General features: G+C 33.3%; 1 long non-coding RNA gene across 1 annotated transcript; it reads right to left on the reverse strand.

The window, feature by feature from the left end:
- Nucleotides 1–33,583: 33,583 nt before the first annotated feature.
- Nucleotides 33,584–43,335, reverse strand: LOC123550822 (uncharacterized). The gene is made up of 2 exons (XR_008370359.1): nucleotides 42,731–43,335; nucleotides 33,584–39,615 (listed from the first exon to the last, which is right to left on the reverse strand). It is a non-coding gene; the product is annotated as an uncharacterized LOC123550822 (long non-coding RNA).
- Between the last annotated feature and the right edge of the window lie 28,754 nt (nucleotides 43,336–72,089).

Below are 72,089 nucleotides of genomic sequence, written 5' to 3' on the forward strand. Positions count from 1 at the left end.
CTGATTACACAATCAGCATATGCATAAAATTTTCCGCCTGGCCATAGTCTCTCTAGATTTATGAGTAACAATATTTAATTGTGCAACATGATGTCATTTCAATTGCGTTCATACATGAATGAAACATGTAAAATATACAAATCAGAAAATAGAAATACAAGAGACATTGTATTAAAAGACCACACACAGGATTGCCAAGAAGTGGTCTCATAATAAAACGGTCTCTTAATAGATTTTGCTGAATTCAGAATGACAGGTTATATGTTGAACAGTTGATTTACCATGCACAAAAAAAACTAAGAATATTGTTCAAACTTTGCTTTAATATGGTGACTACTTCTCTCAGTCACTGTAACACTGTAACAGTGAGTAAACATTATGCCGTTCTTAAGCAAAGATAACATTTTATTTCATCCGGATATGTTCGAAACCACCATACTCGTGATAAAGTGAAACAACTCCTTTCGAAGCACAGAACACAACCAAGCTAAATGAAATCAGATTCGGTTACCGGCTTAATTGGAACAATAGAAGACAGCTACGCGGAATTGACAACATTATCCCAAAGGAATTATCGGAAATAAATTAATTAACAAAGTTGGGTCCAAATTTGATGAAAATTTTGAGGCCGCTATACGGCACTTTAAGATTGTCAAGATTAATGAAATTGGAAACATGGAATGCAAGTCAGAAGCATGATACAATAGTCATAAGGTTACGAGCAATTAAGAGATGCTTACCTGTATTTAAAGTATATTCATTGTTTAGGAAACTTGTTCAAATTTTGATTTTTCTGCACTTATGTTATGATGATTCTTACCCTAACCTATAGTCAGTATATTATACATTTTGTACATTAAATGCATGCGAACATACAATAATTTGCGAATTTTTGCCGTACGCGACATTAGATAATCACTTCCGGGCATGCGCAGAAGACCACACCAACAGTGCAGTGAGCTACATCGAAACCAAATTGGCACGGTGTTGGGGTAAATATCGACCCGTCCGGAAAAACTGTAGCGAGTGCCTTTAAGGTGAATCCTGAAACAAATTTAGACTACCAATTTAGACTGCAGTCTCCACATCTCATTTATGCGAGATAATGAGTTTGAGAGAACAGCCTGAGCATATAAAAGGAGCAACTGGTACCAATTTTCACATCCTTGGTACGCGACCGAGGATCGAATCCGCGACCTTCCGCACCGGAGGCGGACGCTCTACCATTAGACAAAATTACTTCACTGAAACTGGAATCGTGTGCAATGATAGCTCAATGGTAGAGCGGAGTTTGAGCCCACCGAAGAGATAGACAGGGAGTCAGAGAGACAAAGAGACAGAGACAGAGATGTCACAGTTAAACAGAGTAGTTGGTCCACCGAAGAGACTTTATTCCTGAAAGATAGATCTTCAGATGATGACAAAGCATTGCAACTGGTTCAACGCAGAGAATTTATTATTGAGAGGGTGTATTCATATTACAATTAAGCACAGCTGTTGGTCCGATGCAAAGAATTTATTGCTTGGCGGGAACCTTTCAATCAAGTTTCTTTTCTCCACAACCGGGATTTTCGGACTTTTTCGTAGATTGTCATATAAAATTCCTATCGTATTATCGTCCCGCCGAGGCGGTCCGAAATAAAAAGATCGACTTAAGCTCAGAGAGACAGGGAAAGACAGGGAAAGACCATGCCAAAGGCATTTAACTAACTATTGAATGTTTTTTTGTTTTCTTTTACCAGAACCCTATGGTCTGCCATTGGTCTTCAGAGCCGCATAGAAGCAGACATTCTAGCACCATTATTTGATTAGTAGAAATCCTACAATATATAGAAGACTGAACCGCAGTTCTTCTGAATCTTACTCTTTCAATAGTTATTTCAATCATGCAATTATGCAATAACTTTAACTAAGATTCTGTTAGGCATTTCTATTTAAAAGTTACGGAAATTAATTAATGTTATCTTTACTTAAGTATCACTTTTACTTATCTGTAAGTGGTGTATAGTGCTAAAATTAATTCTCCTTTCTATTATTAGGTGTTCCTTTCTGTACTGAAACAAAATCGATGAAATATCTACACAACTGATTACTTTAGCTTCAAAAGGATTTTCTCATAAACATTGCAAATCTACTCATGCAACTCATCTTTGTCAATAATATTTAAATCACTTTTGAAACTGTACACACTTAAAAGTTTTATTGTAAGAACACGTCAATTTGTTTATGTAAATAAGAGGTCATTCTTAGTCTTAATACAAATTATTCCATTTATATTTTGATTTATTTTACGTTTGGTCTCAAATGTATCGAATACAAAAATTCGCCAGAATTCGTCAACGAAATTGAACCCTCAGTGATGATCACGTCACGAGATGTTTAAACTGGATTCGTCGGCGATGTGAATAATCAACGTGGATATCAGCTGACAGATCAAAACTACGCTCGTGCAGACACACTAAGAAAATTACAATTAAATAGGTTTCACATCAAGTTAAAATGGAACTCATAACAACGAAGAGTGCAGATCGTATCACAATTACCTTCAACCACATGTAGCGTAATGTTCATTTTATCCTAACTACTCCCCTACATCTAATGGCTGATTAATCCATCTCGAAGATATAAGTGACATAATAGCCTTTTTACATGTTGCAACATTTGCAAGGTATGTAAAAAATCAATAAATTTCCGGTCCGCCGCGGCGTCATCTGCCGACGTCGCCGCTCTGACTATATGTTTTTTATCACTAATACGCGTGAAATGAGCTGTGCTCATCAACTGAAGCTAATGTTGTCATGTATTTAAAATTTGATAAACGCTAACGCAGTTTTGAACATTTCACAGAAATATTAACTATATGTTTTAGTAAAATTGTCTTAAGTGTGACCACAAAGTCTATGTTTCCTTTGCCGAAAGAATTGCAACACTCACAGAAACAACTTTAAAAACGTTTTTTTTTTGTGAATTCAAGTTATATTTTGATAAAATCTTTTATAGACTCTTAGATATAATAAGCAAAATATACGAGTGTATGATAAACTGAAGTCAGGTGCTAATAAAATAATTTATTCCCCTTTTCTAAAGTTTATTGGGATAACTTTGAGCAATTATAACGTCTTTCAAAAACCCTTGTTACATCTTCGTTTATTCACGCTTCTAAATATTTTTTTTTTCGGCGACGGCGTCTAAATTCGTTTTCGTTACCTATGCCACGTGACTTCAGTTTGCAAATCAAACTATTTGATAACGCATTATAGATAATTTATCAAAACGGAAGATTTATGCAACACTCTGCCTGATTGGACGAGAGTGTCAATTTCTTTCACTCTGTTGATTGTGCTACGCTGAGTGAAATGTAGACAAAGCATTTATCATAAACGACGCTGTTCACAGTTTTAAAGCTAACTTTGGCTCAGTATATTTAGCAAGAATATTGATATATCTCAAAATGATAAGTAAGTTTAATAAATATGATAAAAACCTGTTCAAATACCAACATATATCAAATTAAAGAAAGAGCTGAATACGGTCTGCATATCACATGAATAAGGGTGTGATAAGAGTCTTTTATGTAGAGAAGTGCTTTTTAAAAGATTTTCCTTGTTACAATTGTCGTCTGTATATGAACAGGTTTCTTGCTTTTGTGACTTATTCAGATTGCATATTAAAATGAGTACTTGTTTGCTTTGATATATTTGTTATAAATTATTTAACTGATTTATTATATATGAATATTTTTCTTTAGTATGGTATGCAAATATTGAACTCAGTTGAAATCTATTTTATTATATATATGCTATATAATGACTGAATCTCATTACACTGAAATGAAGGTATCTGTATACAGTTTATCTATGTGATATAACTACCGTCAAACTTTGCTTTATGAAACAGAAATATTGAAATAATTACAATTGTATGTTTTGCTTGACCTTCACTTTTTTTATAGGTGTGACGTCATTGTCCAAAGATTCATGAATAGCGAATATGCATTTGTTAAAGCTGGATCAGTTGGCTTATTTTAGAAATAAATAAAAATAGTAAATAAAAAAATCCTTTAATTGATTTTTTTCTCATGTATTCTAATCAAACTTGATTTGTAGCATCTTTATTAGGTTCGCAGCCAACTTTGTTCAGCTGGGACATTTAACCCCTTTTAGGGGCTGCTAGAGCTAAAACTAGAAATGCCTTTATACAGCGTCTCATGAACAGCTTGATGGATCTTTGTCATACTTGGTCTGGAGCATCATTATAAGGTCCTCTTCCAAATTTATTTATATAGGAACTTGGGCTCTATTAGGGACCACTATAGCTAAAAGTAGATATGCCTTTTCTGCGCATTAACCACTAAAATGTAATGGATTTTGTGTAACAATATCGTAAGGTCTCCTGCTATTTTGTTACAAATGGGGATAGGGACCAATTTAGCTAAAAATATAAGCACGTTTAATGACCTCTTCTCATGAACCGCTTCATGAATCTTCAGCAAACTACTGCTGTCTAAGGAGAAACAAAATTGCAACCCTACGAAACCTTTGCGAAAAATTAAAAGAGAACCATTTAAATTGTTAAAGTGCGGTGTTTAGTTTTGCAATTTGAAAAATGTTAGATGAAAGATGAATGTTAGATGAAAAATTCATAAACTTCTTTCCTTATTACAATTCGCCGACCATCATTTTTAAAGATATTTCTTGTTATTTCATGAAGTAGTTTGTAGATCAGTACGATATAACTCGAAGGCAGCAGGCATGCTATGAATAACAATTGTTTTATCTCCAACATCCTTTGTCGGCTTGAGTGGCAATTAGGAAATTTGAATAAATTTATTCGACACAAACCTTTTCAATTCACTTTTTTAAAACTCGTTAAGGTTTACGATCAATGCGATATCCTCCGAGACAAGTGTATAAGAAAATAAGAAAGTTTTTTTTTTGTGGAGCTTTAGCACTGGTAGAAAATAAATAGAAAAGGGAACAGTGAATTGCAAGGACGTATTGAGTGGACATTTTAATTATACTCTATGACTTTCAATTAATTCTGCAAGCAACCTCTTGCCATTTCAAATGATTTCCTGGAATGAAAAACGCCGTAAGTGCACAGGGAATAAGTAGCCCTTACATTAATCAGTTAAGGATCGTTTGAAAAGATCGTGCCATCAATTTTGCAACATTTAGACAGTATTATTTACATTCATAATTATGCTTCAAATGCTTTCTAACTATGAAAGTGTTCATATTTAGTAGAAAATGCTTCTAGCAAATGCTGTTTATCACGAATCTCTAAAACTGTATTTGTTTCACTTTTAGGGTATACAGTAGTAAATAAATTTGTACTTTGTCAGGCCCAATTTAAAAAAGGATTACTAGCCTTATGTTCTTGACCTGTAAAGCACAAAATGCACCAAGAAAAGTAGGGATCATGTATTTTCTCAGAGAGATATTTTTTCTGACATGTGAACGCTATGAAATATATTTCAGCTGACAGCTTAAATGTGGGTATGGACACCTGTTTAATAAGGTTTGTAATCTTTTTATAAATGAAACAAATCTTATTGAAAATGCTACCAAAATGTCAAGAATAGGTCCACAATAAAATAAAAACAGGAAGGTAGTACTGAATTTATTCTACAATGTAGAATTTAATGAAAGTTCTCACAGTCGTAAATAAACGTACGATCTATAATATTGTGAAATAAAATGTATAGGTCCGTGTGCTTGTTTTTGATATATTTGCCCATGATTAAAGTGATCCGCACGTTTCAAGCTGTTTTTAAGATATTGTTTTGAAATATTTATTGTGTCAGATGTTTTAATATTGTATTTTAACTTTAGACAGATAGTTACGTTGCCATTGTAATAAAGTTACTCGCGTGTTGCCATTAATTGATAAAATGATTTTCATTTCCTTACGCCGAATCCAGACTTTACGTTATCCAAATAAATGACGTTCTGCCATCACTTCCGTTTTGAACTACATTAACACGTCTTCGATAATACGCGGACAGGGAAGTAAAACCGATACCTGCCAATAATTAAACAGATCTAGTGCAAACCAGTCGTATGAATGATCATGTAAAAAATATTAAATTAACATGGATAATTCATTGTGTAACTAAATATTTATATTGCTCTTTGATAACACAATCTCTGATATATCCTCCTGTTTATTTATGAATTTCAGAGAGCCAAAGACTACCTCTGTATTCCAAAGGACATTGAGCCGTTGTAATTTTACGTTCGTAGAAATTTAAAAACTGAATACTTTAACGGAGACAAGAGCTAATGAGTTTCCTTTGACTTTTATTGTCGACAATGATGTTGAAACTTTTCTAAAGACACTTTAATGATACATTATTCACGATATGTCTCTTAGCCATGCAATAATAAAATGCAATACTTGAAACATTTTATTGTATTTTATTCCATGCCCTAGTGATATCAGATGAGGTTGCCTGAATATTGTTGCAGTTCAATGCCCTAATTAAACTAAACGCTGGAAAGAACTGCTGAACATAGGGAATAGAACGCTCACGTTTTCGTCATCGTGGTAAAATATTTGAAGTAGCCAGCCTTAGTAAAAAAACTTGACGTCTGTACTGATCTTCTGCTGAAGACTTTTGCAATTTTTGTAAAAGATAAAAAATAACCGTAAGATTACTGTTTGTTTTACGACTAAAAATTGAGAAATTATGACGACGACAATGAGGTTAGTGTTTTTCTTTCTTATATTCTTGTCGGTCCTCAATGATGCACTTCTTATTTTCATATTACATTGGAATATGATAGAAAAGGTCTGACATTCACATCAGAAAAATCATTTGATGTTATTAGATTTATAGGCAACTAAGCAAATAATTGCCGAGGAAAGCTGAACTGTTTTATAATACTGCACATAGAAAAGTAATTTTGACATTTTTAGTTTTGAAAAAAAACGTTCATATAACAGTGATTAAAAAGGGAAATATTTTACTATATGATTTGCAAAAGCAACATGAAACTTATAACCCGCCCACTTAGCTCAGTAGGGAGAGCGCCGATCTACGGATCGCGGTGTCGTGAGTTCTATCTTCGGGCGGGCCGTATGTTCTCCGTGACGATTTCATGAAAAAAAATTATGTCTGAAATCATTCGTCCTCCACTTGTGGGAAAGTTGGCAGTTACTTGCGGAGAAATGTTTGTACAGGAAAACTGAAATACTGAAAAACGGCGCTAAACCCAACACAAACAAACAAAATGAAACTTACATATACATAGTAAAGTATTACTAAATATTGACATAGAAACCACTTTGAGAAATGATTGTCTAAATATAATTATGCAAGTTGCAGAGTACAAAATAGAAAGCTACTCTAATACATACAATGCGTGAAAAAAAAAACATTTTAATATCTGAAAAAATATAAGCTCATTCTTGATGTTAGTTCATTGAACTGAACAATTAGTTTCAATGTGCTGCAGGCCGTGGTCGGCAATTCCGTGAAACACAACAGTCCTGTTTTATAATAAGGCAATATTTACAAGAACGTACGTTTATATTTTATTAACTAAATCTGATCACTTAAGCTGCTGCTTTCACATATGTACAGTTTCTGTGAAGAGGGCTGCGTCTTTCTTGCAGGCAACTTTGAATTCAAAGTATTTGATATGTTGACAAGATAATAGTGGTGATTGATTTCTGTTGAATAAATCAGTTGATACTGAAGGATGTAAAAGAACACTGAGACAAAAATTCTGTGTTCTATTTATTTACAACTAGACTATGAATAAACAACTAAATTGTGCGGAAAATAAGTGCAACATTACACAACATATCGACATAAACAAGTAGTCCACCCTATCAAACATTAGTGCTGCACAATTGATGTTTTAGCTTTCAGTTTATAAATTTAATGAGGACAAAATGTTACTGCAAATTTGCCTATTACGCGAATATAATTCCATAATTTTCTCTTATCTTAGTCAATATTGACACATTGACTTAAATAAGAACAAATTTAGAGCAAATTTGCTCAATCAATACCATACGCTCTGGTACATAATATAAATCTTACCAAGTCATTATTGTCTTAAAGAGAATTCCGAGAATTTTTTTCCTTTCATAGAACTTTTCTAAATTCACATATATGATAGGAAAATGTGTGCTGAAAACAATGAACAAATAAAAATAATAGGTCACCAGGCTTGTTTTTTTGAAAAATTGCTTTGAACACACCCACTGTTGCTGAAACTGCCAGCGATTTTCGAACATTTTCATAATTTTCTGCTTTTTTATAAATACCAACCAAAATATACATCCAGGCAGCACAATACGGTTTTTTTCTTATTACAGATTTTATCATATACTTACTTGATATCATAATCATAATTGTAATACTCTATCCTTACAATGATGGGTACAAATGAAAAAAAATATTGTTTCATATTTACTTTTGTGAACTTTTTTCAATGAAAAATACCCATAGTGAAGAATATTTTTTTAAATTTTGAAAAAACTCTTTCATAGAATTTTTTCCTTTTTTTCTTATGTATAGATAATTGTATTGTGAGCATAAAAATGGCTAAAAATGTATGGGTCACCAGGCTAAATTTTATGTTAAGACCGCTAGAATACAAACACCTGTTCGGACGGAAATGGTGCGAACCTGCCCAAATTGATTACATGTATGTCTGCTAAAAGTTTAAAAAAAGTTTTAAAAATCCTTAATTCTTTCTATAATTGCATACTAAATAATCTGAAAGGTGATATTGTCTTATCAGTGCTAAGTCAGTTATCTTACATTATATGAACAACACAGTCTTTATACTAAAATACGATGTGAAAACACAACCACAAAAATAGCAAGATACCTGTCAGGCATGATACTTGTCAATACAACATAAACCAGTATCAACATTTGATTACTGATATAACTTATCAAAAATGTTATTTCATTCAAGATTCCTCATATTTAAGATTGTCTGTAACATGTTTCAACAAATGTTGACTTCAGTTCAGTTTTCCATAGAAAGTGTCGGCTGCGCAGAAAGATGCGCATTAAAAACTATAGGAATTACCTTTAAGGGAGCATTAAAGCTCCAATGAAAGATTAAGAAAAGTTATCCGATTCTATCTTTGTCTTATAATGCCGTCATAACTCTTATATGAAGCATTTTTATTTCATTTTTATACAAACTCGTATGCAGTCCATTCTCGTGAGAGCAAAATGTTATCACAGTACAAATGTTCACTAACAACTCGAAATACAACATACTTTGTCTAAACGGAAGTTTGCAGGAAAATGAATACGTAAAACATTTCCAAAAGTTATTGGTTGTAAATTAGAAACTGTGGACTCAACACGACAAAAACGAAAATGTTGCAGGCTCGGTTTGATTGAGCCTGTTCATGGACACGCCCTCTAGCCCGGGGTTGAGCATAACTCAACATTTACACATGCTACAAAAAGCAAATATAGAGACATCCGCAGATGTGTTCATACGGCGGTGCACATGGAACCTTCAATGATACACTAGCGTGTAATTCCATGAAAAGCGGCGTATGGTCCCCAATTAAAATAAAGTTGTTTGCCCTAAACTAGAAAACAATGGGCAGAACTTAACAAAGTGGAATCTAGAAAGGGGATCTGAGGTTATGGAGCCTGCATATCGCAGGTACTGCCAAACGACAAAAATAAAAAACAGGAATCATATCCAAGGGGTGATTATACAATACCCGAAGCTATGGAAAGCGGGAATATTTGAACCACCCAGGCCGAAAAGTTCAAAATGAGAAACTAAACAGTACCAATAACACGACATTAAAGTCGTGCTGAACGATCTACTCCACATTGTCTAATGTAAGTTCATTAGTAATATGATTTTCATAAGATTGCATCACATACTGTATGCCGAGCATAGAACACTTTACACTGAATATCAGACAGAAATAAACTATTCCCTTTATCTGTAATTGATTTAGTAAATTCTTAAACATTGAACAAGGACAATTTACCAAAAGTCATAGAGATGACTAATGTAGAAATAATACCACAGTCTCTAATGCAAAAGGAGACCCTTTCTATTTATCATTTAAAAGACTTCTGATTCACATATGCGGCAGCACTGACGAATTGAGCTAGTAAAAAGAACGTACCTGGAGTTGACATAGGAAATCATATTTTCTAGTCGTTATTATGCTTCAATTGTCAGCGGTTAGCGATGTCGTTCCATTTAACATTCTTTGTACCTAAAGTGGAACGTAAACGTCTATTTTGATCAGCTATGGTCAATTAAGACTAAGACGAATTATAGTTGTATACACGGACACATGAAAAGTCTTTTAAAGTGCATATTAGTTGAGAGAAGCAGCATTTATATTATTATTTGCATTGGGACTCTTAAATGACATATAATATACGGTTTATGAACTGCAGCTTATTTCAAGTCAGCATGATTATCAGCACATGTACGATGTCAGCTTAAATTGTCAAATAAAATTTTCTATTACTACTTGCCTCTCTGACATAATCCGTGTTAGCGTGCTTAACGTGTTTTACTTAAAACTTTTTGGATTACTTACAATTAAAATTTAAACAACATTTTTCTTGGCCTGCATTATCAGAATGAATAATTATTGTTCTATGTTTGTGACTAATTTAGTTAAGTGTTGATCAACATAGAATCGATTTTTTCAGACGACTTATAAAAAATACTATGAAATAATTAAACTGTCCAATCTTTCTTTCAACCTAATATTTCGGTAACTATTTTGGATAAAGCATAATCTAATCGTTGTGAAGGAAACACTCGTAAACAGAAGAAATTGTCTTCAGTAAGTTTATTGCGATTTTTTTTGTGTTTTTATGAAAAACTAATGGTATTTAAGAAATAATTACTGTTCAATAGCTATTTACCATTCTTGCATCATGATAGTTAACAACATGTCGCATAAGGGTTTGACTTATCGGACAGAGCAAACATTTGGTGCTCGATCCATTCTTGTATCGAGCTTGTATCGAGAGGTTCGCTCCCAGCTGTAGACAATCCTTTTTTATTTTTTTTTAAAAATTATATTCATATTCTTTTAACGATATAATCTCAAGAATAAAAAATCATTCAAAGAAAAAGAAGAAGAAGAAGAAGAAGAAGAAAAAAAGATTGTCCTCAGCAGGGAACGAACTCGCGGCCCTGACAAAAACAAGAATTTTCTGAACCAGCGCCCTAGCTCTCTCGGCCACCGCAGTTGACTTTGACTTTTAGAGTGGGTATTTTATCATAACCACTGATGATATCGTCTGTGTCCCGGCTCTGTTGGTAAATTTCTGTGCGCAACTCTATTCTCGTATTCCTTGGACAAGCAATTTATGTAAAAACGCTCGAAGTAAGTTGTTTTTCGTTTTGTTTTTGGTGTGTGCAGAGCTTCCCTCTTGAAATTTTGTGCGAATAACGTCATTCAATTATGCGTCCTTCCGTGTTATTACGAACTGTCATCGGAAAGACCCGCCGATTAAATGGGTAAACACTGACAGTATTTTGTCATTTTGCGGTGATTATTTTTCGAAGGATAAAGTGTCAACAAAGACCAAATATCTGCTGTTTCTGTACCATTTAGGGAGCTCTACAATCTGACAATGATTCGTGGTTATCTTTCCAAGTTCAGAGAAATAATGGGATTTAAAAAACAACAGACCTTTTTATTGACGGACTTTGATTCCGATCAGCATTTTAAGGAAAGTATTCTAGGTCTTTCATGAAATGTTAAAAGCTTTAAGTCTCTTGTCTACATCATTAATAAAGCTTCCTGCAGACATTTGTTACCTTTTTTTTTTTTAAAAAATCACGGATCAGAAGCATTTTGAAATTTCTAACGTAAGTAGTATAAAAAGTTAAATGCAATGGAACATTTTCGTGGAAGCATAGAGCAAACGTAAGCAAATAAAATCTGGAAAGTTTTTTCAAAGCCACACATTGCAAAATAGGCCTGCTAAAAAAAGATACTATAGTCGAAAAATACAACAGACAGGTCGCTTGAAATATCTTTAAGCAGGTACAATTAAAGATAAAAATGGGGATAGGGTAAATAAAAAAGTGTTTGAGTAAGTGCAAAGTAGAATGAATTTCCCGTATTTGTTTATATACGTTTCGGTGTATTAGGATCAAAAAGTCCATTCAATTTCATTAATGAGATGTTGCACATTTCATTACCTTTCGTGAACACGCGCTGTCAAACTGAGTCTGCTATTGTGTTACTTGTATGCGTTCTATGCTTCCAAAGGATCTTTTCACAGATTTATTGTCTAATATTTTTGTTGTTTCTTACATCATCGTAAGGCAAATTCAATTGCTTATTTAAATCAATTTGGTTTTACTTAAATACCGTGTTTCAATAACATATTATACGAATACAAGTGAACAGTTAACGTTATAGCCTATATTCCAATGTTGCAATTTTCATCACGTCTTATGAACAGACTCTGTCAAACCTAGTCTGCTATTGTTTTGCATGATTGCCTTCTATGCTTCCAATAGATCTTCTTTTATTATCTATCAGAACAGCAGTTTTTAAGTGTGGCGAATGTACATCATATTTTTTGGTCCTCTGTGGTTATGGGGTGCATTCAGCTTTACCACAATATAAGTCCACTTAAGCTGGTACTGGGGTTCTGAGGGGTGTTGTACGCACTTAAATACACTCAACGGGCCAAAGGGACCAAAAATATAATAGCACTGAAAACGTACAACTCACGGTAAAGTAACAACTAGACAATATCACACATAAATACGGAACACAGAAAGACACACCTTGGAACAAAACTAATTTACTCAAAATGGTAACAAGTTTATTTGAAAAGATACCCACAAACAGACAAAGTTCAAATACAGGCAATGTTGTGGTTAAAGGAAGGTAAAGTAATGATAGTTTCTTCTGAATTTGAGAAACATGAGTCCAAGTATGGGGAGTGTTTATACAGCTGTCACATGGCACTTAAAGAGTGATGTTGTGATATGACAGTGAAAACATATTTTGATCTTTTGGAAGCATAAGTATGCAATCAAGCAACATAAAAGCAGACTTGGTTTGATTGAGTCTGTTCATAAGAAACGAAGAAATGTTCAACACCTGGATGTACTATAAAGTATCCTTTATCCCAAGAGAGGTTTCCAAACCACATCGGCAACGGTTCAAGTCATTCGATGTCAGCAACCTTAAGTTAACCACTTGGATACAGAGGCCCATGGTCGGTGGATGGTACACATACCTGAAACAACGAATGGGGTACATGAATCTTTTACCATTAAAATCTCGACTATGGCTGTTACAAAAACAAACAATCAAACAAACAAAGAATAAAAGAAATGAAACACAAAACCAAACAAAAATGTAACAAGTGTATACAAATCGAAAATACTGCTATTCTTAGTTAGAAAAGGCCAATGACTACTGAGCTGAAGACATTTAAAGTGTTTATTTTTGGAACTTGAATTTACAATTGTCTGGTCCTTTTACTGGAAACTGTTTCAGAGAAGCATTAGGAAACTATATTTCGTTTTCGTCCTTCCCTTTTCTCACGTCGGTGGAGTGGCAATTAACAGTTTGATATTTAGGACAGTTTGTCTATGAAACGGTAATAGTTTTTACATCTAGGAGCGGTAAACTTTAGAAATAGTTCAAAAAATGGTTAGTATGTTTACGAAATATTATTATCATACAAATACATTGCATTTGTGGTAAAACAATAAATAATTTTAGCGAACATATGAGTAATACAAACAAGCTATGTTTAGATGATCTTTAAACCACCTACTATTTTTGTCTGAAATTACGTAAAAAATAAGAACGATACAAGTGTCCATAATTTTACTGAATGGTACGAAGCATTTTACAAGAAAAAAAATTCGAACAATAAAAAGTATTTCTTCAAAAGTTCTTATTACTTTTAGTCCGTCTGTGACAAATATTATGGGGTTATAAGATAACTATTATCACTGGCATATCAAATTGTCCAAGGCAACATAGACTCCCTAAAACATCTCGTATTCAATACAGAATAGAACTGTAGATGCATGCAATAAATGTTGCACCAGACATAAAACGTTGTTCACGAACCTCAAACTATAAAAGGATATATTATATTTACTCATATTTTGAAATAATTTTACTTCTGATCCAAATGGTACACTGAATATTTAAGATTTAATTTAGAATATACATGTCAAGCAGTACAGTTCTGATCGTTTTACCGTACTTTTTTCTTGTATTCATAAAAACTACTCAAAAACCAGGAACATGTTTTTTATCCGCCGAATGTGCAGCTACTTTCGTCGATAGCTCTTCTATTTCCCTCTATAATTTGATATTTTCCCCCTGTCCTGCTTCGTCTTGCCCTTAATGGTGTGTCCTTTTGTTCTCTAGTTTCTATAAAGTCATGAAGTACAATGGTTGCATGGGGTTTGATTTGTATATCTTTACATGCTAACAGTGTTTTCCCGTGGTTAGTGTTCAAGGTGCAAATTTTTAAGGATTTACCTGGCACGGATACATTTTGTAATCTAGGAACATATTTAGGGTTAAAGTGTGAGGTTTTGCTCTAAAATAGGTAAGACACCCAAGTAGTGTTTTTGCCACTAACCGTTCTAGGCGGTACAATTCTGTGGTTCACCCGCTTAGCTCAATAGGGACAGCGCAGATCTACGGATCGTGGGGTCGTAAGTTCGGGCTCGGCATATGTTCTACTTGACGATTTGATAAAAGACATTGTATCTGCAATTATGCGTCCTCAACCTCTGATTCATACATGCCGGGAAGTGGCAGTTACATGCAAAGAACAGGTTTGTACAGGCACAGAATCGACGTTATATAATTGAAATACTGTTGAAAAACGGCGTTAAACCTAAGGCAAGCAAGCAAACAAACAAACAAACACTACTGTGTTCCTTCTTCAGGTATATTTGTTTCTTTTGTTTCATTTCTTTGCTTTAACTATATGGTACATATAGTCAGTCACTATGTACGTGCATACACTTACACATGCTCATATTTCTATTTGGAATGCTGTATGGATAGAATGGCTACGTTCATTGAATGTGGCTTTTCTGTTTGGACTCTTGTCCTCATTTCAGATATATTTCTTTTATTTTCGTACAGAACTACAAAATTTACCATGTGAATGTTTTCGTCTGTCATGCAGTAGTTTATAAACATGAAAGTATCAGAAGAAACTGAGAGAATATATTTGTTGAGGCAAAATATACCGAAGGCAAAACCTACTAAATAGGAATTATGAGGTAATATATCAGCCAGGACACCGGTTTAGCCTTCTATGGGGCATATAGGTCACATAATGATTTTTTGTTAAATGATTCGGTATTTTCATAATTATTATTTATTTATTGTTTACCCGACCAATGTATGTGAATTCAGCATGTTAGACAACCACCATTAGATGTTCACTTTTGGCATTATTATGCTGATATTCGACATCGACTTTGGACTGCTTCAAAATCATTAATTTCAGACTGGATGAAACATAATGTTTACAGCCATGAATTTTGTGTCAAATCAAGCGATACAAAGTTTTCTGTGATATTTAAGATAATTTGCAAGTGCCAGGTAAAATTCTCTCTTCGATATAGTATTTGACCTTTAAATGTCAATAAACAATGAGGGTTAGGTAAGTTTGAAGAAAAAATAATTACTCAGCTGCATAAAATGAGCCTAAATATATTTGGTTTATGTTTAAAATTTTGGTAAAAAAGAGAACCACACTGCGTGGGCCAACGATAGATAGTTAGGGAGTCACGTAATAAAAAACATAATATTATGTTCATGGGAACATCATTATCAGTGTCTGGCACGTTTTTAAATGAGTAGTGTTAATAACTCGGTCAATTAAATCAAAAGTAACCGCGACATACTTCATCTGACTAATTGCAACGGCATGCTTGCAATAAATACTATTTTTATGTTGATAAAAAGACACATTTTCATTTATATTTGATAGAAGTAAAGATAACATTTACATAGTTCAGCTCCTTCATTTGAGTGCAAGCTAAAATGACATTATTGATCGTACATGTCCGGCTGCAAAACAACCCGGATCCTTGTCATGGGATTAAGAAGTATTCTAAAGTCAGACGAGGTGTTGTTTATGCCATGTAGGCTGATTCGTTTTATCTTACAGAAACAAATCAAAGCGACTTTTTCAATAATTGGTACGAATGGATCTAGACACATAGTTAAAGTTTATTCTGCTTGTTGTCTGACTAAGCACCACAGGAAGGTCAAAATGACATAATATTGGTCCTAATTAGCAAAGTATTAAATTTAAGAGTTCATTACCTAGAACATACTATTATATTCAACAGATCAGGTTGATCAGCACGTAATTGATAGAAGCTTTTCTTGTTGACTGTGATGCACATGGGTACGAATCTGGTCTTAATTGATGCAAAAGCTACGTACGTAAGTCTTTAATGATCGATATAGTAATTTTTGCTTGCAAGCATAGAGGTTGCGATATCCTACTTGAACAAGTAGGCGTATATGTAATATTGTAATACTTTCTTCTTCTTTTCTATAATTTCTGAAGTGTCAAAACTAAAATCATTACATGCTTTTTGGATATATATTTATAGCCTTAACGTTTAACTGTTCATGTAAAAGGAAACTGACACAGTTGACATATGTATTTGTTTAGAGTTAATCGCCACTTCTAGCCAGTATCTTAATAATTTGGCTATAGGCAATTAACCTAAACAATGTTCAAGGATTCCATACCTGTATTAATCTGTTATCCGTAACAGTCAACTTCTCCACGTGAATCAAGTGTGGAGGACGAATGATTTCAGTCAAATAATCAATGAGAACATACGCTCGTAGATCAATCAACATATCTGCTCTCTAACAGTCAACTTCTCCACGTGAATCAAGTGTGGAGGACGAATGATTTCAGTCAAATAATCAATGAGAACATACGCTCGTAGATCAATCAACATATCTGCTCTCTGCCTATTGACTTAAGACGTTTGCTGTAATGTATACAGATTTACTTAATATAATATTTGTCTTGTTTAATGTAAGTCAAGATATTCACAATTTTAAGTCATATGCGACTTCTAAGGCTTTTGGCGTTGGAAGAAGACCCCCCGAGAATAGTTGTAGACACAGACTCGTATCTATGGCTGCCCGTTGTTTTCTAGTTAGGACGAACCCATTCTTTTGATTGGGGACCATACGCTGATTTCATGGTATTACACTCTTTGTATCATTGAAGATTCCATTTACACCGCCGTATGAATATTTCTTTGGGTGTCATTAAATTTCATTTGGGTACTTATAACTTGTGTAAATGTTGAGTTCTGCTCAACCCGGGGCAAGATGGCGTGAACGATAGCTTGCATTTCCACTACCGTCCATGAATACACTCAGTCAAACAGAGCCTTCAGCATTTGCATTAATGCCATGTTGGGCGACCTGTAGTTTTTCACCTTTTCTATTCCTCAAAAGAAAACAATCTATACGCTTTGCGAGATGATGATAGAAAGTATTTACAACGTATAATCACAACTCTTCAGTGGTCCTTATCCTACCTGTATCACAACTGAATCAAATAAGATTGATGATTGCTGTGTTAATTTGAAGCTCATTTTGTACTTCCCACATATTCAGATTTGAATAAGAATATGTAACACTTTTGCCCTAAAATGAAATAATTGATGCTAATAGTATATAGATATTTTGTTGTCCGAGACCATTTTTCAGTCTTGAAATCGTTTTAAATGGTATGAATGTAGTTGCTTTCGTTACACATTTCATTTAATCATTACACCTTTCATTTGATATCTATTTGCCAGATGCTATTACGACAAACTGTTTTCAATTGTTTTTCAATATGATTACAAAACGTTCTCTTTCTGTTTTTTTTTATAGTACAGAGGCCATACAGACTCAATTTTTGGAGCAGACTGTAATTTATACGAGATGTAAAATTAAGCATTAGAGATCTGCTGTATGTAAATATTAAATAGAATCAAACACAATGTTTCAAATGTGAAGAAAATAAAGGATGATGTAATGCATCTACTTATTTTATATAGAAAGATGGCACCGGCAAACTCCCAGTTGTCAATGAGTGTTTCAGTAGTGATTCACTACTTTGTTGTTTGGTAAAGAATATAGGCAGATTTACTGCCTCGGTAGTGATATATGTCTCTCTTAAAATAGAAAAATCGTAAAATCGTCATAAGTCTATTTAATTGACTCGACACACAGTACGCACCGAATCCTTAATGGTAAAATTAATTGAGACAAATAATTAAAGGGAAAAGCAACATTGTTCCAGTGTTAATTTTGTCAGTTGGGACTTCTTAAATAATTCTAGGAAATGAAAGAACTAATTCCGATAGCCTTGAAACGAGACGTTTGCGAACATGTGGTAGCCTTGTTTTAATGGCTATATTAATAAAATTGTCATTTCTTTTTAATTTCTGAATATTTAGTTATCCTGTATTTCCTGATTTCTGTGAAATAATTTATTTACATTTTCCATTTGAATAGAACAAACAAGTTAAATCATAGCAAAAGTTCCTTCTAAGGCACATCTATATAAATACATATAATGATCATCTTGTAAAATTTTCGTTGCGATGTCTGTTTTAAATATTTGTCATCAGTGTGTGAAACCCCAGGATCGGACACAAGGACAAGACCATTCTCAGGTAAATATGACGTCTGCTATGGGCTGGAAATAAGTTGTTCCATCCATTCGAGGTGGGGACTTTCGTCGACTACACACGTTAAACAAGAACCTTTACTTATTTTAAAGCGCCCCTGGGGTATTACTTTTTGCACCAAGGATGCGTTTATTTCTGTACTAAATTACAAAAAACTAAAATTTTGGAAAAGGACTATGTTGTTTTATACTGCCTTAAATGTCAAGTAAGTATTGTCCGTAAGTATTGACCTGGCACTCATGAATATTCCGTATATTTCCGTAAATTAATTCTCAGTGTCCGAACATAAATAGCGAAAGAACTATTAATAATTAGAGGGTCGCATTGTGGTTTGTTTCCACATATTGACCACGCATTCGAAGGTAACGATAAAAGTTAGTTGTTAACATGTAAATTTGCTGATATATGTCCATCCGTTTGTACAGTCATATGTTATGCTCGTAAGTAAAAGAATCAATCAATCATCCTCGGGTTTAGTGATATATAATCCACGGAGCGCGTTCAGTCAGAGAGTCGCCTCAATTAGGAAAGAATAAGTCTAACGTCAGAGGTTATTTCTAAGGTCACGGAGTTTGATTGGCCAGCTTGTGATTACAAGTTTTCTAGGTCAGTTGCTCAGCCAAGTGTGACTTCTAAATTCCAGTTTGTTTAGTTCTGCCTATTGTTTTCTCGTTTGGGGCAAACCTATTACTTCATCTTGGGACCAAACGCCCAAAGGTTCCATGTTCACCGCCGTTTGAATACATCTGTGGTGTCTCTAAATTACTTTCTGTACTTTAGCATGTGTAAATGTTGAGTTCTGCTCAACCCGGTGCTAGAGGGCGTGGACAGTAGCATGCATTTCCACTACTGTCCATGAACACGCTCAATCAAACCGAGCCTGCAACATTTTCGTATCTGACATGTTGAGCGACCTGTGAAGTTTCCACTTTTTCTATTTTACCAATTCAAAGTGTTTCTTCTCAAAAGAAAGAACAATTACCATGTTTTACATCGTAAAGGTAGTCAATTACAATTGCAATATCTCATGACATTTTTCTTTTTTTCAGTATATTCGGTAAGAAATTTGTTAATGAACGAAAATACGCATCGAAATGCCTAGGGTTACCAGTATTGGTGGGGATAAAGATTCATCTCTTGTGCATTTATCTAAAGATAGGTTAAATATTATATTAAAATGAACTTATTTTGATACATTATATACTTGTGCATCCTCTAGAAATCAAAATTATTCGAAAGCGGCCTTCATTTTCAAATCAGAGTCTTTTCATTAACATGACCCCCATAAACAGTATGTCTAAATGCCGTCATTAAAATCAGTGTGCTCATAGTCTATATGCTTATGCTATATTAAAATGTAGAAACATTTTCAAACATTTAAGTTGTCTTACAAACAATTCTTTCTGATCATGAAAATGAATATATTTAGTAAGGTTAATCATAGCACAAGCAGTATAAACCACCATACAGTCATTTGCATGCAGCAGTATAAGGTGCAGATGATGGTTACATTTTTTGTAGTTATATTGTCCCAATTGAGTGAATACAAATGATATGCAACTGTTCAACTGGATTTCTGGTCTAAAAACAAAATTCATTTACATACACATATAAAAACTAATAGAGGTAAAACAGTCTCTTTTACAAGGAAAATATATAACGAAATGAAAGTATGTCATGCAAATTATTATTTCAATTCGTTAAAAAAATGGAGGAATTGGAAGGGATGGTGTAACAGTGATAAAAAATAATAAGAAATTCATTAAAATTTACACAAGGATATGTTAAATCACGGTGACCGTCATTTTCCTGATTAAGACATATTTTGCAAAGTTTAACAGCTGCAATATCGTTAATAGCTTTACTTAACTAGTACAAAAACTGACGATATTATACAACTCCCTGTTTAAACAAAGCACATGCTTGATCAAAACACACTGATTCTGGTGCCCTACTGATTCAGGTAACTTTACGATAGAGTTATATCCGTAACAGAAATGAATGTTTATGATTCTCGTGATATTTTGTAATTACTACCTTAAAATATCAAAGGATTAAAAATGGGCTATTTCCTTTGTTTTCAATTTATATTCTAGTATTACATTTGATAAAAATTTGGAGATTCCAATCATCTATACAAAAGAGCAAGTTTTAAAACAGTGTATACCTTCCAAATTCATTTATTTCTAAATCCAGCATGCACAACCAATATAGGTAAAGGGAGGCAATGATAACTTTTACAAGCTTGCATTTCGAGGGATGTATGCGTTCTGTTTCAACCTATTAATTTTTGATAATTTTAACTTTCATTTTTGTTGGTTTCGCTTGCACGTGTAGAAACCCAATATGAGTAAATCAACCGGCGTGAACTAAAGTCTGGCTACATTTTAGATCTAAGGTTTGGGAGTCAAGGGAATATACAAGTAAAAGACTTTGACATTACATATTTTATTTGAATTTTGTATTGACTGTTTCTTCTACTCGTATGTACAAATTACTAAAGTCTGTTAAATTAAATCTGTCACAGTTATTTTCGTAGTGTTTTTTGACATTTCTTTGAATTCATTCGAATATTGCCTTGTGTATAGTGCACTCAAAACTTACAAAATGATTTTGAATTTGTGATAATTATTGCAGTTAAGTCAATTCATTGTACATGAGTTTGGTTGAAAAAGTAGGATGAGGCAAGAAATCAATTTACATATTACATACGAGGTACAGGACTGCTTTTGTAATGTCGGCATTTTTGAAGCAGGGCATTATACAATATATCTAAGTGATAGGAAAAATGTTTTTCTATACATCAATATAAAACTTTAGGAGTGTTTGTATAAAAATAACTGACCTTTTACAGACATAACATATATTTCTCGTTAGAAGTTTACTGACTGACAAGTAGGTAAACGTGTATCAGAGGTGAAGCACAAATGACCCTAGACGTAAAATTACTTGTTTGTTGGTTTTGGATAACATCTTATATATCTTGCAACCTCTAAATTAAAAGAATATATAATTACGATATAATTACAAAAATGTCACTCTTTGTACTTTAACTAATATTCGTAATTTGTATTTATCTGCAACTTACTTTAAAACAAGGCATTTTAGGAAGCTGTTTCTCCTTTACAATTTACGGATAAGTCTTATGTCAATATTAAACCTTCCTGTAAATACGTTTTCTGTACTTTTACGACCATGGATTTTATTGTCAACTGTTTTTTCTTTAAGTAATAGTGCATCCTCACGAGACAGTTAAATACTTCTAAGCCATCTTAAGTCTGACTCCAGCAGCGGAAACTACATTCTATGACATTGGAATACACTGTGTTTCGTTCTTATTAAAATATAAATTGCACATGACAATCAATTTCTTGAAGCTAGTGCTCGAGAGATCGTACATCTTAACCCTTACCCTGCTAAATTTCTATAATGAACTTGACCATCTTTCAATTTGGACAGTACCATTAACTGTTAAAAGGGGTGCTTACCAAAAAGTTACTGACTGAATAGCGAACAGTACGTATGAAATGGTCGCAAAGGCAGACACGCTTGCCACCAGAAGGCTAAGGGTTAAAATAAACCTTTTGTAAAATACTGATACAAGGCGTAGGTATGTATATTATCTTTCTTGGAAAAATTATGGTATTTAGACTAGTTAAACTTTATGTTTGAATAACCAGAGACAAAACGGATATTTAAAGGGAATTCCTAGTTTTTATGCGCATCTTTCTGCCAACCGACACTTTCTATGGAAAACTGAACTGAAGTAAATATTTGTTGAAACATGTTACAGACAATCTTAAATATGAGGAATCTTGAATGAAATAACATTTTTGATAAGTTTTATCAGTAATCAAATGTTGATACTGGTTTATGTTGTATTGACAAGTTTCATGCCTGACAGATATCTTGCTATTTTTGTGGTTGTGTTTTCACACCGCATTTTAGTACAAAGACAGTGTTGTTCATATAATGTAAAATAATTGACTTAGTACTGATAAGACAATATCACCTTTCAGATTATTTAGTATTCAATTATAGAAAGAATTGAGGTTTTTTAAAACTTTTTTTTTAACTTCTAGCACACATGCATGTAATCAATTTGGCCAGGTTCGCGCCATTTTCCGTCCGAACAGTATTGTATTCTAGCGGTCTTAACATAAAATTTAGCCTGGTGACCCATACATTTTTAGCCATTTTTATTCTCACAAAACCATTATCTATACACAAGAAAAACAGGAAAAAATTCTATGAAAGAGTTTTTTTTAAAATTAAAAAAAAAAATTCTTCATAATGGGTATTTTTCATTGAAAAAAGTTCACAAAAGTAAATATGAAACAATTCTTTTTTTCATTTGTACTCATTATTGTAAGGATAGAGTATTACAAATATGACAATAATATCAAATAAGTATATAATAAAATCTGTAAAGAGAAAACAAACCTTATTGTGCTGTCTTGATGTATATTTTGGTTGGTATTTATAAAAAAGTAGACAATTTTGAAAAATCGCTGGCAGTTTCAGCTATTGTGTGTGTGTTCAAAACAATTTTTCACAAAAACAAGCCTGGCGACCTATTGTTTTTAATTGTTCATTGTTTTCAGCACAAAATTTCCTATCATATATGTGAATTTAAAAAAAATCTATGAAAGGAAAAAAAATATAGGAATTCTCTTTAAGTTTACGCATTTGATAGAGAGAACAATCCTGTAATTGTAACAGAGAGTTATTTGTCAGTATTCTATAATGAAGGGATAACGCATACATTTTCATGTTACAACACCTGCGGTATCCCAAGGGATACTGCTGATTTTAAACATGAACGCTATTCTAACATGCTACGTGTAAGAAGCTATAAAATGAATATATTGTCCTTTATAGGGCCGTAATACGTTTAGGACTAGCCTCGGAACGTGCATGTATAAAAAGTTTTATTAACAGTACGTGAGCGGGAGAATCTCTCTTTTAAACACATGTTTACTCTTCTGGTAAACTAGCAACAGAAAACAACAGAAACAGCAGTTATATGCTAGGATATGCTAAAATGCATAAACGGTCAAGCACAAGAAGTGTCCATTCTATTTCCTGTTACAACACGGCCTGTAAACACTGGCTTCCTCTCTTTGCTGGAGGTGAGTTGAAAAGAGCCAATGACACTTCCGAGTCGGCGTTAAAGACAGGAACTTTACGACAAATGTAAACAAAGAAATAGGGTAAATTTTTGTTTTACGTTCTGTAAAAAGATAAAAACCTTCTTTCAAGAATCGGACAATGTAGTTCTACTCAGAAATGGTTATACGTGTATGCAGCCCGATTTGCAGTGCAAAAGCATTTCTTGATGTGAGGACTTTTGAAAGTTGGGTACTAGGACAGGTAAAAACGAAAAGTAGACATCTGTCTGTATATTTCGCCCTAACTTACATATATTAGAGATTTGAAAGTTTTCGTAATATCCTGTTGACAAAATGTCTTCATACTGTAAAAATCGTAATATCTTGTTAACAAAATATCTTCATACTTTAAAACCTATGTGAGTTTTGACGAAATTGATCCGTTTATGTGCATGTTTGACAACGAGGAGGAGCCACAGCTGCAGAAGCGGTGCTAAGAACCAGAGTTGGAGGCAGTGCACATCTAATTTAGGGTGTTAATATGAGGAGAATTGCCCATTCGGTAAAAGTTTTTACGGCAAACGAATTTTGGAATTAAACTGAATAGTGTAACCTTTGTAGCAATCAATATGATAACAAACTTAAAAGTACTTTCTTTTTCAATATTGATTTTGTTGTTTGTTTAGTTAGGCTTTTAAACTAAACTTGCTAAAAGTCTGATTAACTATATCCCTAAGAACTTTCAGTGGATATATACCTCTAAAACATGACATTTTCAATTTGACTGTTAACTTAAAGACATGTGGAATACTAACTCTTAGCCGTAATTTTAGTAATTTCAAACTAGGCTTCTGTATTTACGTGTCAATTCATAAGACTTTCCGTAAAACCTAGCGTGACTAAACTCACAACACAGTTAAAATTGAAAATAAAAAGAAATCATAAAAGTACATAAAACTTGTAATCATATCGATTGCCATGGAGATCACACAATTCAATTCCAAAATTCATTGACCATAAAAATTGTTGTCGGATGGGTAATTCCAGTTATATACGACTAATGGTCCTATTATTTTAGCGCCATTAGACATGCTATAATAGAGAAAGGTTTAAGGAAAATGAATAACTTGGTAACTTAAAAACGTTATATATAGACACTCACACATATCAAAAGGGTGTGGGCTTCGGCTCAGGTTCTTAGCGTCTCCTCTGCAGCGCTGCCTCCTAATGTGGTCAAAAATGCTCATATACGAATGAAACATGTCAATAATTCACGTATGTTATACTGTTATAAGATATTCCTTTCACTAAGATCAATATGGTAACTTTGAAATCTTTAATTTGTGTAAAGACAGATGTCTACTTTCGGTTTGAACCGGTTCTTTTTTATCAACGTTCTGAAGTCCTTACATCAAGAAATGCTTTCGCTCTGCAAATCCACCTGCATACTTACAAAGTTTTAAATTTGTTACAGAAAGTAAATCATCAACTCAACATCTTTCTTTGTTTGCATTTCTTGTATAGCGCCGCCAAGGAAGTATCACTGGCTCTTTTTTCAACTCATCTCCAACAAGAGTGTTTACAGACCGTGTATTAAGATAAACGGGAAATTTCAATAGCCATTATTTTAAAAGAAGTAAAATTTGTCATAGGTCGGTGCACTGTCAGGTTGATTAATTATTGCTTATGGTTCTGAAATATGCTCTCTTACGCCAATTATTGGTATATTATATAACATTAAAATGCCTTATCAATTGAACTTACCGGCACGGAATTCTTGCTTTTATCTCTCCGAGGAAGTCTCGTAGAGAAAGTAGAATTAAAGCTCTAGTACTTTGTAGTAAATTCTGTCTCGTATAGCATTTGATTTGATTCGACTGCTACTCATTTGATTTTTTTTGTGTGCAACAAAATCAAACGAATATTTAATATTTGAAAACATCCATAAGATAAATACACATTTTATATATACATTATGTTCCATTTCTGCATTCGAGAAACATTTATGTGAAGGTAAACTGGACCTAAATTTAACATTTAAGGCTTGTTTTTTTCTAATCATTTTCCTGTGAGAGAAATGTATCTGTTATTCATTTCTATGCTAATAACATTCTTATCGACCTTTCTTTTACGTAAACGTACAAAGATAACAAACAGGTTAATTTAGGATGAAATTAGATTTTTGCTAAGCCCTTCAAGAAAACTTTAGTTAAATGCATTGGGCAAACAATGCCTTAACGTAATAACTATTGTCTGACGAAATAAATCCTGTTCAGAAGTGCGTAATGTCTATATTTACAATCGATGTTTCCTCTTGGGATACAAATATGGGGTTAACTTCATTTTTTTACGAAAAAGAAATCAGGCTCGGAGGGTTTTAAGATTCAATCGATAGTAAAATTTTAACTGAATTAATGCATTTTACTTTGAGACATGAGGACAGCATGTATAACTTGTATAGTGTCATTTGAATAGAGTCTTCAACGTGCCGGCAAAGGACATAATGTACTTTGCAATCTTGATTTCGACTTTATCTCGGATGACAACCTCTTTAAATTTAAAATTATTATTATATATAGCGGCCTTTTCATGATAAACACGTTCAAAGGCACTTTACATATAGCAAACGCAGCCACATAGGGTGCGGAATTCATCTTCTACTAGCACAGACACAGAGCGATCTGACCAGAGGGACAGAGTAAGATAAAGCCCCCAGAAGAGATAGAGAGAAATCCTTTTAGAAACAGGCCTGTCCGGTTAACTTAGCCTAGCTCTTTGCGAATAGACAGTCTGGTTCTTTAATGTGTCCGGTGTATAGCACCGATACACGCGAATCCGTGATAGACCTGCGTAGACTTACATTTCATTTGGTATTGATTAGCTTTTATATATGTTTTATTCGGCAGAATTCGAGGAGTGTTATGCATTCTTTTTCAACCTATCGGCATGGAAAGATTATCTTTTTGAAAATTTTGAATTTCACTTTTTATGATTTCACTCACATGTGTAGAAAACCTATAGGGGGAAATCAACTGGTGTGAACTAATGTCTGGCTATAAGGTTTGAGAGTCAAGAGAATATACAAGAAAGGATGTGTGTTGCTAATACTTTGACATTACATATTTTCTATTCTGTAACTTTGTATTGATTGTTTCTGCTATGTACAAACTGCTAAAGTCTGTTAAATTAAATCTGTCACAGTTATTTTCGTAAAGTGTTTTGGACATTTCTTTGAATGCATTTGGATAATGCATTTGTCAGCAAATCTGGCATTGTGTATAGTGTACTTAGATCTTTCAAAATGATTTTGAATCTGTGATAATTATTGCAGTTTAGTCAAATCATTGTACATGAGTACAAGGATGAGGCTAGAATTCAATTTACACATTACATACAGCAAACATAACATATCTTTCTTGTTAGAAGTTTACTGACTGACAAGTAGGTAAACGTGTATCAGAGGTGAAGCACAAATGACTCTAGACGTAAGATTACGAGTTTGTTGGTTTTGGATAACATTTGACATATCTTGCAGCCTCTAAATTAAACAATGATATAATTACAAAAATGTCACTGTTTGTACCTTGACTAGAATCTAATATTCTTAATTTGTGTTTTATATTTATCTGCAACTTACTATAAAACAATAAATCTGAGGGAGCTGTTTCTCCTTTACAGTTTACGGATGTCTTATGTCAATATTAAACCCTCCAGTAAATACGTTTTCTGTACTTTTACGATCATGGATTTTAATGTCTCATTTTTTCTTTAAGTAGAATTGCATCTTCACGAGACAGTTAAATACTTCTAAGCCATATTAAGTCGGACCCCAGCATTGGGAACCTATATTCTGTGACACTGGAATACACTGTGTTTCGTTCCTATTCAAATAAAAATTGCACATGAGATCAGTTTCTTGAAGCTATTTCTCAGGAAACAATACATCTTAAAATGAACCATTTGTACAATACTGATACAAGGCGTAGGTATGTATATTATCTTTCTCGGAAACCTTATGATGTTGATGTACCATTTGGACTAATTAAACTTTACGTTTGAATAACCAGAGACAAAACGGATATTCAAGCTTACGTCTTTGGTAGAAAGAACAAAGCTGCAATGATAACAGAGAGTTATTTGTCAGTGTTCTATAACGAAGAGATAACGCATGTTTTTTCATGATACAACACCTGCGGTATCCCAAGGGATACTGCTGATTTTAAACATGAAACATAATGCCTTAACGCTATTCAAACATGCTACGTGTAAGAAGCTATAAAATGAATATATTGTCCGTCGACATCATTCAATGTTAATGTAATGCGTTGTTTTTATGAAGTTGGCGTCATTTCTTTTTTAATTATCCGTTATTGGGTCGTAATACGTTTACGACTGGCCTCGGAACGCGCATGTGTAAAAAGTTGTATTAACAGCGCGTGAGCGCGGGAATCTCTCTTTTTAACACATGTTTATTCTTCTGGTAAACTAGCAACAGAAAACAACAGAAACAGCAGTTTGCGAGAATATGCTAAAATGCATAAACGGTCAAGCACAAAAGTGTCCATTCTATTTCCTGTTACAACACAGCCTGTAAACACTGGCTCCCTCTCTTTGTTGGAGGTGAGTTGAAAAAAGGCAAACGACACTTCCGAAGTGACGCTAAAGACTGGAACTATACGAGAAATGTAAACAAAGAAAGAGGATAGATTTATGTTTTACGTTCTGTAACAAATTTAAAACCTTCTTTCAAGAATCGGATAATGTAGTTCCACTCAAAAATGGTTATACGTGTTAAGTATGTAGCCCGATTTGCTGTGCAAAAGCATTTCTTAATGTGAGGACTTCTGAAAGTTGGGTACTAGGACAGGTTAAAACCGAAAGTGGACATCTGTCTATATATTTTGTCCTAATTTCCATATATTAGATATTTCAAAGTCATCGTAATACCTTGTTAACCAAAATGTCTTCATACTGTAAATCCTATGTGAGTTTTGACGAGTTTCATCCATTTATGTGCATTTTTGACCAAGAGGAGGATCCACTGCTGCAGAGGCAGCGCTAAGAACTAAAGTTGGAGGCAGTGCACATTTAATTTAGGGTGTTAATGTGAGGAGAATTGCCCATTCGACAAGAGTTTTCACGGCAAACGAATTTTGGAATTTAACTGAATAGTGTAACTTTTGTGGCAATCAATATGATAATAAACTTGAAAGTACTCTTTTATTTTCAATATTGATTTTGTTGTTTGTTTAGTTAGGCTTTTAAACTAAATTTGCTAAAAGTCTTATTGATGGACTTGTAAATAGCCTGTCTTTTTATAAGGAATTACTTGTACTATGGCTAAATATTATTATCTACATGTTCTAAAGATCATAATCAAAATGAAAATGTCACGTGTTCAAGATACTAATTCCCCATTCAAATCGGAAGGAAATAGTTCTGTCTTTATTCGTGTCAGTTTGTCTGTCGTTCTGTAGCCGTGGCTTTGTATAAAAAGGTCATAATGAGTTTATATTAAAACTTTAGTTAACGTTTGTATATACTCATAAATGCTATCGTTCAACAACTTTCAGTTGATTAAATGAATTGGTAATCTCTACTAAAAGATATTCACCAGCTGTGTTAAAGCGGAGATTCTTAACTGATAAGCTGAATACATTCTTCTGTTAATACTAGCACTTGTATATATTATGAGCTTAAACATTTATAGTTGGACACTGGTATCAACAAAACGGTCATATAATTCACATAATTTGATAACAATAAGAGAGATATTAGTAACATAATCATTTCTAACGAAGACCGGGCCAACAACGATTACTAAATATAAATGACTTTTGTATACACAGGTATGGTAATAGAACCACAGAAAAATGGACACGGACAATTTTAAAACTATATCCCTAAGATATTTTCAGTGGATATACCTAAAAAACATGACATTTTCAATTTTACTATTTAACTTTAAGACATGTGGAAAACTAACTTTTAGCCGTAATTTTTAGTCATTTCTTTTTATATTTCTTCATTCAAACTAGGCTTCTGTATTTACGTGTCAATTCATACGACTTTCAGTAAAACCTAGCGTGACTAAACTCACAACACAGTTAAAATTGAAAATAAAAAGAAATGATAAAAATACATAAAACGTGTAATCATAGTTTATGATTTCATATCGATTGCAATGGAGATTACACAACTCAGTTTAATTCCAAAAATTCACTGACCATAAAAATTGTTGTCGAATGGGAAATTTCATTTACAATGAAATATCATATACGACTAATGACCCTATTTTTAGCGCCATTAGACATGTTATAATAGAGAAAAGTTTAAGGAAAATGAATAACTTGTTGATAACTTAAAAGCGTTATATATAAACACACAAAAATCAAAAAAGGTGTTGGCTCCAGCTCTGGTTCTTAGTGCCTCCTCTGCAGTGCTGGCTCCTCCTGTGGTCAAAAATGCAATATAATAATGAAACCTGTTAACGAATCACATACATTTTACAATTATAAGAACTTTTTTCAAAACGATCGATATGGTAACTTTTAAATCTTTAATTTGTGAGAATTTGGACCAACTGTATGGACAGATGTCTACTTTCGGTTTGAACCAGTAATTTTTCCAATTTTCAAAAGTCCTCACATCAAGAAATACATTCGCTCTGCAAATCGACCTGCATACTTACAAAGTATTAAATTTTTTACAGAAGAAAGTAATCCATCAACACACCCTCTTTCTTTGTTTGCATTTCTTGTATAGTTCAGGTCATTAGCGCCGCCTCGGAAGTGTTATTGACTCTTTTTTTCAACTCATCTCCAAAAACAGATGGAGCCAGTGTTTACAGGCCGGCAAATTTCAATACCCATATTCCAAAAGAAGTAGACAGTTGTCATAGGTCGGTACTTTGTGAAGTTGTTTTTATTGCTTATGGTTCTGAAATATGCTCTCTTACGCCAATTTTCGGCATATTATGTAACATTAAATGAGCCGCGCCATGAGAAAACCAACATAGTGGCATCCGCGCAGTCTGGTCAGGATCCATGCTGTTTGCTTTCAAATTGTTTTGCTATTACAATTAGAGAAACTGTTAGCGAACAGCATAGATCCTGACCAGACTGCGCGGATGCACAGGCTGGTCTGGATCCATGCTGGTCGCAAAACCACTATGTTGGTTTTCTCATGGCAAGGCTCAAATGCCTTATCAAGTGAACTTACCGGCATGGAATTCCTGCTTCTATCTCTCCAAGGAAGTTTCGTAGAGAAAGCAGAATTAGATCTCTAGCACTTTGTAGTAAATTCTGTCTCGTATAGCATTTGCTTTGATTCGATTGCTACTCATTTGAATTTCTTGTGTGCAACAATGTCAAACGAATATGCAATATTTGAAAACTCTATAAGACCAATGCACATGTTATACATTATGTTCCATTTCAGCATTCGAGAAACATTTCTGTGACGGTAAACTGGACTTAAATCTAACATTTAAGATCTTTTCCGGTGAGAGAAATGTATCTGTAATTCATTTCTATGCTAATAACATACTTATCGACCTTTCTTTTACGTAAACGCACACAGATAACAAACAGGTTAATATAGGATGAAATTAGATTTTCGCTAAGCTCTTCAAGAAAACTTTAGTTAAATGCATTGGGCAATCAATGCCGTAACGCAATAACTATTGTCTGACAAAATAAAGCCTGTTCTTAAGATCAGGATTGAGACGAGCGTAAAGTTTATATTTACAATCAATGTTTCCTCCTGGGATTCAAATATGGGGTTAACTTCATTTTTTTACGAAAAAAAAATCAGGCTTAGAGGTTTTTAGGTTCAATCGATGGTGAAGTTTTAACTGAATTAATGCATTTTACTTTGAGACATGAGGACAGCATGTATAACTTGTATAGTGTCATTCGAATAGAGCATGCAACGTGCCGGCAAAGGACATGGTATACCTTGCAATCTTGATTTCTTATTTTTTATCTCGGATGACAACCTCTTTAAATATAAAATGTCACATATTGGATATCAATTAATACTGTTTCATGAATACTAGAAGAAGTTCCTGGCAAAGAATATCCAAAACACCAAGCAGAAAAATAGAACACTAGAAGGTTTGATTGAGTTAGTTCATGAAAGGTAATGAAATGTATAAAACCCCACGACCCAAGCACCAGTATGAGTGGAATTCTGTTATAAAATATGCATGTACTGAATAGACTGAATGGTCCCAAAGGATCAGAAAATATAACAACTTTTACCTAATTGTAAATAATAACAAAATTGCATTGGACAGAATCCTGTTTCCCATGCAAAGACCGTAAACGGGCACAATAACAGAAAGCGGGCACAATATGTTGAATAAACAAATAATGGACAGCCAGAGATTTGACCTCATTTTAGTTATGTTACTAGTATTTAACCATGTGTCGTTGCCATTAGACGGTTATATAGTTTTATCATATAACTGACTGTTTCAAGCTATATAGAAATCGTTATTGCATGTAAATATGGAAAATAAACTCACAAAACGGCAACGACATTCCTTACGTTTATTGGCACTCCTCAGCCTGTATGTGATCAATTCTTTCAATTTGTTTTGATCGTGGAGATTTACAAAACTCGTTAGTGTAAAAGAATGATGTAGGTATTTGTTTGCGCTGAAAACTGAGCTAGTTCTTATACAAATAATTTTATATTCTTTTATTTTTAATTCTAATGTGTGTTTTCATAGGAATTGTGGTTGTTTTCATTTCAGTTTAGCAGGACGAGCTAGATTGTTTGACTGACAGAATAGAGCAGTTAATGAAATGGTGGATAGTTGAATTATAATGGATAAGATAAACAAATGAATATACATGCTTTTTCAGCTTGCCCGATGAAAATCGTCTATGACGTATTGTCGTCACTTGATCGCCGGCACCAGCAATTGTTAAGATTTAAATCCACTTTTTTAAAAACACTATAACAGCTATAGATATGAACCTATATAAACTTGTTTATTATTATTGGGTGAGTGCGTATGCCAAGAACCATACATTTCACTTGCATTTTGTCCGAATTATAGCATTTTAGTGCTTAGAAAATTTGTATTTTTGGATAAACCTTTGAATAAAACAAGACCTGTAGCTCTTAAGTTTATAAACGTCAGTTTGTTCGTCAGTCAGCAAGTGCAGTAATCAGTGTATTCAATGTAAGTACAGGAAGGTCACACGCTATCACCTGTACCACACAAAATTCAGGTTTTATGCCATATGACCGGTTTGAAATTGGATACATTCAGTGTACAGTTAGCATTCCGGCTGTTTGCCTATCATTCAGTGGTACAATTTATAGCGAGCCTCCAGTTACTAGTCATTTATCTAGACAGTTTCAATCAGGAGTCAGTCAGTCAGTATACCCTTCTAGACAATGAGACTGTCCGCCGTGATGCATGAGGCTGATGCACATGTACCAGTCATTCAATTTATAAATCCCTTACGAGGCATTAACCCTTCCATTCATAATACAGGACTGTCAGTCAATCTGTCCGAAGTCCATAAAGTGCAACATGCTTCACGCCCCATAGATACTCTTTCTATATTATGATCTTAATGATTCCTAAGGACTAGAAAATATAAAACATTACGTCCATGTACGTAAAGAGATCACCATACACCATTTAAGGACCATTTAAAGACTACAGTTGTTGTAATAGTTGAATAAATCCAAAAGAAGATATTTTGGAAGAATGGAACACAACAAAGCAAACTATCATACATAGACACAAGTTTATACCTTTTGATGCCAGTTAAAGATGAGTATATAACACAAACTGTAAATTGACTGTGATATGTCTAGTTATATCTAACTTATAAAAAACAACAACGTACATTTTCAAACACATTTGCCTGTGCTGAAAATGTAAAACAATAGCCTAAGAAATAAATACATAAACTAAATAACTACTTGAGAGGGAGTAGACTTGAGGTAGTTAACTAGATCTCCCCAAACCAAAAATGGAACAGGGTAACAAATTACTATAACAAACAACAAAACGTGTACAATATACTGTTAGTATAGAATTAGTTAAAATTGCACATGCAAATGAGCTAAAGTATACTATCAATCACTATCAATTTAGATACTAACACTAATTAAACTGTGTAATGATATGCATAATAGTGTACTAAATATATACTCTTAATAGTATAATAATTGTATATTGTTAATAGCATACTGATTGTATACTGTTAATAATATACTAATTGTATATTATTAATAGTGTACTAAATGTCTACTGTGAACAAACTACTAATTCTATACTATCAAAAAAAAAGTTGATTTGGTATTAGAATGCTTTCAAGAAATGAGGATGACATTGTACAATATGCAAGGAAGTTGAAATGCCTATATTTGATTTTTTAATAAACCATTACTGCATACAAAATAGATTTTCTTTGTAACTGTAAGTGGCAGTGCAGATAACATAAGGGACTAAAGTGCATATAACAAGAATCTGAAAATGGACAGAACAATTACAGATGACAATCAAACAATACTCATGATCAAGAGTTGTATTTTAACTGAAAAACTTCAAAATACTTTATTCAGGTATGTCAAAACCGATTTGGCATCCCTCCATGTATTGAAGATATAACACACTATTAAATCATAAACTCGCAATTGTACAAATACATATGAACACATCGAACTTGTTGTTAGGTTCAGATTCTTGAAATATCGAAATATCTGTCAAATGCAAATATGAAACTAGAAAATATATTGAAATCACTTTTTAAATATTGTCATATGTTACAAAATTGCAGAAAAGACTAACAGGAATTGAATTCTAGGTAATAGGTCTTTTCATTCCTTTAAAAAGTCTCTGACAGAATGTATGAAAACTAAAAATATCATAAAATGTTGCTTTATTGTGATTTACCACCTTCAGTTTGTAAATTAATAATAAGAAATATTAAAAAGAAAAAAAAAACAGTCAAACCTTCCAGAGTTTTCTTTAAAACTGATACGAATCCAGATGAATTACCACTGTTTAACATATTAACCCTGACAAAACTTATAACAGATTAAATGATCATTTAGCACTCAGATCCCACATTAGTCATAAAAACCCACACAAAATCCTAGTTACTAAGGATCATAGATAATTTCTGTCTGTAATAAAACAAAGCAAAGATGACTGCTAATAATTGTTTATTTGCTACACATATTCCACTTGACATTGATATATTTTTGAAAGGTATGAAAAAGATCCGATTATTCTGTTAAAGAAAGAACAACCACACAAATCAAACGTTTTTAAGCCTACTCCAAGAAACGGAAATGAAAATATACTTTGAATTCCAAAGCATTTAAGAAAACTTTGAAGAGCAAGTAATTGGTTGGGAACACACAGACTCTAATTTGACTAACACAAATTGCAATTTTACGAAAACAGATATTTTCCCAGTAGGCACACAAGTTTAATTTATCTTTCAAAATTTTATCATACCTTTTATCATTACATATAAATGTATACTGCTCAGGATTGTCTAAGTTCTGTGATACACTAATAGTACATACTTATAAAGTTTATGATCAACAGAATGCAAAATATGAATTCCTTGCAATGTTAAAGAATAATGGTGTACTAATGGTATACACACCATAGTTTACGAGATAGCATATTATCGATGGTCAACTAGCATACAATACAATGCTATACTAATTGTATACCACAATAATATACTAAACAGTATAGAATTGTTATAGCAATAGTTGTTTGATATTTGTTCGGTGTGACAATATGAAGTCAACAAGTTAATGCTTTTCTGGCAACAATACTTTCTGTTGCCAGATTGACATTTAACATTCAATTGTTATACGAGATATTATCATTTGATGATATATATCTCTGCGGAAGTGAATCGCTGATGAGGGAAAGCTGAAACACACTGCAGTGACATGAAAAGGAGGTTTGATATTTACCTGATATTGTATCGTCATTTTGAAATATAGATTAGAATATTTTATGTAGCCTTGTTGGTTTCTTGCGAGTTGAATACATATATTGAAAGTTTATTGAAGTTTCTTATTGAATTTCAGGTTTTTACAATTACTGAAGATAGCTTGGCACAGAAATAATAATACTAAAAAGAACAACCCAAGACAGTTATATGAATACATTACTTTTACTATTAACAATTTTACTAAAGCAAGCAATTAATATCTAATTTCGTTTAAATTAATGGTTGGCAGAAATTGGTCACAGCTTCACATAAATGTCAATATACAAATACATATGATATAAAGTATATGTTTAAAATGCAGATGTGGAGGCCCTGTGAACAGAGGCCTAATACAGTATACTTGAAACAAACAAACTTCTTATTACACAACGTTAAGATATACTGGTGGAGGCTGACCTAACCGCCGAACCTGGGATCAGAATTCAACGGAGATCAGGTATACAAAATCAGACATACAGAATCAGTAACTACGTTAAACGTTTATATATGACACATACACATTTCACAGTTCTAGAAAACAAACACTGTCATGTTCATTCATCAACATGTGAAAACTGCCAATATTCCATGTGAAGCTGTAACGACTGAAGGCAAGGAAGGTGTAGGCTGAACTTGAACACATAAGATGTACCTGAAATTATAAAGAAAAAGGAGAACACAAGCAAAATAAGGGGAGTGGAGGGTGGGATATTAAACATCAGCAAGTATAAACAATCGAGGATTCCTTCGATAAGAAGCAAAATCAACCCTGGCATCTATTTGCAAACGACCTTCTTCTTCCATGTGCAGAACTGAAAGGACCCAAAAGGAGATTAAATCGCAACAAGTATATTAATATACCAATAAGATATAAGCTAAAACGGGCCTTTACAACAGGATAAGAGCTCCTTCAGTAACAGGTTTTGAATGGTAATCATTAAAAACACATTACTGAAGATAGCTTGGCACAGAAATAATAATACTAAAAAGAACAACCCAAGACAGTTATATGAATACATTACTTTTACTATTAACAATTTTACTAAAGCAAGCAATTAATATCTAATTTCGTTTAAATTAATGGTTGGCAGAAATTGGTCACAGCTTCACATAAATGTCAATATACAAATACATATGATATAAAGTATATGTTTAAAATGCAGATGTGGAGGCCCTGTGAACAGAGGCCTAATACAGTATACTTGAAACAAACAAACTTCTTATTACACAACGTTAAGATATACTGGTGGAGGCTGACCTAACCGCCACATGTCGAGAATTTGGAACAACGTGGAAAATTCTTGACAACCGCCACCAGTATAGCGAAGCAATCCCTGCCTGAGAAGCTGTGCCTAAATAATTTACTGCTAGGAAGGACTGAAGCTTGTGTTGCAGAGTGAATAAAAACAAAATATTTCCAAATTATGACAAGTGCACCCCATCCCTGTTGAAGAGACCCGTCACGGATTCGACGATTTCTGGTTAACGAAAGTATCCACCAATGTATTGTAAAAACAAATGAGCAGCGAAATTATTAACGCGTTTTCTAGCTCTCTCTAATGAAAAATAAGTTAATTACACAGTGAATAACAATCATACCTTGATTGTCTTCAAAAGGAAACAAGTGTAAGATTAAAGGTTTAACTTGCCACAATTTCATACCACCCTGACTCTGACATAGTATGGTCGCATTATGACGCTGCATTACAAGCTGAGAACCCTCAGCTGATTCCTTGTCGTAACGAAATACCGACTTTATCATTGAACATCCAACTATCCAAATATGGGTAGGACGCACTGAAAAGCTGAAAACATTTGTCAACAAAAAATGGGCAAACAGATGGCAGGTACAAATGAAACTGCCAATAGGCTTAAGATCTGAGTGACAACAGCTGACGTGAGAGGATTCTAATGTAAGATTTAAATGCACTTGAATCCGGGGCGCAACGTCCCATTCTTGTAATATCGTCAGCAGTCATGCTGCTGTTGCAGCACCTACTCTGAATGAATGTGGTTTATATGGAATGGCAGTCAAAGATTTCTTTAGAACCCACTAAACTGACAGCGTATGACGGGTAGACCGTTTAAATAAACAAATTAATAGTTTGAAGCACTAGATGGTCGAACAACCATATATCGCTCTATTAAATCCAGGGGTCAAGTAGAACAATGTGCCGGTTGTAAATGAATAGCTACTCCTTCGCCTTTTTCTGATCGGTTTTTTTTTTGATGAATGAAGAATTATGCGAAGTACATCAATACTTACAATACTTACGTCTCCCTCACATAATGCGTGACCTTTAGCACTTATATTCGAGGAGCTTGAGTTCGTGTGTACAAGCTCACATATCCATAAAAATCAAAAATGGGTATTTGCACATATCTATAAAACAGAACAAATTGGTCATACATTCCCTGAATTAGAGCCAGCCAAACAAACATAATTATCCAAGTAATAAAACAGCCTTTCGGATTTCCTCTTGTACCGGACCAGCTATTGTAATAAATTAGCAAACTTTTCCCAATGGCAGCAAGAGATTGCACACTCATAGGTAACGCCTTGTCCGTAAAATAATCCCCTCCTAGTAAGAAGCCTAATAATTTCAAAATCATAATTATGAACCTCAAAAGGCGAAAGGCAAATTTTATGACAATTTTAGCCATTTCGCAATATTGCACTTATGAAACAATAGCTCCGTCACCCTGTCTAAAGAAGTGTACTGAACTGAGGAAGAAGCCGTATCAATAAAAATCATTCAAACTTTAACCCTGCGGGAAGGAAAGATGGCGTATAATCCTCGAGCTACCATCTTTTTTGGCCACAAGACTGATCGCGGATTGCCTGAAATTTGGAACAAGAATTTCTTGAAAAGGAACCGCAAATCTGCTTAACTGCTCTTCCTACATAACTTTCTTATTAGCTACAGCAGAGTTTTGCCTAACGGAAATTAAAGTTTGACACGAAGTTTGGACTCTAGGGCGCTGGTTTTGTAATCGAAACCCTTTGTTAGAACCCTCTAAACATTCAGCTGCCACTTATTATTATGGATATAAAGAAAGATAGACTTGTAATACTGCTAAGTCAATAAGGGTTTTGGTGAGGGAATGGAGGTTAAAGTGACCCTCTTTGAGATGCCGGTTTTGGCTATCTGAAGTTTCCACGTGGTCCAAGTGACGAGTACCTAGAACGATATTGATTGGTAGCTACGTGATTCTGAAAAAATAAATACTTCCTAGAGTGCTTCCCATGACAACGCGTACATCTATGTTCGTATACACAAGCAAATTTGGTACAAATACCTTGAAAACTAAAGTCATACCATTTTCTTGCGCACGGTATATATAGATACTCATGTACATTAAGGACCGGCAATGAATCTATCTTTTTGGCCGGAGCCTTTGACTGAAATTTTAGATATCAGTCTGCTTCAGTAACAAGAAAAAACTCTGACCTTGACTGTTATTAGTGTGATCTGAGCGTGACAATACTGTTTACTCTATGAATTCGCCATTAACCATCGTAAGTTTAACATTTGCTGAAACGTGGTCTCCCAAGTCGTTATAAATGCTCTACATCGGAACCAACTCACCATTTTGTTCAACACTGTCTGAGAGTGCCGCGAATCATCAGCCAAAATGCTCCTTCGCTGCGTAAACACGGGACAATGGTGTTCTGCAACAAGGCACACCACAACCACAAGTTGTTGCGGGTTCAGATTCACCGGTTGCGGGGCTGAAACGGCTGGGTGGCGTTGCGGTGTGGATGTACCATCTGGACTGTGTTGATCTTGACATTATCTAGAAATATTTAATTGTAAACTTGACAATTTGACATAAAGTATATTAATATATTATGTTAATGTGTCGCTAGCCCGGAATAAACTTTGAGATAGAAGGAAAATATGACAAATTTGCAATTTGGCAGCACATCAATTCGAAATCATGTCACCAGCATACACAATGTCTAAATTGGGCAATCAGTCAATTGGACTGAAATGGTCAATCATTTAACAAATGGGCTAAAATAAGTTCATCAATATACATTAGTCATGAATTCAAAATCTAATTACCAACCAACACAATGAATATAATGAGCAACTCTCTTTTTTATGATAGAACATAGCCAAATGGGCAAACACAGTTCATCAATATACATTAATCATAAATTAAATTAAAAATCCGATTACCATCCCAACACAAAGTATATAATCGTCAACCATCCGGTTACCATCCAAAACAAAATATATAATCGGCAACCATTTTGTTAATGATAGAACAGAGTCAAATAGGCTAAACACAGTTCATCAATATACATTAATGTTAAATTCAAAATCCGATTACCATCAAACACAATGGATATAATCGGCAACATACTCTTTTATAAATGACTGAACATAGCCAAATGGGCTAAACACAGTGCATCAATATACATTAATCATAAATTTAAAATCCGGTTACCATCCAACACAATGGATATAATCGGCAACCTTTTTGTTTTCGAACATAGCCAAATGGGCTAAACACAATTCATCAATGCATATTAACTACAAATTCAAAATCCGGTTACCATCCAACACAATGGATATAATCGGCAACCTATTTTTTATTTTTCAAATGACTGAACATAGCCAAATGGGCTAAAAATAAGTTCATCAATATACATTAATCATAAATTCAAAAACCGGTTACCATCCAACGCAATACATATAATCCGCAACCTTTTTAAAAAAATGATTGAACATAGCCAAATGGGCTAAACACAGTTCATCAATGTACATTAACCATAGATTCAAAAATCCGGTTACCATCCGACTAAATGGATATAATCGGCAACCTGTTTTTATTTATTTATTTAATGATCGAACATAGCCAAATGGGCTAAACACAGTTCATCAATGTACAATAATCATAAATTCAATATCTGGTTACCATCCAACACAAGGGATATAATCGGCACACTATTTTTTTTTTTTTAAATGATCGAACATAGCCAAATGGGCTGAACATAGCTCATCAATGTACAATAATCATAAATTCAAAATCTGGTTACCATCCAACACAATGGATATAATGGGCAACCTATTTTTTCTTTTCTTTTTCTTTTTTTTTCTTTTTTTTTAATGATCGAACATAGCCAAATGGGCTGAACACTCAATGTACAATAATCATAAATTCAAAAATTTGGTTACCATCCAACACAATGGAAATAATGGGCAACCTATTCTTTTTTTTTTTTTTTTTTGAAATGATCGAACACAGCCAAATGTGCTAAATAGAGATCATCAATATAAATTAATCATACATTCAAAATCCAGTTACCATCCAACACAATGGATTAAACCGGCAACCATTTTTTTTTGAAATGATCGAACATAGCCAAACGGGCGAAACACAGTCAATATACATTAATCATCAATTCAAAATCAAGTACCATCCAACAATGGAGATAATAGCAACTTTCTTAACTTTCTCTTTTTTTATTAGAAATGATCGAACATAGACAAATGGGCAAAACACAGTTAATATACATTAATCATGCATTCAAAATCAAGTACCATCCAACACAATGGAGATAATAGCAGCTGTCTTAATTTTCTCTTTTTTATTAGAAATGATCGAACATAGCCAAATGAGCGAAACACAGTCAGTACACATTAATCATAAATTCAAAATCAAGTACCATCCAATACAATGGAGATAATAGCAACTTTCTTAACTTTCTCTTTTTTATTAGAAACGATCGAACATAGCCAAATGGGCGAAACACAGTCAATATACATTAATCATCAATTTAAAATCAAATACCATCCAACACAATGGAGATAATAGCAACTTTCTAAACTTTCTCTTTTTTTATTAGAAACGATCAAACATAGCCAAATGGGCGAAACACAGTCAATATACATTAATAATAAATTCAAAATCAAATACCATCCATCACAATGGAGATAATAGCAACTTTCTTAACTTTCTCTTTTTTTATTAGAAACGATCGAACATAGCCAAATGGGTGAAACACTGTCAATATACATTAATCAAATTCAAAATCAAATACCATCCAACACAATGGAGATAATAGCAACGTTCTTAGCTTTATCTTTTTTATTAGATACGATCGAACATAGCCAAATGGGCTTAAAAGAGTTCATCCTTAAGTAGTAATCATAAATTCAAAATCCAGTTACAATCCAATATAAAGGGTAAGGATGTAACCCGCTTTTCTAAGCCAATACGGGCTGATACAATCAGACATTAGCAATTGGGCTAACTACAGATTAAGATCTGAAAGGCTAACTATAGATTAAGATTTGAAAAAAACAGTCATCCTTCTACAAATGACAATTAGTTATAACTCCTTTTTTGTAGAAGGCCAACTTGCTTTATATTCATTCATTTGATTGTATTATTAACAATATTTCTTCTATACAAACCATATACATTAGCCAACAGGACTAAAAATAAACACACTGCAAGAAACGGTGGTATATTGAAAAGTGAACCTACTTATTTCACTCACACATGCGCACTTAATTACTTGATCCGTGCTCATGAAAATTTAACTTTGCATAATATATATGTGAAATGGAAGTATAATTACTTCTGTTTAGAAGAAAATACTTTTCAGCGAGATTAAGTCTGATAAAGTTGCTTAAACCCTCTGTTTTTAAGCAGGTATCATGAATAATAGACTCTTCCACGTGTTTATACTACATATAGTGTAACAGACTACAGTAATAACTCGCCACTTGTATACAGAAATCGTCTGCTACACTGCTAGCATGGATGTTTACACATGTCTATTTTTAACCCTGCATTACAAAGGAATGCATTGTTATCAAAATTCGCGTGGGAAACCACATAATTACCTACATAAATTTGCAAAACATATTACCAATTTAATAATTCATATTACCTTCGAATATCGACCTGCTCTTTTACCTCTCGTTTAAGTGTATACCTTCCAGTAACACAAAAATAAGCACCCCAATACTCCAGGATTAAATTGTAGCAGGTCACAAAACAAACAGTCATTATGATAACTGGAAAGTATAATAGAAAAGCTATTAATCAATTTAATGTTTAAGTCCTTCGGTAATTACACAGATATATCCGTACAATAAATACAAACTATATTACAAATAAGCAAATAATACCAGCCTACCTCCCTGCTATATAAACTGCATAACTTATAGATTTAAATCACTCAACAAAAATCTCAAAATACTATTTAAGTATTCTCTCACAATATCTAAATGCGCATTGAATAAATAAGTCCATATATTAAACATCAGCAAGTATAAACAATCGAGGATTCCTTCGATAAGAAGCAAAATCAACCCTGGCATCTATTTGCAAACGACCTTCTTCTTCCATGTGCAGAACTGAAAGGACCCAAAAGGAGATTAAATCGCAACAAGTATATTAATATACCAATAAGATATAAGCTAAAACGGGCCTTTACAACAGGATAAGAGCTCCTTCAGTAACAGGTTTTGAATGGTAATCATTAAAAACACATTATTGAAGTAGCATGCTTAAGTGCTAATAGTACATTACTTAAATATAAGTTTAAAGGTAGGTGTTAGAACATTGTATGCAACATTTTGCAGTTATTTCCAAATAAATGAAGGTTGTTGATGTCTTCGCTAACTGGGTGATGTGAGAACAATTGTGTAGTTTCGAAAACATATGACAATTTATCCAGTCTTGTGACACCTATGTAAAATACATACCAAATACGACATACACGTTGCCTTTAAAATTATGACCTATATCGTCTTTAAAGCTTATCTTAATACACGCACAGATGAAATCGCCATATTTTCTAGGAAAAGAATATAGCATGATGTGCCGTTATATTTTTAAAATTACTAATGAAATTTCATGACTGAGAATTCTATGGGAGAGAAGGAGATACATAACCTTATTTGTGATTTATTGGAAAACAAAGCCTAAAAGTGATGTAAGGAAGCTTTTCATAGACGTTTATTTCATAATAAATGATATATATATGGCATCATCTGCGTAACAGCTGATGTAGTTTATCCGGTATTTGTCTTCATATAGAAAGAAGAAACCCATAAAGTATGAACACAGTTGATACCTTGTGTCCACTTTGTTCATTCGTTATTTTAGGTAATAACACAGGTATTTTGTAAGATATCTACTTTCTTAAATTTGAGTAATTCGTATATTGTTTAATTCATGAGGCATTTGTTGCAGTGCAGGGGCCTGTTTCACAAATGTTCATAAGTTTTGTCCTAAGTTCGATCCAAATAAGGTTCTAGAATAGCAGAATATTTTAAATCAATCATAGTGAAACACCTTACACCTAAGTTATGACTTTGTCCTAAGCAGGCTCTCTCTTGGAACGGGCCCCAGAACAGCCATGTAAAATATATGGAATTCATTGTATCATATTCATTAAACATTTACATGTGCTAAAATAATATCTATTATTATCAAATTAACGAAATAATATGTAGAGGTTGTCTTATGAGATCAAATTCCTAATTATTAGACACTAGGTTAGGTCTATTCAAAACAAGAAGCTACCACGGGGACTGCAGATAAGATGTTTTGTTTCCAGAAGAAAATGCAAAGTTTGCCAGCAATAAACGCTCTGAGGCCAGTGCTTTAGACTGTAACAACATGGATATATTTTCATTGAAGTGTTTATGAAACCTATGACTTCTCCCAGCTGTTTGTCTAAAGTTGAAAATATTCTGTTTGTAAATGTGAATGCTTCGATAATTATACTTTAGGTCAATCATAGCGTTAAATATCTAATTTACATCTCTTTTTTTGCAGTGACCAGTCATATACCGGCATAATTAATTTTGTCAGACATTGTTATTACTTGCCTGTTCAAATAACCTGTTTGCTTTCCAAGGTTTTTTAGTTGGTATATTACTTAAAGGACTACTTTTTGTGTGGTCAACCATAAAAGAACTCATTCTGAGATCCCTCATCATATATTCAAGTTTTTGGTAAATTTTGGCGAATATAAATAGTATTGTCGTGTATGAGAAAAGCGGATTGAATATCAAATGCATTTAAAGGCATAGATTAGAAAATAAAATCATTTTCAATATTTTTATGTATGACATCTTCCTCTTTAAGAAAGCTAAACTTCAGAACTACGTAGGCGACAATACTTCTATCTTTCAATCATCCTAACATTGACTATTAAAAATCCACTTCGAAACAGCAAAGCAATACTCTTATCAGATGGTTTCAAAATACCAAAGGCAGGCTAACTCTGATAAGTTCTAGGTCATGGCTGTGCGAAAGAAAACAAATAATATCTTACAAATAGCACAGAGGAAACAAATATTCAGTGTAAAAAATGTTAAGTAACTTGGAATCGATATATATTTTTATTAAAGAAATATTGCATTAGAAACATTCAAACGTTTGCACCAGTTATCGCCACCTTACTTAAATGACCTTGTACATTTTAAAACCTAATCTCATTCTTTTAGATACTGTAAGGTCCTAGAAGAACCAGCAGTAAGAACAACAAGTTATGGAAACAATCCATCAGGTACGAAGCCAAACAGATCTGGAATAGTCTGGACAATTTTAAGACTTTAGCTTTATGGTATTTCTTAGACTAATCCTTGCCATGAGTAGATCTAGTAACACATTCTTTTATGGCAATTACTTATACTTCTGTGTATATTTTTGTCAGTAATGTTTATGCTTTATGTAACTAATACAATACCTGTGTTTTAGGGTATTATTGCTGCCCTGCCTACTGTACATACATTGTATATAGTATATGCATGCTTCCTTGAGACGTTTTTTTAGGTCTTAATGTGACACCATTTAATATAATCACCATAGTTTTGTTTTACAGGTACAAAACTGTTACTTTTAAGCTTATGTATTAAGAAACTTTAATCATCATGTCGGGAAACAGCTTTGAGCTAATGCTTTCTTGTTTTTTTTTACAAACCGACTATGAATTTCTTGTTTCTTGTATCTTGTACCCTAATTTCAACTAGTTAAACAAAACAGTCTAAATAAGACATATCCCCACATAGATGAACTCTGAAATTAGTGACAAAATACCGGACTGTATAAAGTAAAAAAACAAGTATAGGAGTTATCAGAGATACCAGTAAACCAAATGTACCAATGATCGTCGGAAATATCTGTCTAGTTGGACAAGACCCCTTATATTCGAATTGATCAGGGCATATGCAAAATGAATCATTATCAGTTGCTAATGTTTCGATAAAAGCATACATAAGCGGATAAAACTGATACCTCTGACAAATACTTAGTTACAATGGAAAGATACAAGACTATCGTCGCATCGAGCTTTACAGTAACATCAATGTTTGGAACAATTATTTAAAAAAAAACAAGGTCAGGTTGTTCGAAACCTTAAACGGTTGTTGCTCTAACCGCCGGTAAATTATTTATTCAAAAGTTTAGTCTTGGTTGTAAACACTAGTATGATGTTTTCATTTTTCTGTAACAACCTATTAGTGTAATACATCTGCGGATGTCTCTAAATTGCTTTTTGTACTTTTAGCATGTGTAAATGTTGAGTTCTGCTCAACCCGGGGCTAGAGGGTATGGACGGTAGCATGCATATCCACTACCGTCCATGAACAGGCTCAATCAAACCGAGCCTGCAACATTTTCGTTTCTGTCGTGTTGAGCGACCTGTGAAGTTTCCACTTTTCTCTATTTCATAATCCTTAACACATTCATTTATTTTTCTGTCTTCTTTAATGCCGAAATATAACCCTAGAAGTTAATCGACGGTTAGCTCAATCGCCTGTTAAAGTCCAGAAAAAGTTATAATAAACTTTTAGCAGCTTATTTGATGTATAATGCAGTGTCAATGTCTGGCAGATTTGTCTTAAGATTTGTTTTATAGACACGTTACTGCTAGGCAAGCCTGAATTGCTTTATAGCCGTACAACTATAACTAGTATAACTAGTATGCTATATTGATTATTCTACTAACTGTAAACTTCATATGTCTTTTTTATAAAATATCCTCAGACAACCCTTGATTCCGAAGTCGAACCCTGGAATAGCATTGCACTGTATGTAATTTTACCAAGAAAACGCATGTTTATCTGAAAACGTTTCGTATGAAATACAGACGTGTCTTATATTTTCATTAGATGGAAGAGCACGTACAAACTTTAAAGAGGTGTTAAGTTAGTCTTTAATTTGCCCACATTCAAATCTTGAAAGTGATTTTTTCCGCGTAATTTAGTACCGGTAAGAAGTCTACAAATGTAATTGGTGTCGTCTGCATTACACTTAGATAATGATACATAATTTCCTAGGATAGAGTACAGATGGGGCAAAGAACTAGTGACTTTCATGCTTGTTAATACATTGATATGAAGGACAAGGTATAATGGCCTAATAAATAATGTTTGACCTAAGAATGTTAATTAGTCAATATCTATCTCTATGGAATTTTGCATTAAATATAACGAATGTCTAGGTCTGAAGACAGCTGATCTGCTTACAAATCTGAACCGACATGAATGTTTTTAGCCTGCTGTTTTCAGTCCACAAAATTTATTATTTCTCTTTGATTACAGATAAGAAAAGAAAACAAACGTTTATCAGAAAAATAAAATCTTAATTGTCCAGCCATTTTAAATGAACAAGCCTGTTAAAATTCAGCTTTTGACAATTATTAACATTGCATTTTGCCTGTTTTACAGGATCCTTATCTTTGTTTGCATTTTGCCATAAAGTCAAACAATTGTTAAATATTCTTAATAATTTAATAACTTACGTAATTTCATGGTACTTATTTTATTTCACAGTGTTACATGACCATACATTTTACCAGGTGCACTGGCAGCAACAGTAAAATGCACTTTCTTAACTTAAACAGTTTGACAAACTTTTGACTTCCATCACAATTCAATGAAACATTCATAAGTTCTCGTGAACGATCACGCTCCAATACACAAATTAATATTTCCAGGTATTTTTAAAAAGTTCTTTGTAGGTTTTGAAATATCGATAACTGGAGGTGTGTTTTAAAAGTTCACTGTATATGAATATGCAGCCAAAATTAGTCAAGGCAGCACAGTTATGTAATACAACCTGCTAATAATGCTAAATTTAATACATGTTATTACCAGAGCAAAACTTTAACAGTCATCATCAAATACTTCACTCATAAAAGTTATCAACAAATATTGTGATTCTAGACCCGATATTGGAGATGTTTAATTATTCCGAATAAACAAGCTATAAGAAAGTCTTTGCCTGTAAAAGTCTATTTAAAATCTATGTCTGTAAAGAAACTTTATTTTCCATGAACTCAATTTTTTGCTTTCTGTTGTTTTAAATTGCACTAGCAATGAAACGAAAGTTCTTGTTCAACTTTCCCCTTCGGATTCCCCCCACCCCGCCCCATTTCGCCCCTTAGCATTTCCTTCCCCTTTATCAATATTTAGCTTAAATTAGTATGTACTTGATGGATGTTTGAAGCAACCTGTCTGAAATATTTTTCCATTACAGCTTCTTTGTTGTGGGCCTACTATGTAAATGCGTGGCTCTGGGGCTGTGTTTTTGGTGCTCTGTGCTTCCGAGAAATCTACCCTTACCTATTATCTTTTGTTCAATTTGCTTTACAGTGTAGGATCTAGAAATTGCTTATGTTGACATTTTATTCAATTTGTAATGCTTTTATATAATGCCATTACAAACAGTTGCTGATCGAAATTCAACAGTTTTACCGAGCTTGTGTGCCTTGGATATAGCCTTCTGAACTTTAACTATTTGTCAACAGCTTCCTTCACTTCAGTTTTGTTAACGTGTTCAAAGCAAGACTTATTTGTGAGAATGAATGTATTTCAAATTATGTATGGCTGTGTAAACCAATTAGTATTCCAGAATAAACTATTTAGTTAATAATGAAATGATTTTTTTCGGTGTTTATGTGAAACGAACGACAGACATTGGGTTTGCCTATAGACAAAGTGTAACTTTAAGAGATGTTGTGGCGTTCCAATTAATCTATTCAGCGGCATTTGAAAATCTAACTGCAGACAACCCTAAGATGAAGGTTCATTATTTTCTTCTAAAGTTGCTTCCGAATTCCCAATCCCGATAACTTTAAATGATCGGGACGTCCCAATATATGGAACCGTGCTTGAGAAGTCATGTCGAAGAAATGTAATTAATTTATATCAATATACACTGCTTCGAATGTATATAAGACTAAAATCACAAATAGAATCACGATGATAGACATACACCGATACAATCAAACACCGTTGATGTTTCAACAATTTACCCTTTATAGAATATAAACATGCATCTTCGGCCATACATTTACAACATGGTTACCCCTACCTACTAAGGACGCAGAATAAAATAAAATTTCATGGTTATTTAAACCAAAAAGGTTTGAGTGGACTGAGTGCGTTATCATATTCGGTATATTATTACAAAAATAAAACAGATGCTTTTATAAATAAGCATTTTTACAGAAATAATAATTTATTTCCTTTCATTTTACATTATTTGAAGGACAGCATGATAGAGGCAATAAATACGACTTTTATTTCATCAACTAAAAAGCCTGCCCGATAAGTTAAGTAGGATAGCACAAGTCTTCCAGTACAGAAGCAACGATATTGATCCACGAGGTAGGCAAATTAAAAATCGACCCCACATGTAGAATTAAATATTCATACCCTGTAAGTTATATTCAGACGAATGATTATCTTGCACTGCTTATATGTAATGCATAAACTGAATAGTTCCTCGTTTTTACAAAACGTTTTTTTTTACATTTGTTTGATCAATATGATATTAGAAATCATTTCTCAACTTAACAGGTGTAAAAATATCTCACTCAATCCAATATTTTCTCGCGTAGATTATCATTTATATTGCAATATCCGAATACACCAAGAGTCAAGACCATGGGTATCAATAACCGCAACTCTGTGAAATCATACCATAGTACCGTAGTAATATGGAAAATTTATTCGGTAGCTCGGTTAAATCAGCCGGAGCGGAGGAGGGAGCTGGGAGCAGGAGCAGTCGCCATTTTGTATTACGTAATTATATGTAATCCTCAAATATTGCGTAACATCATCATTCAATGGAGTTTAACACTGCTTTTTTGTAATTCCTCTCCTACTTGTATTTAAGATGGGAAAATTACACTGTTACGCTTGAGAAATGAAAATTATAAAAGGGAATATATCTAATAGGAAATTCTAAGAACCTGTTCCTTCAAACAGAAAATCTTAGAAAAGTGTATGCATGAATTTGTACATACAAAAATGCATAGATAAACCTTGAAGCATACATAACTTAAAAGAAACAAATGAGCAGTTGGGCCTCACCATGGTACTCCCATTAGCAAAATCACCACATTGGAGTAAAAGGCTTGTAGTACATATTGCAAGGTGATAAGGTAAATTTGTCGTCCGTTAACCCTGTATAAAAACCAGTAAATATTCAACCTATCGCTTGACGTATTTCTGGCAGGCCTAAAGCAATCCCGTTTACAGATACATTTAGCGGGGATGTTTCTTTGGGCAAGTGCTAACGCAAATATTACGTGTGAGGTGTTCGTCAATGTGCATGAAACTAAATTTTGTCACTAATGTTAGAGCCTTTCTCAGCGAGGAGTGATTTTATTTACATTGTTGGTCTAGCTTGTTGAAAATAGGGTAAGTGCGAGGTTGGCATGCCCTAAACGCGTTTAAACCCCCCAGTTTCCTTTATATATGTTACAAGGCGGTGTCCCTATTTTGAACTTGTTTTCTGTCTGCATACGTTGTCTTGTTTGTTGTTGGCATTTCTTACCTCTTTCTTCTCACTAACCCCATCAACCCCTCCCATTCATTCCTCTTGCATTTGCACTCCCTTGCATTTCCTTCCCCTCCCCTTTTACTATGAGTAAGTTAACGTGCCCACCATAATTTTGGCTGCCGGTCTTCCTTAGGCGGTGCTCGACTGTTATTTTTTCCTGCTTGTGCGTGCGTGCGTGCGTGCGTGCCTGTGTGTGTGTGTGTCTTGGGCTTTGCCCAACAATGTTGTTTTATCTTACTTGTCTGTTTGTTTATCTGAGTATGTTAGTTGTGTGTGTGTTTGTCTTTAGTACGTGGATGTCTGCGCTGCTGTGGTTTACTTTGTAGGGTTACTGCGTTTAAGGAACGTGGCTTTTCCTTTAAAATATTCATCCTTGCTCTACTTTCCCCCTGCACCCGACCCCTTTTTGCTACCCCTTACCCGTCTTCAGTATTTTTCCGTAACATTTTTGCTGTGGGCCTACTTTGCGATGCATGGCTCTATAGATGTGTTTGGCATATCGAACTTTCTGTACTAAACGCGACTGCTGATAAGCCTTATTTGAAAAATCGATACTCTCGTAGCTTTGATCGTCATCTTCCGTAAATTTACGTCAATCTCCGAAATTTAGCGGGGGCCCATAAACCAAGTTTTCAATCAAATCGATATTTAAATTGCCTTAAGCTATATCTAATTAATGGCTCACTGGACAATGAAATGCTTATGGTCAATAAATATCTAGGCAAAAAGATCTATAATTATGTTACATTTGTTCAATATTAATTTGCGATGAGCATTTTTGTGTTTCAATAATTCAATGCCAAAGCATATTAATGCATTGTTTTTATATGTTTACTCTAGAAAAAATTAATTATTCGGTCGACTTACTGAATAAAATCTGGAAAGTAGCCCCTCGGAAGCACCGAGAACAAGGCAAACAGTGAAAATTGTATGAGCAGTAATGGAAAATGCAACACTGCCCACGCCCCCTAGCACCGGCTTAAGCAGTATTCAATCTTTAAATCTAAATGAGTTGAAATCAATGATCCCGAAGGACCAGAAAATTTAATCTCACTGTGAAGCCACGTTAATTTTTTTGCTATAACTTACGTAACTAGATATTAACATTTTTTCTTCATAATGCTTGTTTAAAACACGTTATCTACCTCCCTCTTTTTTCGTATTTGTAAAGAACGCATTCTCTTCAATCAAATCTTAACTTGAATAATTCCTTTTTCTGTATTTAATTAATAAAATCACATAAATTGTCTGCGTGAAAAAATGAAGATTTATCACGTTCTAGTTTTTGCATACAATAAAATAAGTTTCATCATTTATTAGTAATACTGTTGGCTTAAAACACGCTTCCTTTTTCGTGTTTAATTAAAATGTCTAAAAATTATGAAAAGTAATATTTATATGCCGATAGATTTATTATTTCCTTCTACCTTTATTTCTATAACATAATAAGTAACGGTATAATTATGAGATAATTAAAATAGGCACTGACCACCCCTAGTTCGTACGACAACAAAAAAGAGAAACTTTTTAGATATCAGAAAATTACTAATCTTTTTACTAAGTGAATGATTATACGTTATGGAAACACATAAGAATAAGTTGTTTTTACTATTTATTCCCACTCAAAATTGACAAACATTTGTAACGAGATACCGGAGGTATACTTCCTTAATTATAAAGCTTTATATTAAACGACTTTTAGATACGTATCCTGCGTTGTGTTTTTGTCAAGACGACAAGAAAATATTTATTGCCGCGGCGACCCGGGTTCGATTCCCGACTTGGGGATGTTTTTGTTTTTTTGGCATTTTTAAGATAGCCAAGAAACAAAACTCATGTTCATATGTTCATTATATATTCAGTTTTAAAGAAAGATCATTTTTTAGCCAAAATCTGGAGGTCAGTGCCTTTAGATTTGACATTTATTCCTTTGCAGTAGGATTACGTTACTTTGCATTACATAATTAAACATGATTTAAAAAACTTTATTTCTTTCGAGGTATAAGTCTAAAATTGAAGTAGCCGGCAAAAAGCGTAATTTGTTTAATTAAAGAATAAAACATTATTATTATTATTGTATGGATTTTATTTTATTACTGCAATTAAATGTCCCCCTTCTTTCAACGAAACATGTTTATTGTGTGCAGTGTCTTAATGGTGCAAAACACCGGCTATAAGCTCCAATTATTACAATTTATTACCCCCTAGTATGGTTTCTAGATAATTTGCCATAAAAGGTAGTAAAAGTAACAAGCAATGGATAACTAATTAAGTACCCAAAAATTGTCTTTGATTTATTGTACCTGAAATATCTAAATATTTTAACGAAAAACGTTTGACAAAATAATAAATCTAAAATGAAAAATTATTAATTTGTCAATTTCCAAAATTCATCTTACACAATAAGACATTTATTCTTTTCTGAAATAAACATGCTAGCAGATTATTTGAATGGTCGATAATTTACACACCATCTTATAATTCATCAGATATACGCCCAATTCGGAAAGCAAGAATAGTTTATATAAAATAAATAATTTAAATAAATGCTTACTACACACAATTTGATTTTTTGATCTCTCTTGTTGTGGTGATTCTAATGTACATGTGAACATGTTAAAGATACGGTTCAAATATAGTTATATATCCATGTATCATATTTTGACGGTCTGAAGGAAACAATTCGACAACTAATCAAGGTGACACTTTCTCTTAAAACACACAACTTCATCTTTGTGAGTGTCATTTTTTCAATAAAAAAATCCTGTATATTTCTACTTTTGTTAACCTCTCGTTTCTTCTTTCACCATGCATTTGCAGTGCCGAATTATGTGGTGATAAGACGTTTTCAACAAGTTTAAATCAATTTAGTAAAAGAAAAAAAGAGCTAAAAAACTGATAAATAATGATGATCTGAAACATAAACTGACTTAGGCATAGACATTTATCTTTAGATCACAAAGTCGCTGTAAACGTCTAAAGTTACCGAGTCGTCTGCTTAGATATTACCCCTCGCATTTGGGAAACTTCGGAAATTTCCGAGCCGGTCCGAGTCTAAAGTTCAAAGGTAATAGTGATTGTATTGATTGTATAAAAGGTAAGCGAAATAATAAAAATATTTATTCTATTTTTATACAGTTGAGTCGAGCAATAATTTTTCTTTGAAACATCGCCGAAGAAAAAACAATTTTTTTTTCCGTTTTCCGTATTTTGCGCAATATATCAACGAAAATGACCCTAAATTTTGTCCAAAATTAGACTTTTACTATTGATTTCAATTGAAAATAAGGGTAGTAATATAACCGGCTCAAAGGGTAAGTGAAATAATAAACTTACAATTTCTAAAATTATATCATAATTTAGAGGAAAGATTAGATCAACGATTGCCGCCGAAGCAAATTCGTTTTTTTTAAACCATTCAAAAGATACAACGAATAAATCGAAATTATCCTTCTTAATTAACATGTCACCGATTATTAGAAAATTGAAAGTTCAATATGGGTGAACTGTGCTTCTGGGAGTTTTACCCTTACCTTTTATCTTTCATGCAACGTTTACAACAAAACGTTTTTAATTTTAATACACTTCGGCAATCTTGAAACTGTCTTTCAAGCTCGCAGTAGTAACATCAATACTAAATAAAAATAAATGAATATTTCTTTGAAAGTATACATCTCCATTTTATAAGCCTATACATTTAAAAAAATCTAATAAATGATTGATGGCAATGCTCTGTTTGTCTGAAGTTATTTTTGAACATATACAACTAACCGATTATGTTTACAGTGTATACTATGAAAACATATGTAGCAAATATTAGAAGTTAAAAAGTCCAAACCGGTGTACACTTATTATCCAACCCGTTACATCCATGTTTCTACTACACTCAACGTTTTGTGTCCTTTTGAATATTTAGGTGGTTGTATAAATCGCAATTTATGTACACTTATACATAGAGATCAAGTATAATTACACATGAGGTGCTCTTAAGTGTCTTTCCCAGGAAAGACCGCCTCGCGTGTATCGGTGCGTTAAACAACCAGACTGTCTATTCACAAAGAGCCTGGCTTAGCCGGACAGCTCTGTATCTAAAGAATTCCCTTTGTCTGTTCTGGGGGCTTTCACTCGCTCTGTTCCTCTGGTTAGTCGTTCTGTGTTTGCACTAGTAGAAGATGAATTTGGCGCACTGAGTGGCTGCCTTTGCGCTTAAACATGATTTCATGAAAAGGACGCTATATAAATCTGGTATGATATATAATTATATATCAGACTAGTCGAACCAATGATTAATCTTTAAATATTGTAGATAACTTTTATCTAGAAATCGAGACATACAAACAAGGTAGTACTCACAACACATTGGCAACAACACAGTTACAACACATTGGCAACAACACAGTTACAACACATTGGCATAAAAATATAACATACGTTAGAACTTCTATAAATGTCGGATTGATTAAATATTAAAGGCAGAGCTCCTTTAGATACAGCTATAAGCTAAAGGCTACATAAATAAAGTTATAACGTATCATATTTTGCCTTAATTTTATCTGATTACTGTTCCAACTTCTAATCATTTACGAATCATCGGTTACCAATCAAAAAGGCAAAGAAGCGCATGGATAAAAATGTATATAAAAGATGTTAGAAAAGTTCGTTCCAAATGAAAAAGTAAATCAGCATATCAAAAACATGGAACGTAAAATATAGTATATAGTTTTCCGTCATCTGAAATAGTGATAAGTTGGCGTAATGCTGCTGTAGAAATTTTGTTAATTTCAGATTTTCTTACTGGAGAAAAAAACATTTTGTTCTTTGTGCTTAGTTCAGAAATTCAGAATATTACAAGTAAAGTTCCAACTTCTAGTATATGATAGTCATAATAGTACAAGCTCGGTACACGCTACAGAACAAACTTTCTCTAAAATCAAAATACATCACACCATATGAGAAATCTTCACAATATTCCAACTAGGCGCCACCTGACGGCGTCTACGTGGAACGTTCCCATTGTCCAGCAGTGATATGAAAATATTTATTTGTAGACACAATATTCCAACTAGACGCCACCTAACGGCGTCTACGTTGAACGTTCCCATTGTCCAGCAGTGCTATAAAAAGATTTATTTGCAAGCAACAATAAAATTATGCAGAAGTAACAAGAGTACCTCATGATTCAGAGATGCTATAAAACAGATGTTTCTCAAATAAAAGACAGATTGGTTCAATATTCACGGGAGAAATTCTCTGTTTGAATACGAAGAAAATAAACAGGAACCAGGGTAGGTATTATATTTTATGAATTATATTTTATTTTCTCAAGGTTTATGATATATGCAAGTAATATTCAGTTAAAAAGGTCTCGCTTTTAGAAAGTAGACTAAAATGTTTAAAATAAAAATCCTAAAACTCTTTAAACAATTATTAGGATTTCTCGCAAAAGGAATCGGTCACGCATAAGTTTGCCTTTTGATGAACACACAAAGGAAATCTTCTGATTCTCGTTAAAACAAAAATGTTTAAGTGCATTTAGTTTAAATAACATAAATATCATTCACGCTTAAGAAATCACCTTAGTTAATTACTTTATCAAAATCTGTTTTCTATATATACAGTACATTCAAACATTCGAATAATGGTAGTTCGCAAATTCTTATTTGCGGCCATAATGTCCCTGATCCGGGGGAATATGAACACTACTACAGTCTGAGACCGGATACCAGATCTGATGAAAATCTACTGCCCGGGCAGAGATGTTTGCAGTAGCAGGACACCTGCACAAAATTCTCAACCTGCAGAAAGCGTGTGTTGTACAGGTAACTGTTCATCTAAGTAAAGACGTACAATATAGTTTCTCAATTTCACTCATAACTGACTTTTCCATGTTGTTATGGTACGAAAATAACACTTTCATCCAAATACCAGGATATAACGTGTTAATTACTGTTTAATGATATACCCCTGTTTTGTCTGTACGTTGCTGACGTCAAACAATACAAATTTAGGTGTTCTTTTTTCAACTTGACAAGATAAACAGGAAAATGCATATATAAAAAGGCTAATACTCGTGTAACGAAGAAGAAATTTAAGATAAGGTTTACGTCTGCCCTAAAATGGCCTAAAACAGAAACTCAATAAATGGAATAAATTATATGTTTCTGTATCATCAAGAACTTTTGTTTTATGAAATTGCATGCGCTGCTTAGCGATTAATTTTTTAATGAAGAAATTACCTCAAGGAAATAAAAATGTTAAAAGCATTACCATGGTTACGTTTATGGGAAACATTCATCTATAAACTGATACTTTGAAATAAAACTGAAATGTCAGTATTGGTACAGCTGGTGTCGTCAACTAAAAATATGACCATAAATTCTGTGAAAGACACTGATCCTATAGCCGAAAAACTTTTGTGGTCCCAAACTGTTCTCGCTATATATAGTGTTCCCTAATATTTCATGTTTTATAGTGTTCCTTAATATTCATGTGACATGTTTTGAACACTTCAGTATATATGATAAACACTCCGATAGTTATCATCAATTTGAAAATTTTCCAAATTTGTAGACTATTTAAGGCTTAAATGAACATTGTCCTTTGTTTTCCTCGTTCCATATGAGATAAACATTAGTTTGACTTTTTACATAGTCACATCCCTGTCTTTAACGAGTACATGTTCATGTTCTCATGGATCTTTAGCCTATTGAATGAATAAAACTTGAACTTTTGCAGATTGTTCATGTGAACCTACATGCTCACTCGAATTCAATTGCTGTTATAAAGATGCACTCAACGAAATGAATGAAAGTATTGATGCACGAGGAAATCAGGATGAATTATTGTCCGAGTGTTTGTTTCCCCATGTAAAAGAACCATATTGTCTGGAAAAACTTCGTTACCAAGCCTACAAGATGATCACTAAAACACCCAAGGATGAAACGTGCGGAGAAAGAAAGGTTGCTCCATGGGGGAGTCTATATCCTGTATCTTCTAAAATATCAGGACGAATTTACAAAAATATAAAATGTGCAGAAAACTGTGAACACAGCAATGTAACTGACGGTGGAACATTTGAAGCATGGAAAGGCTTTTTGATATGCAATCAAAACTATGTCACCCATTACATGCTTGGACTAGAAAACGGATATGTCGACAGCGATTGTCAACTTCGCTTTGTTCCCCCAAGAGACAATTCAGTCTCTCAATCTAACATTTGTTACAGATTAAGACATGCCCAAATAAAACTTTCAATATCCCAGACAGTATGACTGAAACACACCAAGAAATAATTGCAGCATACCACAGTGGTTTACTGTCGCCGTATAAGAAGTCTGCCATGTATGCAAATGTTTTTTTGTTATATATGCAGTGGAAACCGATTTAAAACCGATGCTAATTGTGAGACACTAATACAAGTTGGCGGACGGTCAGGCTTTGGGGTTGCTGGATATATTGGCCTGCTTGACGGCACATTTCTGCAAAATGCAATCAAACGCAGACAAGTAGTGCAGATTTCTGAAACTGTGTGTTTAGACGCAGAACAAAAGAAAGTTAGTATTTTATATTCTTTTTCAAACAAAACTGTATTCTATTTTTGCAGAAATAAATAAATGTATTATCTTTTTTAATTTCTGCCAGTACAAAATGCTAATGATTTCCATTCTTAAATATAGGTTTTTTTTCGTTTTCAAAAAGTATAATTCTTTAGTTCAACTGGAGTACTGGTAGCTATCAGAGAATGATATTAAACAATATTTGACCTTCTAAAATACCAGGATTTCAAATATTTCAGTCCGCCGTGTTTAGTGTTTTTTTTCTCTCACTGACACATGATGTTTGCAAGGTGCTCGCTGATTTTATAAGCCAGAGAAACACTTATCAGAAATCGTAGATGAATGCTTTTAATTTACAATTTAAAATTTATTAGGAAAACAACGATCTTCAAAAGAATTCGAAGAAAAATGCATTGTTATAACATCAAATATGCGACATGAAGGTGAATATAGGAAAAGTTTTTTTTTTAAATCTCATACCACGATGTGTGGGTTAGTCGCTTTATTGATAAAACGAGAAATAGGGTGTAATAAACAATTTTATACGTAAGGTATCAAAGGAGAAATCCAATTTTCATGGGAGCATTTTCAGAGGGTGATGTTCTTCAGAACAGATTATTTTTCTTATATGTAATATAACATCGCAATATTTTTTGTATATTTGATAAGAAGACATGCTATACTAAATGAGCATATATGGATTTCATATCACTGAAATGCTCTAAGTACTGAAATTGAGATCTCAAGATTTCATTGTTTATATGAAATAAAGAAGGAACTGAATTGGTATACTGCAACCTGCAACGTGGGCGCACAATTTATTATCAATGACGGAAGCAAAATATGCACATGCGCAGTTCGGGTTTATTGCCCACGCGATGATAGTGTCTAAAAATACTGTCGCTTTCGTTCTATATGTATCAATGTTCGTTGCAACGGTTTAAAAGCGCAAAAGAAAAACTGTTCCCGTAATTCTGGAAACTAGAAACTGATAAACCATTTCATGTAAATGTATGAAACGTACCAGCAGTTTGCCTCTCGGGGATAAATTATCTTAAAATTCAGAAATCACAATGTGTGGGTTAGTCACTTTAAGACAGTGAACGATTTTTTTAAAAAAAAGCTTAAAAATGAAAAGTTATGAACATTTTAATTTTTGACAGAGGAAGTAATTTTGTTTTAATGGCAACATAGAATTAAATGGTGAATTTATTTGAACTGCATTTCCTTAACTCTGCACGGCTGTCTCCATGATATTTTTTTTCAACCTGATATATAACCGATTAAAAATATCTTTCAGTGTTGTGAATGATATGGACGAAGTCTTTCATAAACATATTAACTAATGATTTGCATTACTTTCCCTTTAATTAATCGTTTATAGATACACGGGATTATACTTCCATACACATTCTTTATTGCATTTAAAAACCTGTTGTTGATATTGTAAAATTAAAGCTTTCCCCTAAACCATTTCTCCAGACTTTATCGAATGTACTTCTTACATCAATAAATGCGTACAAAAGATATTTCTTTTCAGAACGTATATTCTGTAACAATGACTAATAGAAATAAAAATAGTATTTCATAAAACATGTCTGCACACTGTAGGTTGGCATTTAAAAAAAATGTAAAGAGCTTTCCGAGACAATTTAATAATACAATTTGTCTTTACGACTTGTAGAATCGCAACCGTTCATAAAGACTGGTTAATTTACTTAAAACACCTAATTCCAGAAAAAAATCAATCTTCTGTTATATAGTTAACTCCTAAATTATGATATTGATCAGAGTATCTGCCTTTTTTTTTGAAAACCTTAAACAAACTCTTGTTTTGCTGCGCTTGTTAAAGGCTTATTTAATTTTGATTTTATTATCAATGGATTGTTCGTCAGTATCTAAACTTGTTTAGAACAATAGTTCTAAAAATGTCACGATCAGTTTTTGCACGAACAGTTTTAATCGTGTTAATCGTTTTAAAAAAAATGTAAAGAGCTTTCCGAGACAATTTAATAATACAATTTGTCTTTACGACTTGTAGAATCGCAACCGTTCATAAAGACTGGTTAATTTACTTAAAACACCTAATTCCAGAAAAAAATCAATCTTCTGTTATATAGTTAACTCCTAAATTATGATATTGATCAGAGTATCTGCCTTTTTTTTTGAAAACCTTAAACAAACTCTTGTTTTGCTGCGCTTGTTAAAGGCTTATTTAATTTTGATTTTATTATCAATGGATTGTTCGTCAGTATCTAAACTTGTTTAGAACAATAGTTCTAAAAATGTCACGATCAGTTTTTGCACGAACAGTTTTAATCGTGTTATTCAAGATAAAATTCGGATCTTGTTTTTTTTTCGCAGACACAGTTTTAATCGTTTTAATCTTGTTGTTGAAGACAGAATTTCCGTTGCAGACAAAGTTGCAGATCCGCTATTGCTATTATAGACAAAATTTAATTGTGCTTTTAAGAATTTCGAAGATATAGCACTTTTACCATTATAACATTGTATAAAAGATTATTTTATGAAACAATAATTTATGCTACTGGCGTTATATATCTTCCTAAGTAATATCAGATCAAATAAGTAGTTCGAATATGTCAATGTTAATTGGACATTTTTAATAAGTTCTTGAATGAGGGCTTAAAAGTCTATAATAGATATATTGTTACTTTGACATTACCACCAAACCCCCATTTTCTGTATTTTGCATATAGTTATAATGTACTTGTTGTTAGATTTTTGAAGCAAGCCGTCTACAATATTTTTCCGTTACAGCTACTTTTGTTGTAGGCCTACTTCGCAATGCATGGCTCTATGGCTGTATTTTGGGTGATCTGTGCTTCCGGAAAATCTACCCTTACCTTTTATCTTTTATAGTCAAATTCTTTCAGAATGACAAGTTAGCATTGCATTATTTATGCCAAAGTAAAAAATGACATGAGGCGCGCCATGAGAAAACCAACATAGTGGGTTTGCGACCAGCATGGATCCAGACCAGCCTGTGCATCTGCGCAGTCTGGTCAGGATCCATGCTGTTCGCTTTCAAAGCCTATTGCATATAGAGAAACTGTTAGCGAACAGCAAGGATCCTGACCAGACTGCGCGGATGCGCAGGCTGGTCTGGATCCATGCTGGTCGCAAACCCACTATGTTAGTTTTCACATGGCGCGGCTCACATGATCAAGAAGCTACAGCATCTATCTACCATTCTTCCAAGTTTGCACAAATAACATTGAATATCTTCGTTCTATTAAACCATTAAAGGACGATTATTGCCGCACTCGTTTTAACTTGAGAAAGTTTTAAAACAGCATACACTTAACAAATTTCCCAGCTTTGATACACATTTCAGAAAAACATATTGAAAACAAAGTTAAATTAGGTCATATATCAGTGAAAATTCAATGACAATTCAATATCTATAAACCTTTGTATCTTTAAAAATGATATAGCTCTTTGCATAAAAAACAAAACATTCATTTATATATTTTTGACTTTTTAAAAATGTGTAGACGTTTTAAAATGAACATATTGATGCATTACACTTAAAGATACTTTTACACTTTAAAAAAAATTGTGCAAAAAAATTGAAGTTTTTTTGTTTTGTGTATTAATTAATAAAAAAGTATTTTAAAAAACTTTATATAGAGGATTTTACATGAAGGTCTTTTCATATTGAATTGATTGAACGAGTTGAATAAAATGGTAATATGCGAGGCTTTGCCGAGAATTTTTTCAATTTTATTCAGCGAGTTTAAAAGATTCAATGTGGATAGTCACAAATGTAATATTCTTTTTATCACATTTTAGCTTTTCCTGCCGAAACAATAAAAATCTACTTTCTTTAACTATTATAAACAAGTCATTTTGACCAACGTCTCCTATACTTAAAACGACGTCGACGTCAAAGCTTTATTACACTAGTGTATTTTCAATTTTATGTAATGGCTTTATTGTACTCCCGCGACGATAAACATGTGATAAAAATCCATAATTTAAAAAGATGGATGAAATAGAGGAACACGCTTCTTATAATCAGTGATCAATCTGCAGTTATATGCTAGTACTTGTATATACCCTAATTTGTATAATTGTTATTTTTGAAGAGAGACGGTAACTGCAGAGCTGTCCATTGTCCTTCTGGTCAACTACATGATTCTACCGGGAAATGCAAGTACCCTACGGAAGAATGGATAATTCCGAATGTCAGGATTCGCCTTAAGCTGACATCTGAAAAACCGTTTGCTATTGAACAAATACGTGGTGCTTTATCGGGACTGCTATCACCTTGGCCAAAGCAATGGTTTATTGAATCCATCTTCACTGAAGTGACTGGTGATGGTCAACAAAGTAAGGCAATATTAGTTACAATGGTTAATGATCAACCGCAGCGAAATCCATACAATCTACTATGGACTGTTCAGAAATCAATGAGCAAGCGGTGGAAACTAAGTATAAACAATGAAACGTATGCATTTATTGCTGACTTATTCTTAACGACTCTAAAAAGACTTGTAGTTCCAAGTCCGTATTGGTATCCGTCTTATCATCCGTATACAACGTTAGAAAACGTGACTCTGCATTTTTATGTTAAAATATATCAAAATGAATCAAAACGTCTTTATCGACATACCACTTTACACATCACAAAATTGCACCTCTGCAAACAGGTTCGACTTTTTTCATCGGAATTTATGACTCTGACACCACATAACTTTGCATTGTACAATAACATAACAAACCATTATTTACTGGATAATGAATTCATTTTGCTTGATCTTAAAGGACAAACAGTCGCTCAAGTCTGCTTAGAGGATTCAGGTTTCGTTGAAGCACGGATGAAAACAGTAGGAAATATGGTCTCCGCTACTGTGATGAACAGATTCTTGCCAACATTTTCGTTTTTTATTTTAAAATACTCGTAGAAAGACATGTTCTTTTAAAACAAAGTCACAAACGGACGCCTATCTGTAGGATACGCCCCAACACTGTGCATAATCAGCTCCTGACCGAGAATACTTATAACTATCGCTGTACAATAGTATCACATATTCCTTCCGCTTCATATTTCATACTTCATTATATCAAAATGATGAATAACCCGAGGCCTACTGGCTAATGTAAAAGCAATCAACGGTAGCAGTGATGAAATGTTCTCAAATATTTTAAGACGATTGAAACAACCGATGTCTGAACCATTTCATATTTCAATAAAATGTAATTACAGGTGGACTGAGAAACGTGGTACTGACTTCCTCAATTTGAACACCTTTAGTCATTCCAATTACCAAGAAATGGGTTCCAGCTGCAAATTTGTCCACAATAAACTATTTTGTCCAGCACTACAAAAAGAAATTCCTTTCTGGACTTTTTATTTTTACTGCTTCTGTGTCCCTGCCCTTCGTGAAGACAGTATAATTTTGACATCCTGAAAAGTTACAAAATTAACTTGTCGCTCAGATCATGACACTTGTGGACAAATTTAGCGTGAAATCTAGTTCGTAACAGTATAGGTATAAATCAGCAATGGTTGGGCGCATTTAGTCCCTCAGGTATATAAATTACTTGTTTATTATATGATTTATTGTCAAATTTAATTACATCTAACAGAAATCACAGCGCTTCACAAACCTGAACACAGCTTCACAAGGTGTGCTTGTTAAATATACTGTTAGAAAAAATGTTCTAGTTTCATTACATGCCTAGTAATTAACGTTTTTTGCAAGTGTTTTCTAAACTACAGCTACCAGCTTTCCTGTGGTAAATCAGTATAAAGTTATGATTAGTATAAAGTATAATTATGAGGTCACTGAGTCAAGGTCAAAAGCAAACCTATCTATTTAAATCAACTGGCAAACTATTTTGCCTTGATCTTCACACTTGATAGGGAGGTACGTCTTGACTGGTAGAGGACTCCTTCTACTCAAAGGTCAATGTCAAACCTTTTCAGTTCAATAACGTGTGCAATGTGACATTGGTGAACGATATAGGGCCATCACGACCCTCTTGTTTAGCTCAAACTTTCTTTAAGTGGTGTCAGTTCTAAGCAAATATAATTGATAAACGACATTGTGTCTGAAATCATTAGTCCTCCAAATTCATGTGGAGAAGTTAGCAGTTACTTGCAGAGAACAGGTTTGTACTGGTACAGAATCCAGGAACACTGGTTAGGTTAACTGCCCGCCGTTACATGACTGAAGTACTGTTGAAAACGCCGTTTAACCCAAAACAAACAAACAAACAAAATGAAAATTTATCTGGTTTCATGAAAACCACTATTATTTTTGCGAACATTTTTACGAAAACTCTCTTTAAGTGGTCTAAATAGAATAATTGTATATTAAGATATTAACTAGTCTTCATGATATGTTTCTGTTTTCATGAAGTAATCCATTATTAACGTATTTGTGATGGCTTTTGTGAGTGCAGTGTGCAGTGTATGTCGTAAATGAAGATTATTTCCTTTCGATTTCCAAACTTTCATATATTTATTTTTAATGTCTGATCTGGCCAATAATAATGGCATCAGATTAAACAACACAAACGAGAAAAATAAGTTTCACTAGGAAATAGAAACAGGATAGAAATTAAAGTGCAAAAAAGAAAGCAATTTGTGTCGGACATCACTTTGAAAATTCCTTTCGTTTACAGTTTGATGAATACCCAAGAAAGAAGGTTATCTTTTTCGTGTGTAATAATCTTATTTTTTTATTTTACTTTAAGTACTGATTTATTATATTGTAGGCATGGTTATTTGCAACATTTATTTTATATGATAGGGATATAGGTCTTTTATTCCAACGAAATTCCGAGTAGTACTTTTTAAAGTTAATTTGTGCTAATTTCTTAACCTTTTAGTTCGTGTTACTTTTATTGGTACAGTATATAAATATAATAAATACGATTTATACGACCAAATCACTCTTTGTGACAACGTTTTGGCCTAGGGCCTTTGTCAAGTAACACGCACAAGTCTTAGATTAAATATTTTGCAATTATTCTGGCTAACAAATACATAAGATAAGTAACGTTATATGGAATCACGGAATTGATGTTTCACAAGAAAATTCAAAAATTTAATATAGGGAGGTAATAAATCAGTGATGTATATGAATCATTTATTTGAAATCAAAAAAAAAAAAAACAGTATCTATTTATGTAAGATTTGGATCTTTGTTAAATATAATTACTTTAATACTAAAATGAAAATTTACAGGAAAAAATAACATAAATAAGACTTGTGTATTTGTATTGATAAACCGGTATAAATCTACTACTCTATCCGTACAACGGAAAGGGTCGCAATTACGACAGCTGAAATTGTGTAACATTAAAATGCGTATTATTCTTTGATATTACAGAAATAAATAAGGTCATCGATATTTAACAACAATAGAAAGTTAGTACTGTGTGTTAGTAACAACTAGAATATCTAACCTCATAGTTATTACTAATATCATCAGCATTTAATTACCACGTTATATTTGAAATCTGAGTGGAAAAATGCACATATTCACCATAGGCTCGAACCCACATCGATGAGGGGCAAGTGATTTGAAGTCAGCGACCTTAACCACTCGGCCATGGAAGCCCCCGATAAAATTATGTTTGTTGTGTATCATCCATTTTACATCTCTGTCCTTCCTCATCATTTAACTTGAAAGTATCATATACAGCCCACATTCCTGGTGAGACATTTATCAGAATAATGGTCTTGATAACATCTGAGCTAGCTAAGTTTGAAACTCAGTCATTTCGGATGAACAGCTACGTAAGTCTGAATTTAAGCACAACCTTTGTATACAGTACGTTTCATTCCATATACCGAAATTTAGAGGTCAGTTTCGCATATGGGTCATGATCAGTCAATAAGTCACTAAATACAACAATAAAAATCCTGCTCATACTATAAATACAATGATTTTTTCTCTAACATTCATGAAACCCTATCAGAATGTCTGTTTGCCTATGGTCTACAACAAAAACACAAGTATCGTTATATCATCTCCTGTTCTATCAGTACTACATGCACTGCTTTGTTTGGCGCGGAGTTTCTTTTTGCTGCATTTTGCAGCAACTTTCGTACTTGTAGAAAATAAAATCTGGAAAGTAGATCTCTTGGAAGCACCGAAAACAAGGCAAACAGTGAAAATTGCAGACTCGGTTTGATTGAGTTTTGTTACGGTAGAGAATTTAGATGGGTTGTGTATTTTGCAAAGTACACAATCATATTGGCTGACATTCTAATTGCGGAAGGATTTAAAGGAAATTGTACTTCTATGAATACGCCTCCTGCTGAAACAAACAAAGCTTCATATAGGGATTTGTCTTTATATTTTTCGCGATGTCACTAAAATCCCTTTCTTAAGTCATAGAACGAGGTCACAGCCGTAGTAGTTAATTATGTTGTTTAACGATTGTCACATGTAGCACAACCGCCTATGCTCATAGGTTTCACTGAAGTAGGATATAATCTAATCAAAAGTAGTGCATGAAGTTTTTCTCCAAATCTGATCGCGCAATGTCTTATACAGCCGCCAAGAACTTGTTGTAAAATGTACATTTTAGGGTGTGTTTTGGGTGTTTTGATTTACGGAAACTTTCTATACTGCAAAAAAAGAAAAGATACATCATTGATGATGGTTCTACATTAATGAAATGAAAAACTGGTATATGTAGCATATAAACTTGAATAGTGTGCCCTATATGGTAAACATGTATAAAGGTGTTGTCTGTTTCTAAGAGCTTAATAAAGTCTAGTCCAGATTTCAATAAATGTGAGCGGTACAGGCATTTTGTTAGTATTTGGTCCCATTTACTTTTTTAGTATAATTTGGGTATGCTGAATTCAAAAATATATGTTGGCCATCTGACAAATGATTTTTTGTAGGTCAAAATGGCGGAAAACAAAATATAATTTACATATAAATATGTAAAAGTACTACAATTATCCAAAAATATGTGGGGTTCTTTATCAAAGTTATGTGTAACATAGTAACAGATTAAATTAACAACACTTTTTTCAAAGATAAATAACTTTTAATCCAAATGTGTGCTCCGTTAGGAGAAAAAAAGCATTTAAAAACCCACAATAACTTGACTATTTCGCCAAAAAGATGTTTATTAAATAATTCACGTTGGTTATAATTGCAAAGCTGTTGCTGAATACAGTACACTAATTTTATATGTGGAATGATTTTATAGGACAGAAGCTAAACTGTTTATCATATAATTATTTCAAAATAATATAGATTGAAATATTTGCTTTCACAGTTCCATTTCATGTTAATGTCATGTTCATTTCATGCCTCGAGTTCATACAGCTGGTAATGCTTTTATCGCATATACATAATTTATATCTGGGCTTAAGAGCCCAGTCTTTTACATTTACATCTGAGGGTCCTACATCCAGGTATACATTTGCAAGCAATGAACTCAATACAAGCTTGAGGAACTGGATCACGGGTAATAAGGACTGACTTAAGTGTGTCATCTGCCACCTTCCATCCCATGTCGGAAGGTGCAGGCAGGTCTGCATTGAGGACAGTTGATTGGTTCCATACCAGGGCTTGATAATGGGCTCTTCTAATGTTAAATGAGCAAGCATCACTGGTTGGAGGTATGTGTTCAGGACTTATAGACCTGCCAAACATTGACATTTTGAGCACTGTCAGTACTTACAGCATCTTGGCTATACATTTTGCAAATCAATAGACCTATCAGTTTTGCACTGGCTGTAAACACTTCAAATACAGATCTTTAGAGATTCCACAGAAATTTGATGTTGTGTCTCAGCCAGTGAGTGCATGAAAGGCAAGTAAATTTCTAAGCAACTCTTCAGTTATTGAGGATTTATTTAACACTGTGTTCACTTGAATGTATTCTCGTTTTTGTTTCACTGTTCCAGCCATCATCCATACTGTTGCATTTACTTCCTGCAAGTGGCATAGTTAGAGCAAATACGTCAGTATCTCTGGCAGAAACAACAACATTGTTACAATTTGATCGTTTACAGCAACGAACAGCATGGAGAATGATTCTTGTGTCAGCTTCCTCGCGTTTAGCCTTTAATTCATCCAAATTAAGTTCAATGGCAGTGGTTTCAACAGTTTCTTCTTCTTAAAAGCCGACGCCAACAACCAACGTCCTTTCTGTAGGCGATTGCATGATCAGCTTCTGATAAAAATCTACTACGTCAATTTTATTTGCAGGAAGTGCTAAAAAAGTTACACCAGATTTCAAATAATTCATTGAAACCACCCATTCCAGGGCACTGCCCATTTCAAATCCACAAGCTTAAAAAAAAGAGCCTGGTCAACAGTTATAACTGAATGTGAATGTCCCAGTCTACCTGATATATGCAAACAATTTTGAACAACAGTGTTTTATGTGTCGATATCTCATTCTCAGTAAGATTCAGCGGAATAACATAACCAGTTTCAGGATCCATTGATTCCAGGTTTTTTTTTTTAGCTAAAGATGTGTCTACTCTTAATATGTCTCCGTAGCTCTATGTGTGTCCTGCACTATAAAATAGGTTAACTGAATGTTTTAACCTAGTCATCTAGTGCAATGTACTTGCAAGATCTATGTGTGTAGGGTTCCATTTTTTACCATCACTCACTCCATAAACAATATCTTGTGCTACACTTAATATGTTTGTTTGCCTATCAGATTCAGGATCTTTGTGGTCAAATTCTTCATCTAGAAGCTCTTGGTCACCATACGTTAAATACAGAAACATGAACAGACATTCCGGAACACAGTTTATTGAATCATTTTCAGTCACACTCAGTCCAGAATGTCCTTCCAGAGACAACAAATTAGCCCTTAATTTAAGTGCTACGTGTACTAATGACAAGAAGTCATCACTGGAATTATATTTCTGTACTGTCAGCCGTTCATCACTATTACCAGTAATATTATGATTGGCATCTCTAAGCATTGACGCAGCACATTCATATAGAACAAGAAGTGCATTCCTTTCATCAGAATATATATGTAGTGGAGTTACAAACTAAAACTGGTTTCTCAGTTTACGTTGTAGGGCTTCATTGAAAGATAATATTCTAGATTTAAATGACAAAGAATTGTTGAAGAAGTCTCTTCAGTACGTATGCGGTATCTGTTCCAACTGTCTGAAAGCTGCAGTATTTGCGATTTCATTGCAGCATACCCACGTTCATGTATAAGAAACATTATGGCAAGATCTGTATTTGAGTTGTCCGACTTGGTTTTGCGAACTCCGTATCTAAAAGAATTTAAATATTTTTATGTTGTTTGCCCTCTGTTGACATCAGAGAGTCATAATCGCATCCTTTAAAATACTATCACTGACTAGTTATGTTTTGTTGTTGTTGTTGTTTTTTGTTTTGTTTTGTTTTGTTTTTTGTCCCGATAGAACGTATCCATTTCCCAATTTAGTAGGAGTATATGATAAGTTTTATGAGGATGCAGCTTTATCTGATGTTTGTTCTATATTAAACTTAGCTTTGACTAAATAGAATGTAATAGTTCTTTGTGAACAAAATTAGAATAACACTTTCTATGACAACGTATTTTGTCATTTTCATCTATTTTTTCAATTCTACTAATGGCTTCATATTTAGAAAAAAAATCTTTAAAAGAAATCTTGATTCAGCAAACTCTTTAGAGATGTTATGCCTTGAGGCTGTTTAATTTCAAGTTTTGTCAGATTTTGCCTCCTGACAAATGATGCACCATTCTGTGATATCTTGAAATGGTCTCTTAAAATGCAAAGTTTTGTCCATTCTTACTTGGAATATTTTAACACCTATGAAAACAAAATAATATTTATTACTTATCATTCACAAGCAATTATAGTATATAGAAAGCTAGCTTTAACAGATTCTTATAAATGAACTTATCACAGATACTGAAAGTTAAAATAAATACAATTTCACCAAATTTTAAAATATAACGAAGTATATAAAGCAAAGCATCTCTAAAGAAGATTAGAAATAAAATATACATGTAAATTTGTCCTACCTGTAAAATATCCCTCGAAAAGTCCTGATTTCATGAAGTATTCTTGACACCTCTAAAACCTTAATGATCATGAAAGAGTGTGTTCTTGTCAGAGTTAATTTGCATTGAAGAACAGGTAAAACACAAGAGTTTAGATAAGGACTTTAACAAAACATGATTTGACTCAGATTGTTATTGTGATAGAGACCTGGATTGTTTATACTAATTAAAATCATATTAGCCTTAATCTTAATCCCTGTCACACCTAATTTTCATCAATTACTATGATGCTAAGGTATTAAAAGTTGATTATTAAATAAAATGATCTTACAAGGATAAAATACGTTCTACATGGTATTTTGTTCATTACAGACAATGTCATGTTAATTAAGTTTTAACTTCCCCATTGTTTATTTTTTCTTAAATGACTATTTTAAAACTGCAAAACCATTTCATCAAAAATATCATTTTCTTTTTGACATTAAAATTCCAGCGGAAGTTTTCAATCTAATACTTAGTCTAATTTTTTTATTCTATAAATGATGGAGCGTTATTTTTTTTTTTTTCTAAATTGTCTTCAAATTCCCCTTTTTGAACCCCGTAAAGTTCACATTTTTAACTTGTGATATATTTTATTGAAAAATGATTACTCAATCTTATTAATAACATGAAATAATTTGTTGAAACATATCTAAAGATAAAGATTTGTATTATAAAGTAATATTGACGGATTTTTTTTTTGTTAAAAACAGTGGTCATTTTTGCCCCCATTTTAACCCTTTCAGAGGCATTTTCCAGATGGCCAACATATATTTTTGGATTCAGCATACCCAAAACATGTTAAAAAAATATGTTGGACCAAATACTAACAAAATGCTTGTAACTTCTTAAATAAGCTTATATCTGCAAAATCGGACTAGACTATAGTCAGTTCCCTGGAGCAAACTTAAACATGTTGACGAGAATATAAATGGATCAATAAACATGTTTCTTGTTTACTTTCTCATTGTGAATTAGAACTATGCTGACTGAAAAGTAATGATTCCAGTCAATCATATCTACCAATAGAGGCATTGAACAGACGGATCAGTTCTTAATCAGAGATCCATTTTTTTCTTGAATGACAAGCCGGTGTTGTCGAGTATCAGGCTGTCAAAGTTAATTGGAAGTTAAACATGATATTAATGGAAACATGATGTTACTGTGATGCGAATTGTTGTCGAAATACATACATTGTAAAGAAATGGCATTCTTCAATTGACAATTTTCATGTCGGCTACCAGACTTTATCGTTCAAACGGATTATTCATATATTACATTCGGAACTAGGAGCGAACATGTCTGCATTAGTGTTTTGATTTCAGTTTTGTATATATATGTATTAAAGAGTCCTCACTAATCATAAAATGAAACAGCAATTGTCAAATAGAACAGACGTTCTCTTCAAAACGAAAGAAATTCTTTATTGTCATTAATCAGTCTTGTAATTTGATTTATAAAACATACAATTAAACTTTGTAGCAATTTGATTTATTATAAATTATAGACGTAAGCAAACAGAAGATAAGAGCGTCTTCATCAGAATTTAGTGGATAATTTTAAAACATCATTTCGTGGCCTTATAGCATGTGCACGGCATGATTGTTTTTTTGCAGTCTGGTATCCAGTGTTATAAGCTCTTTTAGAGTAGACAAATCAATAGACTGATATATAACATATATCCGAGTCTGGTCATATCAAACGGCATTGCCTTCGTTTTAAACAATAATAAGAAATTAAATAAACAGAACACAGAAACGTAATTGATCAAACAAATATTATGATAAAAATATAAAGATTAATATTTATTCAAATTGTGATCCTAACAATGTTTGTAAGCAAAGCTCACAA

This window comes from Mercenaria mercenaria, chromosome 3 (genome assembly GCF_021730395.1).
Source record: "Mercenaria mercenaria strain notata chromosome 3, MADL_Memer_1, whole genome shotgun sequence".
Lineage (NCBI taxonomy): Eukaryota > Metazoa > Mollusca > Bivalvia > Venerida > Veneridae > Mercenaria > Mercenaria mercenaria.